The sequence below is a fragment of the Staurois parvus genome, unplaced genomic scaffold, assembly GCF_062004578.1.
Source record: "Staurois parvus isolate SC_StPar_1 unplaced genomic scaffold, SC_StPar_1.0 ptg000176l, whole genome shotgun sequence".
NCBI classification, from domain to species: domain Eukaryota; kingdom Metazoa; phylum Chordata; class Amphibia; order Anura; family Ranidae; genus Staurois; species Staurois parvus.
In genome coordinates, this window is record NW_028317972.1 from 394,204 (window position 1) to 466,292 (window position 72,089).

Below are 72,089 nucleotides of genomic sequence, written 5' to 3' on the forward strand. Positions count from 1 at the left end.
GTATGTGTTTATACTGTATGCATATGAGATAAGGACTTTAGGATTGTAACTCCTTGAGGGCAGGGACTGATAGACTGATATGAATATATTGTGTAATTTATTTGCTGAAAGCCCAACTGAACTTTCAGGTTAAATCAACTAAATAAATTCCAACTGCTTCAAAGCAAAAGTTCCAAGTGCAGTGGCCTCTGCAAAGATCTAACCTATAGCTCTACAGTCAGCTAATCTTATGCTCCCTGCTGATTGGAGAGCTCTTGATCTATCTCAGCAGGAGATATGTCGGACCTGTGTTGACAGACCTCTGCTTCCACATAGTGAGCAGGGATCCTTCCCTTCAATATCATAGCAGACTTTTCTATGCAGGCTATGTCTCCAAGGAAAAAAAACTGTAAGACTTTGCACATCTCTTGATTTGTACCCGGAACATGTTTAGCTGATTTAAAATGAAAGTTCACGTTAACAATGTTTTTGAGAGAGACCATATTGCTCATCATTACATGTTCAGGCTTTGCTTCCAGCTTAGTAATGTTGTACACTGACTTTCTCCTTTTGGCTAGAGCTGCCAATTACATTTCCTGGTTTAGAAATTGTGGCTAGAGAGAATTCTACAAATCACTTTGTTAAATCAGTGATCAATGGACGTAACCACTGTTATGTGTAATTGGGAAAGTCACAACAAAAATCTTATTGAACATACATTAAAGTTTCTCTTTAATGCAGTTGTCATAATTTAGTGTCTCTCTTAATATGGAGCCTTGATCAATGCCAACCCATCTGGCCAAAGTAGGCTTCAATCAACATTCACAAAATAATTATGTTGTTAATAGTTTCGGTCTGTGAAATGATGACACTCCCCCATGGGTCACCTCTGATAACATTACCCAAATATGCAGTGACCAGTCAGCCCAGGATGGTTTAATATCAGCAAGAGGCAGCAGCCCTGCTAATAAATCACATGTGTATGGCTGGTCATAGGAGGACAGTGACAATATACGATTGACGGGACTCAGGGCAGGGTAATGTCAGTTGCGTGTAATGAGAACTGTGCCTATTTAACACTGTCTGCTCCAGCTGTCATCATACGATATACTGACATATGGAGGAGGAGACACTAAGCTCTGCAAGGTCATTAACAAGGGGGGTGCAAAATTGCATCCAAGCACCAGATGTGATATCCTTCCAAGTGCTGAGCCAGGCCAATAACACTGCAGTCCTGACCAAACCCACTAAACGGAGACATATACAAAAAGACTTAGGGTCTGGTTGCTACCTTTGTCCTGAAAAACCTTTTGAGGTACCAATTAAAAATTTTATAAAAATTAAATTTTTCCTGCTTGGAGTCTATGAGTTGCCGAAGTAGGTAATAGAAGGAAAGTGCAAGGAAAAGAAATTCTGCTACTCCTGCTATGTAACTCTCCTCTTTTAAAATACTCTGTGCTGCTGGAGAACTTTGTTCATTCCACTATCTATCTTGCCTCTTCTGAATTATTCTGTGTTTCTGGAGGACTCTATCTGCTATCTAACCTTCTCCTGAAATACTGTTTTTCTGGAGGACTCAGCACTGATGGAGGGCTCTGCTTTTTCCACTATTTAAATGTCATCTCCCAAAGCTCTCTGAACTGCTGGAGGAATGTGTTTTTTACATTCATTTTCTTTTCCAGGAATAGTCTACAACAGCCTTTCTCAATCAGGGTTCTGTGGAACTCTAAGGTTCCTAGAGGTTGCTAGGGATCCTTATTTGAGAGTCAGAAATTGCTCATTAATCAAGTAACCATTGACACAATGATCTTTTTAGCTATCAGTAAGGGAAGGTTCTTTCCAATGACCACAAATGTAAGGAGAATTCCTCTTAGTGACTGTCACACTTATGATCTGTAGATATAATTATTATTATTATTATACAGGATTTATGTAGCGCCAACAGTTTGCTCAGTGTTTTACAATATAAAGGGAGACAATACAGCAACAATACAGTTCAATACAAGAGAGTTAGGAGGGCCCTGCTCCTTGCAATTTACAATCTGAGAGGGAGTACAAAAGGTAATAACTGTGGAGGATGAACTGATAGGAGGAATAGACTTATAGACTTAGACTAGAATAGGATTCATGATAGACTGAACAGGGGATAGCCTGCGATTAGGTAGGCCAATGAGGAGGGAGTTACAATAGTCAAGGCAAGAGATAACAAGGGAGTGAATAAGTTGCTTAGTGGTTTCAGAGGTTAAGACCAGGTGTATCTTGGAGGTGTTGCAGAGGTGAAATCTACAAGATTTGGACAGTGATTGGATTTGGGGATGAAAGCACAGATGTGAGTCTAGGATTACACCAAGTACCCTGGCATGACAGGAAGGATTGATGGTTGTTTTATTGATCTTGATGGAGAAGTCAGTGGAGGGGGCACGGGCTGGAGGGAATAGTATGAGCTCTATTTTGGAAAGATTTAGTTTGAGGAAGTGAAGTGACATCCATGCCGATGTGTCACTTAGTAGTTTAGTAATGTGAGAGGAGACTGAAGGGGCGAGGTGAGGAGTAGAAAAATAGATGTGTGTCATCAGCGTAGAGATGGTACTTAAAGCCATGGGAGTTTATCAAGTGACCAAGGGAGGAGGTGTAGATGGAGAAGAGAAGGGGTCCAAGGACAAAACCTTGAGGGACCCTTACAGAAAGAGGAAGTGGAGAGGAGGAGACAGAGTTATAGGTAATACTGACGGAGCGCTGCGATAGGTAGGAGGAGAAACAGGAGAGAGCAGAGTCTCGGAGGCCAAGAGAGTGGAGTTTTTTGAGGAGGAGGGGATGGTTAACAGTATCAAAAGCCACAGAGAGGTCAAGTAGTAAGAGTACAGAGTAGTGGCCATTGGTTTTAGCAGTTAGTAAATCATTAGTGAGTTTTAGTAGGGCAGTTTCTGTGAGTGTAGTGAGCGAAAGCAAGAATATAAAGGGTCAAGAAGGTTGTTGTCAGTGAGGTAGGAGCTCAGGCAATTGTAGACTAAATATTCTAAGAGTTTAGAGGTAAACGGGAGCATGCAGATGGGTTTTAAGTTGTTCAGTTTGGTGGGGTCCAGCGAGGGCTTTTTAAGTATGGAAGTGATCTGGGCATGCTTTAGAGGGGTGGGGAAGGCACCATTAGAGAGGGAGAGCTTGAAGATGTGAGCGAGGGAGCATAGAACAGAAGAAGAGGGTGACCGTTGTAGTTGAGAGGGGACAGGATCCAGGGGGCACGTGGTGAGACAGGCTTTTGAGAAAACTTCAGTAGTAGCAAGGTCAAAAGAGGAAAGTGATGAGGGAGGTTTAGTATAAGGGTTGCTAAGTGGGATAGATGTCCATATAGTGGAGATGCCCCTACAAATTGCATCAATCTTGTTTTTGAAGTGATTTGCAATCTCGTAAGCAGTGAGTGAGTTACTGAGTGGAGGTAGAGAAAGTAGAGATTTAAAAGTAGAGAAGAGACAACGAGGACTGGATGACAAGGTATTAATAAGAGTGACAAAGTAGGCTTGCTTGGCAGCACGGAGGGAGGAATTCTATGTTAGGAAAGCAGATTTATATAGGGTGAATGCTTGCTGAGATTTGGTTTTTGTGCCACAATCACTCCAGTGCACGACTATGTCTCTTAAGATTTCTGGTGTCGTCAGTCTGCCACAGTTGTAATGGTCAGGGCCTGATACTTTGTGTAGTTAGAGGAGCAAGTGAGTCTAGTGTGGATGAAAGGGGACTGTTGTAGACAGAAGTGGCCAGGTCAGGGCAGGACAGGGGAGAGATTCTGTCATAGAGGCGGTCAGTTACAGAGTGGAAAAGAGAAGGGTTTAAGTTGAGAAGGTTTCTGCAAGTAATTGTTTGCTGCTTGGAGAGATAAGTGTTTGAAGGTGAGGACACTGTGAAGGTGATGAGATTGTGATCAGAGAGAGGAAAGGGGGTGTTTGTGAGGTTGTAAGGAGTGCAAAGATGGGAGAAAACAAGGTCTAATGTATTCCCATCAGAGTGAGTAGAAGACTGTGTCCATTGTATAAGGGCAAAAGATGAGGTTAGGTTGAAGAGTTGGGATGCAGCTGGGTTGTTCACATTAATGGGGATGTTAAAATCTCCAAGAATGATAGTGGGTATTTCAGAGGAGAGAAAGTAGGGTAGCCAAGCAGAGAAGTCATCAAGAAAGTGCAACCCCGGTCCAGGAAGCCGGTAGATCACTGCAATCCTCAGAGAAATGGGAGAAAACAGCTGAATGCAGTGAGTCTCAAAAGAAGAGAAGGATAGAGAGGGAGGGTTAAGGAGGACTTGAAAGGTGCTCAGTGGGGATAGAAGCAAACCAACTCCACCTCCTTTCTGACCACTGGGTCTGGGTGAGTGAGTCCAGAGAAGGCCTCCATGGGAAACTGCTGGGGGAGAAGCAGAATCTGGTGCTTGAAGCCAGGTTTCTGTAATTACTAGTAGGTTATGGGAGTGGGAGACAAAAGGTCATGGACAGAGGTGAGCTTATTACAGACAGAGCGGGCATTCCAGAGTGCACATGAAAAAGTGAGGGTGGTTTTTAGGAGCATGGGGATTGAGATTAAATTGAGTGGATTGCGGCTATTCCTGGATGAAGGAGGGTGCCTGGCGTGGGGGTGAGATACTGGAGGACCAGGGTTTGGGGAGATATCCCCAGAGGTTAGGAGAAGAAGGAAGGGTGAGGAAAGTAAGATGGGAGTGGGATGTATATGAGTGCACATGCCTTCCTGTCCTCATGGTTGGGTCAGCAGGTGAGCAAACAATTAGCAGGAGGTGATAATAATAATAATTATTATCAGGGTTTCCTTGCGATCGGAAAGTTATTTCAGTGGTTTCTTAGTGCTAAAAAGTTTGAGAAAAGCTGGTCTACACTGCTAGAGGAATCTGCTCCTTCCTCTATCTAATTCTTCTAACCAGAAATACTTTACACTGCCGGAGGACTCTGCTGCTGAACACTCCTGTGCAGAAATATTCTACAATTAAAACTATCTAACTCTGATTTCTAGATGACCCTGTGCTGCTGGAAAAAAATCTACTCCTTCCTCTAATTATCCTTTCCAGAAATACTTGATGTTGCTGGAGGACTCTGCTCTTGAACTCTCTTAAGTAGAACACTCTACCACTTCCAATATCTAATTCTCGTTTCCTGAAAGATCCTGCAATGCTGGAGCACTTGGCTCCTTCTGCTATCTTTGTCTTCTCTCTAGAAATACTAAGCATTTTTGAAGGACTCTACTTTAAAACCTTTTTAAGATAGTGGAATAGCAATTTGTTTTAAATTAAAAAAATAAATATGTTTTACTTACCTGCTCTGTGCAAGGGTATTGCACAGAGCAGCCCTTTTCCTTCTGGGATCCCCTGCTGACACTCTCCACTCCTCCTCTTCTGTGTCTACCCCCATAGCATGCTGTTTTCTATGGGAGCAGACATGTGGGCTCACTCCCAAGCTGGGCTTCGTGTGTTCATAGACACACACAGTGTAGCTTGCCCTCCCCCCCCCCCATTCCTCCTCACGGTACTTGACTGACAGGAGCCAATGGTCCCAGGTGCCTCAGCAAAGTCTGTGATAGCTGGGAGAGATGAGATACCAGAAGCAACCGGGCAAGACACTGGATCGATACAGAACTTTAATGCAAGTAAAAAATGTTTTTAAGTTTTAGAACCAGTTTAAGCTGGCCATGCACTTACTGAAATTCAGCTCGTCCAGCAGGGAAGTCAATTATTTAATCAACATCTGTTGAAGTGACATGTCTGAAAATTTTCAGACGATCAGCAGCTGCAGCAACTATTCAGTGTACTCTGATAACAGCAGGGGCCACTGTCAAAATACAATATCTGGATGGGGGGGAATTCTTCCATCCACCTCGGTTGTGTGGATGGAGGAATCTGAAAGTATTTTTTCATTCAGCCTACTGGCTGAATGCAAAAAAAACTAACTGTGTATGTTCAGTCTAACTTTGCTTTGTTTAAATACCACATACAGGTGAAACTTGAAAAATTAGAATATCATGCAAAAGTTCATTTATTTCAGTAATGCAACTTAAAAGGTGAAACTAATATATTAGGTAGACTCGTTACATGCAAAGCAAGATAGTTCAAGCCGTGATTTGTCATAATTGTGATGATTATGGCTTACAGCTCATGAAAACCCCAAATCCACAATCTCAGAAAATTAGAATATTACATGCAATCAATAAAACAAGGATTGTACAAAGAACAATATCGGACCTCTGAAAAGTATAAGCATGCATATGTACTCAGTACTTGGTTTGGGCCCCTTTTGCAGCAATTACCGCCTCAATGCGGATTGGCATGGAAGCTATCAGCCTGTGGCACTGCTGAGGTGTTATGGAAGACCAGGATGCTTCAATAGTGGCCTTCAGCTCTTCTGCATTGTTCGATCTCATGTCTCTCATCTTTCTCTTGGCAATGCCCCATAGTTTCTCTATGGGGTTCAGGTCAGGCGAGTTTGCTGGCCAACCAAGCACAGTAATCCCACGGTCATTGAACCAGGTTTTGGTGCTTTTGGCAGCGTGGGCAGGTGCCAAGTCCTGCTGGAAAATGAAGTCAGCATCCCCGTAAAGCTTGTCTGCGGAAGGAAGCATGAAGTGCTCCAAAATCTCCTGGTAGACGGCAGCGTTGACCCTGGACTTAATAAAGCACAGTGGACCAACACCAGCAGATGACATGGCTCCCCAAATCAACACAAACTGTGGAAACTTCACACTGGACTTCAAGCATCTTGCAGTGTGTGCCTTTCCTTTCTTCCTCCATACTCTGGGTCCTTGGTTTCCAAATGAGATGTTGCTCTCATCAGAAAAGAGGACTTTGGACCACTGAGCAACAGACCAGGTCTGTTTTTCTTTAGCCCAGGTAAGACGCTTCTGACGTTTGTAGTTCAGGAGCGGCTTGACAAGAGGAATACGGCATTTGAAGCCCATGTCCAGGATCTGTCTGTGTGTGGTGGCTCTTGATGCACTGGCTCCAGCCTCAGTCCACTCCTTGTGAAAGTCCCCAACACTTTTGAATGGCCTTTTACTGACAATCCTCTCCAGGCTGCGGTCATCCCTGCTGCTTGTGCACCTTTTTCTTCCACACTTTTCCCTTCCACATAACTTTCTATTAATGTGCTTTGATACAGCACTTTGGGAACATCCAACTTCTTTTGCAATTACCTTTTGAGCCTTTCCCTCCTTATGGAGGGTGTCAATGATGGTTTTCTGCACAACTGTCAGGTCAGCAGTCTTTCTCATGATTGTGATTCCTACTAAACCAGACTGAGAGACCATTTACAGGTTCAGGAACCCTTTGCAGGTGTTATGGCTTAATTAGCTGATTAGAGTGGGACACTTTGAGCCTAGAATATTGCACCTTTTCACAATATTCTAATTTTCTGAGATTGTGGATTTGGGGTTTTCATGAGCTGTAAGCCATAAACATCACAATTATGACAAATCACAGCTTGAACTATCTTGCTTTGCATGTAATGAGTCTATCCCATATATTAGTTTCACCTTTTAAGTTGCATTACTGAAATAAATGAACTTTTGCATGATATTCTAATTTTTCGAGTTTCACCTGTAATGCTGGAGGACTCTACTCCTTCCACTAACTAAAGCTGGCCATAGACTGTTCAAATCTTGGGCAGTTCAGCAGGGATCGGCCGAGATTCAAACCATGTATGGGCAGACTGAACCAGCCTGTTGGGATTTACATATTATAGCTGCTAGCAGTATTCACCGTGTTACATAGTTATATAATTATTCTAGTTGAAAAAAAAGACACAAGCCAATTCAGTTTAACTAACAGAACAAAAAACACACAACACACACAAATAGAAAACCTCCATATACACAATTCAATACCCACAGTTCATCCAGAGGAAGGCCAGGAGCACACATGGGGATGTATTTCCCAACACAGTCAGTATTGATGGGAAGGATTCCCCCATCAATACTAACTGTGTTGATGGGGGAATCAAGTGATTTTCTTTCTTGCAACCCATTGTTGCAGATAAAATCGCACCATTTATGGTCGGCTTAACTCTTCTCTCCTGAATTGCTCTGTACTGCTGGAGGATGGCATCTAATGCTCCTTACCTCCTGATGACATTTACTCAGACAGAGATCCACACATTCTGCCAGCTTGAAAGTCTGTGAATCCCCTTTTTTATTTTCATTGCATTTGTCAAATAAACAAATATTGTAGGCTGACCTGGTTAAAAGGTGTTGTACATGAGTCCATCTTCATTCACTGACCTCCAGCCAAGCAGTGATATTCAATGTGTATAACTCAATGACAAAAACGGGGATTGCTGTACTGTTATGCACAGTTACATCAACAGCATACATAAAGATGAACTGTGAATCTCATTGAATTATCAACTCTATGATTGGCTAAAGATCAAAGACAAGAAGCTACACTTAACAAAAAAAATAAACCTCTGAGGCATTCTGGAAGCACATTTTTTATGTAATGTAATGTTAAAAAATAAAAGGAAAAGAAATATAAATTGGTGTATTCTAGAAAGATTTGCACATCCAGTGAATCTTTCTGAATCGTAGATCAGTTAAACTGATTCTCATCATCATCACTACAGGTAATGCCCACCAGGCCAAATTTGTGTATATTTCTACCAAAACTGAACTGGACTGAATAGGCAGCAAAAGAGCAAATGACACATTTCTGCTGCTCCACGGCCATTTAGTGAGACAAGCAACCATAATTATTAAAAATTACAGTCTTCAACTTAAAACATTAATTTCGGGAGGGGCTGAAAAAGAGCAAAAATAAGGCTCTTAACTCTCATCAAGAGATGAATGGCGCCCACAAACAATGCAACCTTTTATCGTGCCACTCTGACATTGAGTAATCTTGAATTTATTTACATTTTATTTCTAATCTCGCAAGAGATGTTAGCTTTACGTGGTATGATAAATTTCTGGCAATGCATATGGTATCTTTGAGGCTTTGTAACATCAGTCCACACACACACACACATTACGGTTGTGTTTTTTTTTTTTCTGTTGTCCATAAATACAGGGTATAAGACTGAACAGGGGGCTGTGACTTCATAAAGCAAATGTCCATTAGTTCTAAGAGAACGTCACCCCCCCCCCCCAACCCCCACCTCAGTCCTTCAGAAAGGGTGTAGTGTAATGAACCGTTATTTGTTATCATAAACATATTGTGCCATGACGAATCTCTGTATCTGGGCTTTTGCGTTTATTGCACTTTGTTGCCTTAACTCCATCTCTTGTTTTTCCTGACTTGCCTTAAAAATTCTAGGATAAAAGGAAGGAGATAGAATATTAATTGCTGCAATATGTCACCATCCTAGGCCATAAAACAATTCATTATTGGGCCATAAGCATCTTATGTTATGGCTTTGTTCCCCAGTGCATTTTAAAAAATAATACATGTATTTTTCTGCGTATCCTCCAGACGACCTAAGAGCAAATTTTTCATGTGAATGGGATTTGTGGCTCGTGCTACAAAGAGGATGAATTTTGGCACCTTTTTAATGCAATGAAATCCAAGGATTGAAAAATTAAAGGGAACCTGTCTAAATGCTATTATATCTTGTAGACAGCAGTGCATATCCTATAGGATATTTTAAGGTACCTGTCCTGGGATAAAGTGCTGTTGTGCAGCCACCACCTCCAGGAGTTAGTCTATGACATCCTTCAACAAAGACTAAAAGCCACTGCTCTACAAGGTAACAGCAGTTATAAGTCACGACAAGTTTACTTTAATTCCAAGTCTATGCTAGAAAGTTTGTTTAGGAGTTAAAAAGCAATATGGTAATTTTTATTTATTGTATTGTTATTATTATTATTACATCGAGTTTATATAGTGCCAAAGGGTTTGCTCAGCGCTGTACAATATAGGGGGGACAATACATGGCACAGTACAACAATAACAAACAACGTACGAAGGGTAAGAGGGCCCTACTCTTTCGAGCTTACAATCTAGGAGGGAGAGGGTAGTGGTACAGTAGGAAGTGGTTGAGGGGAATGAAGTGGTGGGAGGAATGAGGGAGAATGGCCGTTAGGTGACAGTGGGGTAGGCTTCCCTGAAGAGATGGGTTTTGAGGGAGCGCCTGAATGTGAGGAGGGAAGGGGACAGTCTGATGGATTGGGGCAGTGAATTCCAGAGGATGGGGGAGGACCTGGAGAAGTCTTGCAGTCGTGCATGGGAGGAGGAGACCAGGGAGCAGGATAGAAGGAGGTCCTGTGAGGAGCGAAGGGTACGGGTAGGGAGGTACTTGGGGATCAGGTTGGTGAGGTAGTCAGGGGCAGTGTATTGACAATTACCTTTATAATTTCTTTTTGGGAAAACATAAAAGAATACATATGAATATTAATACATATGAATATTCGACATATACGAATTGCAGCCAACAGGTGGTAAGGTGTTATTATGTAGCGCTACCCTCTTTGGGTTCCCTGTCTGTTCTAAGCCTGCTTTGGAAGTACAACCCCTGCTGACACCACCTTGAATCTTTGAGGAGGAGGACTCCCTGAATTTAAAACATAAAATAAACACACACAGTTTAAAGTGAGCAAATATTCTGGTTATATTGAGGTTATAATATAAAGAGTGAGAGTAAATGTGCATAAAAGAAAAGTTAAACACTCTAAAAGATTCAACAAAGTAATATAACACAGTATCACTTTAAGCAACCTCAGATGTCCTGCAGGATCAAAATGTAAACATCAATTCCAGCTTCTGAGATATTTCTCTCCAAGTCAGCTGGAGTATACTATCAAGATGTCAGGCTAATTCATTTTGGGTTCCCAGTCACCAGTAACTGGGTTTAACTCTGGAGATAAATACTTTTGTTATGAACAATAGTGTTCCCTTTATGTATCTCCATAAGTAAAGGTGTCCAATCTTCTGTGTTCTTGACGGGGCCCTAGTTGGTGATCATTAAGGTTCAAATCCTTCCTGGTGTAAGAGCAAGATTTCCTTAGGATGGTATAGTCACAGAAATATTCCCTTTTGGAGTGATGTTGAAACTGGGTAAAGTCTCTTTAACACAGAGGATGAAGGCAAGAAGTAGCTAAGACTGTAGAAAGGGGTGGAAGCAAACTTCAGCAGAGTTTGAACCCCTAAAGATGGTGAACTACTGTACTCTGGTGAAGCAGATTCCTTTGGAGTTGGAAGAGGCTTGAAATGAGATACTAATGTATTCCTGTCTGCAGGGACATGTGTTGTAGCCAGAGTCTTGTGGCTTCAGGATGCTAGTGAGACACTACGTAGTAGGCCATAATACAGAATGGGCTAGGCAGTCTGGGCCTCAGTGTAATAAGCTGTGGTGTAAGGTGTACTGAATCGAACAACTGAAATTTAACACACTCACTTGAAACTTGTGATGATCTGGGTATGAAACCCTCTTGCCTGGTCTGTAACCCTTGCAGCGTAAGAGGTAGTTTCTTAGTTGGGAAGGGGGGGGGGGGGACCGTGTCTTTTTGGTCCCACTCACTGTTAGAAACCATGGGGCCCCATACAGCCAACCTGACAGGCCCCCTGAAAAAAAAAAAGTTTACTATGCTTCAGTTATGAATTAACACAGTGAGTGATCAGTACCAATCACTCATTGTGTTCATTCAGGAATGAAAGGGGCTGGTAAATGTGACCATTCTCCCACTCTCCATCCTGCAGGATCCTATTGTGTGCTTGCAGCTGTCGGTGGCAAGGAGAGGAGGAAAGCCGGAAGCACTGCGGGAGTGGAGGCAAACGGGGGGGCCTGGGCAGCAGGGTAAAATGTATGGTGCAAAGGGAGGGTGATGGGTGCACCGGGGGGGCACTTACTGGAACAGATCACCTGTATGGCTCTCTCTGCAGCAGCTGAAAGCCACTGGAAGGGAGAGCTGAGGAAGCCAGCTTTCAGCTGCTGCAGAGAGCCATACAGGGGATCGGTTCCAGTAATTGCCCTACACGCCGTGCCGATCACCTTACCTGCTCACATTCGATTCACCCAGCTGCCTGGGCCCCCTTGCTGGTTTGGGCCCTGTACAGGAGGCCCTCATCCATGGCCCTGGTCCCTCTGTTAAGGAGCTTTGCTGATGACAGCACTACGATCCACCTACCTGCAGGATTGACTGTCCTGCTCGTCAGCAATACCAGTGGTGTGCAGTTCTTCGTTCCTCCTCCACTCGATGGCCCGATCCAGCCCAGATCTCTAGAGTACCGCACGGCCTTCTCCACACAAACCCATCCCTTGCCTCTCACCATTTACTTTCCTACCATATGATGATTTTTCAACAAGCCCAGTATTTTAACCTGGCATGACTTTTTTTTTTTTTCTTAAAAGTGAAAATGTCAAACACTTTCCTGCTGTCCTATTTTAGATTTGGTGCACTTTTCTGTCAGTAGACTGGTACAGTCTCTACAAAGGGCAGCTGACCCCTCTTACACATTTGGATCTCCCAGTTATCGAAGAGAAGGTAATGTTATTTTTTGATATTAATTAAATTCATCCAGAGTGCCAGAGTAAGACCTCCCCAGGCACCACTTGAACACCGTTTAATAGCGTAGATTATAAAACTACTCATTACAGACTATCCTCTTGATAATATCTTCCTCCTCTGGGCCTCACAGATGACGAATTGGTGGATTAATTGAGATTTTTCAGCGACTGGAATTGGCACCTGGAAGGAAGGCATGCTCAATCTTATCTTCTCGTATTTAGTGTCCCAGAGGGGCCATTGACACTTTATAATGCTGTCCGGGCATGAAAGTGCTGATGAGACACATGCTTCACTCATGGGCCCTGTGGATTATCCATTATACATAGCCCTTTCTTATATATACTGTATATGTGTGTATATAAACATATAAATATATTTGTATAATAGGCGTGTGTGTGTGCATATATATTTATTTATTTCAGGTACTTATATAGCGCCATCAATTTAGGCAGCGCTTTACATATATATTGTACATTCATCAGTCCCTAACCCTCAAGGGGAGCACAATCTAAAGTCCCTAACTTACATTCATACATACACATACTAGGGTCAATTTAGACAGCATCCAATTAACCTACCAGCATGTCTTTGGAGTGTGGGAGGAAACTGGAGTACCTGGAGGAAACCCATGCAGGCACAGGGAGAACATGCAAACTCCAGGCAGGTGGTACCGTGGCTGGGATTTGAACCAATGACCCTAGTGCTGCCAAGCAGAAATGCTAAACATTTAGCCGCTGTGCTTCCCATATATTTATAATATATATAATTATAGGTACTTATGTAGCACCGTCCATTTTACATATATTGTACTTCACATCAGTCCCTTACCCTCAAGGAGCTTACAATCTAAGGATCCTAACTCACGTTCATACATACACATACTAGGGCCAGTTTACACAGGAGCCAATTAATTTACCTGCATGTCTTTGGAGTGTGAGAAGATTACCACACAGGCACAGGGAGAGCATACAAACTCCACGCAGGTAGTGCTGTGGTTGGGATTCGAACCAATGAGCCTAGTGCTGCACAGAAATGCACCTAGCCCTTACATGTCTTTTGGCCTGTTTTTTGTCCATCCTTCCTGTAATCTCATGGTGGTGCGGTATTAAGATCACCATACACATTACAATCTTATGCTACAATCTTTTATATTTACCAAAACTGTGTAAAATTAGGTCAAACATAACTATCTAGTCAATTTGAATCAAATTATGTAGGCCATTGCACTGCATAGTTGTTGGTAGATTTAGAGCATTCAGATTATAATGTATGTGGTGAGCTTTAGTTGCCTGACAATTGACACCTTGGTTGTTTTAATTGCTTTCACCTAGCTACTTAAATGGCTATGTGAATTGAGACACTTGGCTTGTTCAAGGTCCTAGGGAGGCCATAAACTTTGCACCCTCCCATAATCCGTCCGGCTCATGCCCATCTTGGACACTGCTCAGGGGAACCAGGTACATGGGGGCTCCGGGGTAATCTTTCATTAGACTCTGCCATTATAGGCTAACAAGAGATATGAGCGCAGCGTTTTGAAAAGTGCAACTATGCAGGGCAAGCCAGGTGCTATTTTTTTGTAGTATTCTAGTACAGCCTGGACAGCTAAGTGACTTTAAACACTTAGCTACAGAGGTAGAGCAGGCAGTACTGGGCAAAGCAGTGCACAGGGAAAGCTGCTTCTTGAGTCCCAACCTGCCTCGCCTTCCATGCAGTACTGTGTACACAGGCATCTTATTGGGTAGTACAGGTGCCAAACGTTGGTTAGCCAGGTACAGTAAGCTGTGGTTTTTCGAAAGGCTATGTATGAATGTATGTAACATCCCTTCCACACAAGCGCAGAATCCGCAAGGAGTTCACTTTCTGATGCACCACTTTGGCCAGAAAAATTGTTGCAATTACAAATATTTAGGCATTCTCGTGTTTATTTCTTTTGTTTGTATTGGTATGAGACAAAAAATTGGAGAAACAAAAAGCCAAATCTAACACATTCCACGCAAAACCCCAAAAATGGACTGGACAAAATTATTGGCACCGTCAATTTAATATTTGGTAGCACACCTCTTGAAAAAAATAACTGAAATCAATTGCTTCCTGCAACCATTAATGAGTTTCTTACATCTCTCTGCTGGAATTCTGGACCACTCTTCTTTCTGCTCCAGGTCTCTCAGATTGGAAGGGTTCCTTTTCCCAACTGCTGTTCTGAGATCTCTCCACAGGTGCTCTATGGGATTGAGATCTGGACTCATTGCTGGCCAGTTCCGTACTCTCCAGCGCTTTGTCATAAACCATTTCTGGGTGCTTTTTGATGTGTGCTTTGGGTCATTGTCCTGCTGTAAACCCATGACCTCTGACGGAGACCCAACTTTCTGACACTGGGCCCTACATTGCACCCCAGAATTCTTTGGTAGTCTTCAGATTTTGTAATGCCATGCACACGGTCAAGACATCCAGTGCTGGAAGCAACAAAGCAACCCAAAAACATCAGTGACCCTCCACCATGTTTGATTGTAGGGACTGTATTCTTTTCTTTAAAGGCCTCATTTCTTTTTCTGAAAACAGTAGAATGATGGACTTTACCAAAAAGCTGTAATTTTGTTTCATCTGTCTCCAGTACATTTTCCTAAAAGGATTTTGGCTTCCTCTGATAAGTTTTGGCAGGCTCCAATCTGGCTTTCTTTATGTTTCTGTGTCAGCAGTGGGGTCCTCCTCTGTCTATTACCATAGCGTCCCTTTTCGTTCCGATGGCGATGTATAGTGCAAGCTGACACAGGTGCACCCTGTGCCTGAAGGTCAGCTTGAGTTTGTCTGGAAGCTGATAGAGGTTCTTTAGCCACCATTTGAACAATCCTTCCTTGCAATCTTTGATCAATTCTTCTCTTTCGTCCACATCCAGGGAGATTAGCTACAGTGCCATGGGCTGTAAACTTTTTGACAAGGTTGTCAAAACCTGGAGATGGACTTGTAACCTTGAGATTTTCCATGCTTTTCCACAATTTTTGTTCTCAAATCCTTAAACAATTCTTTGCTGCTCTTTCTCTTCTCCATACTCCATGTGGCACACAGAGACACACAACAGAAAGGTTGAGTCAATTTTAAAGCATTTTACCTGGTTACCATTGTTATTTCTATATTGTCAGCACCTGTTAATTGATACCAGTGAGTTTAATTACAAAGTATAGGAGCATCACAAACTTGGAATGCAATTATTTCTTACAATTTTGAGAAGGTGCCAGTAATGGGTCCAGTCCATTTTTGGGGGTTTGCATGGAATGTGTCAGATTTGGCTTTTTGTTTCTTTTTTGTGTCATACCAATACAAGCAAAAGAAAAACATATGAGAATGCCTAAACATTTGTAATTGCAACAATTTTATGGGTAAAGTGGTGCATTATCTGACAGAAATGCCAATATTTTTTACCATGACTGTATATTTAAAGCATGTCTGTACGCATGTATCTACATATGTATGTTACTGTTAGGCCTTGTTCACACAGGCACACTTAAGCGTACACCCGTTTGAGGGCCATGTTTGCTTGCACAGGCATAGAATGCACAGGTGTTGCATGCATCCCTGTGCCCCATTCATGTCAATTGGGGTGCAGCAGCTGCATGGACAGAGCCACTGCTCCCAATTTGACATCCATGTAGGTGAGGGTCACCAAACACAGACAGTGTGGATTTGAAAACCCATACCCACACAGATGTCAGATTGGGAGCAGCGCCTGTGTCCGTGCAGCCGCTGCTCCCCAATTGACATGAATGGGACTGCCTGCACGGGGATACACGCAACATCTGTGCATCTCATGCCTACTGTTAAGACGGTCCTCATCCACCAACTGAAAAGCATGAAGAAAGACTGAGCTAATTAGGACTACCCTAGCCATAAGAAAAGAAGCACTGAAGTTGGTCTCTCATTGTATAGAATATGGAGAGGAATGTGTCTCTACATAGATAAAGGAAGGAAGACATTTAGTGCACCTATGCTTGTTCAGTGCAGTGGGTCTCTCACCTGCCTCACCACACAATGTACATGGCTCTGGTGTCAGGAGAAACTTAAAACTAAAAGTGAAAATGCCTTTTAAGATATTCTCATTTTAATTCAAGCCCTAATATCAACTTTATGGCCTGTGTCAGGAGCTTTTGTTCACTTCAAGTGGGCTTGGAATCCTCATAAAAGTCTATGGGAATGCAAAGCCCACTTGAAGCACGTAAAATACAGGTCAGAAAGAATTCAACTGCAGGTCAAGTGCATCTGTCAATGCATTCTGAGTGATCTTAGAAAGGTCTCCAACTGATGTCAAATTGATTACATGAAGACAAGCCAAAGCCTGTCAACACAAAATGCCCTTAAAATGGTGCTAAACAATATCCCTATTCTCCAAACATAATCCATACACATCCTCTACTCAATGGCCCTCTAGTTCATATCTCATATATTTATTTTTAAGTGTTTTTCTGCCTCCTTATAACATCCTCTCTGAGCTCCTGAACTTCTCCTTTCTGCCCTCACTTTCATATGCATAGAATGAGCAGATCATATGTGCTGCGGTCATGTGCACCATTATATCCACACTACAAATCCCATAGTCTATCTCATGTGAGAGCAAGAGCGGGTAGCTACGTTCCTAAATATAGTAGGACCATGGAGAATGAAAGTAGCCTTCCTAAAACAGGAAGGCAGATAACAGCAGCAAAAAAAAAACAAAAAGAAAAAACAAAAGGAGTTTGAAGATTTGGAGGTGGTTGGATCAAATGAAGGTACTTTTTTGAGCTAAGAATACATACTTGAGTAGAATTATTTTTCAACCGGAGTTTAGTTTCAATTTAAGGTGGTCAAAGAGAATGTAAGGACATGCAGACTTGATTTAACCATGCTTTTTCATCTGCCAGCAGTGCCATAAGTATGACCAGCTTAGCAGAATATTCATGTTTACTGATGGCCTTATCTCAGAGAAAAATGGGGATGGGCAATAGTGATAGAGACCAGCGTTCTAATTGGTCCAATCCATTGTTCCTCCAACAGCAGTCAGCCAGTGACATGAGGGAGGACCCATAAACATGAGGTCATTGTGAAGATGGTCCGGCTTACACAAAAAACACAAATACTGGGGTTGGCCAAGCATTCACGGACATCTCTGCCACTTCTCTAAGAAAACTGTAGGGATCATGTGAGCTTTTCTAGTGTGTCCAAACTATATTTCCACTAAAAGTCAAAGCTATCTGTGTCTACAGGATCTGTAAAAGGGAGAAATTAAGCTCAGCCAGGTCAGGCGGTCATTATATTAGAAGGATGGTCCTCCTAAGAAGGCCAGCATCCCCCTGAAAGGGAGCATTCAGAGCAGGCGTTTCTGTTTGTGTACAGCTAATGGGCCGTTCAGTGTACAAATGCTAATTCTCTCAGGCATTGTGCAGGACACCAGCCTGGCATTACTGTTGTCCCCCTGGGGGTCCTGCTTGTTGTCGCTTCATTAAGCACTAAATGGTGACATTAATCCTGATGGCTCTGCTGAGATGTAATTGTCACAAATGATTTACTTCCCACCAGCTGACACCACCATTCACAGAAGTGACAGTAAAAGCCGGAATCACAACAGCAATTGCCATGTGTAGCAGGTCACAAAGACACAACATATCTCCACTTTTACTGTATTTTTACAGATTTATGCAACAATGTAGTGCAAATGGCAACAGTGACACTTTGCTCTTATTGAATATGTTAAAGCTCAGTGGAATGATAGTCATAATTCACAGCGATTGGGTCCTGAGTTCAGTTCCAAGTATTTGAGCAGAAATTGGTAGACGTGCAGTTCGTTTCGTTCTGAATCAAGATTCGGACGCATTTTCCGTTATACGGAGATTCGGATGTATCCGAATTCCGAATTACAATGGTAATGAATTTAAACTAATCTGAAATAACAAAATGAAATTCAGCCAAAATTCAAATCGATTTGAATTCGAAAACCAATTCAAATTCAAAAACCAATTTGAATTCGAAAACAATAATAGAATAAAATTTAACTGAAAATAAAGAAATAGAAAAGTAGAATAGAATAGAAAATAAAAGAATAGAACATAATACAGTAGAAAATAACAGAGTAAAACAGAACCAAATAGAATAGAAAGTAAAGGAATAGAAAATAATAGAATCCATTAGAATAGAATAGAAAAGATTAGAATAAAAAAATCAAAGAAAACATTTTGTAGACCCCCCCCCCCCTTCCCTCATGGGACTGCAGCAGTTTCTAGGTTCCCCACGGGTGTTTGAGCTGGAAGATTCGTGATTGGTCACCTGTTCTCTTTTCTAAGAGGTCAGGAGGCCTCTGTTGCTGGGGGGAAAATCCTTATTGCCCTGGGAGAAGGGTTATAACAGTCCTCTGTCTCTGTCCTCTGTCAGACCAGTTGCCTCATTAGGAACGGGCTGTGGTGCTCCCTCCCACCCTCCCTGCCTGTTGTGGCCATTTATTATGCAGTAGTGCAGGGGCGGACTAACAACTCATGGGGCCCCCGGGCAATAGGGGATCATGGGGCCCCTGTGTTCTCACCCACACTCAAATCACACCCAAAAAAAGCCTATGAAAGCCTATGAAAGGTACCAGGGGCATCTCATGGGGCCCCTTACTGACCCTGGGCCCTCAGGCAGTGCCCAAGTTCCCAAATGGTCAGTCCACCCCTGCAGTAGTGTCACCTTCATGTTGAAAGGGGCACAGTGATTTTTGAAAACCTGAGTCATAGTGGCTAGGCTTTTTGAGTCCAGGATAAGAATTTCTGGATATTTATTCACTTCAATACCACGCACTTATACCCCCTTCGTGCCCAGGCCAATTTTCAGCTTTCAGCGCTATCGCACTTTGAATGACAATCGTGCAGTCATGCAACACTGTACCCATATGAAATTTGTATCACTTTTTTCACAGAAATAGAGCTTTCTTTTGTTGGTATTTAATCACCACTGAGTTTTTTATTTTTTGCTAAATAAAACAAAATACACCTGAAACTTTTGAAAAAAAACAAAACACACTTTTGTTTGTTTCTTGTTATACAATTGTGCAAATAAATAACATTTCTTCATACATTTAGGTCAAAACGCTACATTTCTTTGGCAAAAATAATAATATTTGAATTTGTATTTTTTTTTCAAATGTTTCTATTATTTTTTTAAAATGTATTACTCTTTTTCTTTTTTTCCCCCCACCACCACCACTGTGCCGATCAACTTCCCTGCCCACATCCGATTCACCCAGCTGCCTGGGCCCCATACAGGAGGACTGGTAGTACCCCCTTATCCACAGCCCTGGTTGATGATATTCACAGTAAACATTGATACATAGATGTTGGATTGTCACAAGTTAGCTTGCAGCCCTCTTGTGTGTTTATTCTTACCTCCTTGCTGCTCTTGATTCCTTCACATGTGTGTTTGTCTGTGCTCACCTGTGGGCGTTGTCTGCTATTCCCTGGGTTTTATGTCCTTCCCTTTCATCACTACCTGGGCCTCCTCCTAGCTGGCTTGTCTATTTAAGACGTGCTCAGTCTGTCCCACTTTGCCTGAGCAACTTCATGTTGTTGGAGTTCCCATTTGTTTCCGCTGTGAATCCTGTGTTGTCTATCTATATACCCCGGCTTCGTTCCTGACCTTGCTAGTTTTCCACCTGTCCTGACCTCGGCTTGCCCATTGGATTCCCTGTGTCTTCTCCCTTTCACCCTGCTCCCGCTAGCGGTCTCCTCCACCTCAGCTGGGTGTACCTGGGGACCGCGACCTGGTCCCAGCCTGCTGCAAGTCCATCCCCACCATCAGGGGCCCTGGTGAACAAGCAGGCTGGGGCTTAGATTCTGCGCCCTGGGGAACCCCAAGCTGTGGATCTATAGAGCTCACTACCATAGGTATTGACATGGATATAAAACTATACAACTCTAACATGTCTTATAAGCTGGACATTTTATCTGAGCTTTCCAGCATTCACAATTTAAATATTAACTACATAAAAACAAAGAGACTTAGAAGAGTGACAATGGAAAAAGACCGAGTGGTCCACCGAGACAGTCCCTTTTTTGATTTTTTTTAACCTTTTTGTCTGAACATGTTTGTCCCAAGCATGTTTACATTCACTTGTTGTTGACTGACTCACTAACCTCTGGCAGACATCTGTTCAAAGCACCAAAGACTCTTTTAGTAAAATAATATTCTTTAAGGTTAGGTCCAGGGGCGAACTGACCATTCGAGCACTCGGGCACTGCCCGAGGGCCCAGGGTCAGTAGGGGGCCCCATGAAATGCCCCTGGTACCTATAGGCTTTTTTGGGTGTGCTTTGAGTGTGGGCAAGGACACAGGGGCCCCATGGTCCCCTATTGCCTGGGGGCCCCATGAGTTGTCAGTCCGCCCCTGGTTAGGTCTGAACCTTCCTCCTGATGGCTTGAGGTCAAGTCCTGGTGATCTCATTCTTAAATCGGCAAGAGACAATCCCTGCCGGTTCAGCAGGGACCAACCAAGATTCAAACCATGTATGGGCAGGCTGAATGTACCCAAGTTGATCAATTTGTCAGCTTGGGTACAACCAGCATTTTGGATCTTACATGCAATTATTGCTAGTGGCTTTTATAGCTGCTTGCAGTAATTACAGTGTTCTCCCGGCTGGACAGCTATAAGACATGCTTTATCCACTAAAACTTCAGTTATATCACAGATTAAATAGACCAGGACCTAGTACAGAGCAGGGGCGGACTGACCATTTGGAAACTCGGGCACTGCCCGAGGGCCCGGGGTCAGTAGGGGGACCCATGAGATGCCCCTGGTACCTTTTTCATAGGCTTTTTTGAGTTTGGACAAGGACACAGGGGCCCCATGATCCCCTATTGCCCGGGGGCCCCATGAGTTGTCAGTCCGCCCCTGGTACAGAGCCTTGTGATACAACACTTTTATCTGGTAAGCTTGCATGTCCAATTATTGGTATTTATTTACTATATTTGACTTATCTTTAGACTGCAATGTTTGAATATATTTTCTGTGGCCTGACAAAAACTCATTACTTGTCTGTATTTGGAAAATATTTTCCCAGGATTGGCATGTGTGTTCAGGAATAAGTAAGAAATAGAATTGGCGTTAATTGTCACAGACATTAGGTTAGCAGCTTATCTGGGGGTACTATTTACACACGGGGCAAACATAAAATAATTTGATTTTAGAGTCTAAATCCATAGGTTTACTTTACAACATTTTCTTAATGAGAATGGTAACTTGAGTGTTTCACCTGCATGAAGACTATTTTCATAGATTCTCAGAGTTACATTTTCTAGTGAACTCAAAGCTTCCAAATGCAATTTTAGGCAAGTAAAACCATCAACAATCCTCCAAGACTAATACAATTGAGTTTGACTGGAACGTTAAACTCATTTTTCAATCAACTGACTCTTCTGTTTTAAAAGGTGTTTTAATTTTTGAGTGAGATTCTAGTCAGTCAAAATGTTTGGATAAAGACGATGGACAAAGCAGAAATTCATCTGGTGGTCTTGAGAATAGGGATTTGAATACAATGTTGTTGATTTGAATTGGTTATGCAATATGTCCAGACCTCAGAATTCGAGAAGACGTCTTGTGTTTGTTGTCCTATATTTCTCGTCATCTGAATTACCTGGGGTTAGGCACTGATTGTGTCAAGCCAGTGGAGGGATTAAGTCCAATTTGGACACATTTTTTTCCTTCATTTCCTCCTGTTGTGTTGACATTTGTTCACAATGCATCAGGTTACCCATCTGCTGAGCAAGGAAATCCAGCTTCACTTCTTAGCATGTCATCCAGAATAAGTTGATTATATATTATTTGTTTGTGTTCCTGAACATGAGCAGCCAATCTGGAAGGACACCTGAACCTCCTAAACCCAGTTAGATGTCAGATCATTGGCCAGTGTTTTCACCTTACCTCAAAAGGGAACTCCAGACCTCTGTCAGGTTTTTATTTCTGTCTTTGTCCCCGTTGGGGAGGTTTTCACTTTCTATGTGGTCACAGAAAAAAGATGTGTACTAATACACACACAAGAAGTAAGTAAATAATCTCTCTAAAAGACATAATGATCTAATAAGACCCCCTCTTCCCTTCCCAAAAAAAAAATGAATTTGGAAATGTATCCATTTTTCACAGATATAACATTTTCCAATTTTTTCTACAATAGCTGTTTTCCCAGCTCATTCTATAAACCTAAATGCAGTGTCCATAATATTTTTTCCACCCTTTATCCCTCATTTTATTCACCCATTGTCCCTCATTTCTACATCAATTTTGATGTAACAGATTCCCGCTTTACAAATTTTTAAGTGAAACTGTCATAAAATGGGTACTGTTACTTTTTCTACATGCAGAAATTTCCTGGGCTGTTATCATTATTCTCTAGCTTCATTACTTATTGTGTCACTGATCCCAAACAAATTTGGAAGTTCCAACTTAATTGGCTGTGCACTTGTTCTGGGTCATCTCTCTAGAACCCTGGTGGTGTTGAGACATAACAAGGGAGTCCCCCTTTTTCTGTTCAGTACATCTGTAGGACAAATATGGGTGTCTGGGTAAAGACACATTGAATAGATCTCTGCACCTTCTGTAAAACAAAAATTTCTGTCTAAATTTTGAATTGCATGCCATGATGGTGTGCAACACTGAAGATGGTTGGTGGAAATATGACAGTTCCAAGCCTCATTATGTCTGAATTTTTTCTACATTTTCTGCAATAGAGAGTGCAGAAGGAGCAATACCCTTTATTTGAAGAAAAATTCCAGGCATGGTATATTTTTACATAGTTACATTGCTCCAGCTTGGAGCAATGTAACTATGCAGATGTCATACCTGCCCAATGGACCTGGAAGGTAGAAATCACTGAAGTAGATGCTGCTACTTCAGTCATCTCCATTGCTTCTGTGTCCAATGCTGAACGGTTGACCTGATGCATTCTGAACACAGAAGGTTGGCCACTCAGGGTGGGCGCCATTCAGAGAATGCTTTGCATTCTCTGATTTCTCTTGTGAACACAGTAGGTCAGTCACTCAGGGTGTTGCATTCTCTGACTGGATGAGGTGGAGAGGTAGGGTGGTGATGTCATGTTCTCCACCTCATCCAGTCAGAGAATGCTGTGAATTCATTCAGAAAATGCTTTGCATTCCCTGAATGGTGCCTGTGCTGAGCAGCCAACCTCCGGAGTTCACAACTCATCAGGACAGCCTCTCAGCATGGGACCCAGAAGCAAGTGGAGAGGACTAAAGTGGCGTCTACCTTACTGATTTTCAGCTTTCAGGACATCGGCCACGTCTGGCCAATGCCAATGTAACTGTGTAAAAATATTTCATGACTGCACTTCTTCTTTTTAGGGGACAAAATAGCCACACATAGGGGATCTTACTGCTGGAGATGTTAAGAAACAAAAGAAACTAGGGAGATAGAAATGAGCCGTCTGTTTTCCAGCCACAGATGTACTGACTTTTTCCCCTGTGCTGGTAAGGTTTTTACACCGTCTGAGGTCAGAATCCCACTATTTCATTGTGCCCGCAGTACTACACTATACGTACTACAATGCATTGCATTTCCAAAAAAGGTTTAGGTGTCGATTTGACCAAATCAACCAGCTACCTTAACACATTGCATGTTAACAAGTCGAAATTAATGCATTGCCAAAGCGTGAACATGAAGCAGAATAGGCCCTATGCTGTCTCATCTTGGCATGTATTCTCATTACCTGTTATAAAAATGCAACAAGCTGCAGATTTGACCCTTCTGTCTTTCTTCTTTTTTGATTGTAATCAGAAGAAAGCAAAAGTACCATGCAGGGTATGCCTTTAATCCTTTTTTAGTTCTCTGTAATGACCAGTAAGTAGTCAAGTTGAACTAAAAGAATTGTAGATGTAATGAGAGATGCTCCATTTAAATGATTGATTAAAGAAAGTTAATAACCACAGTGAAATAACCTGCATCTCCTTAGAGTCTTTATTTCTTATATTTAGGGCGGAATACAAATGCTGTGCGGACATGATGGTCATGTGTCTTTTTTTTCAGCCTACCTATGTAACTATGTATAATTAAGGACTGTACTCACGCTACTGATATATAGATGTAATGACATGTTTGTTAATTACCTAATGTGTAGCACTTTGTAACAATTGAATTTACATTTGTATTTTAGCCCTGAAAAAGAAAGGATGTGTTTGGCTATTAACTGGTGGATTGAAAACTGTTCGTGTTGCCCTATAACAACCAATTTGAGAACATCTGTAATTTTTCAATAATCAAAATCAAGAAGATCTGAAGATTCAACAGCATCCTACTCCTATTATTTCTACTGTTTCAAAGTAGAACACAGTTGTCAGCCCTTGAATCCCAAATTGAAACATAAGGCAAAGCTTACACTCATCTGCTGGAAGTACAATGGGTAGTAATGGTGGCATCCAGTCAACAGCTTTCACAGCTATGCATTCAGCAGTAGATACAGTTTTGATATATATAACAATGAAAGCCCTTCTTTACTTACAGCGTTCTTTGGAATTATATTTTGTGCACACAACATGGTAGTCACTGTGCTGAGTCTAATTTTGAGTAATCTGGCATACTTCTATTTTATTGAGAGAATATATTTTTATAACAAACAGAAAATTGATGTTGCGCTAATCACAATAATGCCACAGACATTCCAAAAAACAAATAATGAGATGAGAAGACAATAAATAATACACCATAACATAATCAGTAAATGGAAGGAATATGGGAATGAAGGGAAAGGTGAAATAATAAAGGTCCAAAATGAGGACCAAAAGGTGTAACAGACAATAAACCGTGACCGTGAGCAAAACGCACAGAAATGATCAGGGAAAAATAAAATATTAACTAAATCACAGTAATAATGGGACATATAAGTCCGTCATAACATAAATGAAATAACGTGAATACAACTAAAGAGAAAGTCGATCAAAATGTGAAAAATACAAAATGAAGTGCTAAAATATTAAAAGTGGACAAACCACTTATCACAGAAGAATGACAATAACAACGCACAGTGAGGCCAAAAAAAGTGACCATGCGACTAAAGGCTCATAACACAATGTGCATCAAAAGGCCATGTGACATAAAATGACTAATAAGTGACCATATAAATACAATAAATAAATGTGGCAAACATATAGAGTGCAACTAATACAAAACAGAAAATGGTGATACAAATGAATGTATTACTGTGCAATGTAAAATACAATAACACATTAAAGAAATAAATAACATGTGACTAAAAAAAATAGCATAAATGTGACATAAAGTCCATGTGCAAAACATCCAACAAAAACGCATTAAAAAAAAAACGTGGATAAGTAAATGATTAGTGAATCCCACACCGGCTAAAATGCCTCCTCACGTCCGCGCCCGGACCCCAAGGGGCCAAAAGGCTTTCAGGACACTCACTGCAGGGGCCCTTTAAGTGGAATCCCAAACGGTGATGTAGGGATGATATTTCACCTTTCCCTTCACTCCCATATTCCTTCCATTTACTGATTATGTTATGGTGTATTATCTATTGTCTTCTCATCTCATTATTTGTCTTGGAATGTCTGTGGCATTATTGTGATCAGCACAACATCAATTTTTTGTGTGTTGTTTTTTGCTAGTGGTATAGCCAGGTGTGCACTGCTGTCCCATCTTTCCTAGTAGTGACGCAAAAGGTTTTTTACATATTTTTTAATATATTTTTATAAATATCATTGATACAAATTGTATAACTGTGTTATTAGGATGCATTCACACCTGAGCAGAGTGATTTTCAGTTTTTATTTGAGGTTTTTTTTGCACTTTTTTGAGGTGTTTGTAAAACCATTTTACAGGCATTTCCAATGTGTATTCAAGCTTCAGGCTTTTTGTTTTAGCTAATGGAAATCACTAGGAGGGGATCAGTTAATGTAGGCTAAAAATGCCGGAAAAAAATGCCTGGAAAAAAAAGACCAAATCAAGCATTTTCAGGCAATCCCAATAAACTCTATGGTGTCAAAAATGCTCAAATCTGCCTGAAAAGAAACTCATGTACTTATTGGAGTGAAAGGTGTTAATCTACAAGCAATAGAAAGCTCAGATGTAAACAAGAGCTCTTGAATACAATGGGGGAGATTTACTAAAAGAGCACTCAGAACCTGGTGCAGCTGTGCGTGGTAGCCAATCAGCTTCTAACTTCAGCTTGTTCAATTAAGCTTTGATAATAAAACCTGGAAGTTGATTGGTTTCTATGCAGAGCTGCACCAGATTTTTCACTCTCCAGTTTTAGTAAATCCCACCTGTTTTTTTTTCGCTTGTTGAGTGTTTTTGAGCTTTGAGCTACAAGCTACAAAACTTTCAGGTGTGAATGGGCCCAGAGGGTAATTCTAAAATTATTTGCACTCTAGGCACATTTTTAGAGGTTTTTTTTACTAATACTGGAATGTGCAAAATCTGGTGCAAGTTTGCACAGAAACCAGTCAACTTACAAGTTTTTTTGTCGAAGCTTAATTGAACAAGCTGAGGTTAGAAGCTAATTGGCTACCATGCACGACTACACTAGATTCTGAGTGCTCTGGGTTTAATAAATCTACCCCTTTGCCTTTGCTAAGTGCATCATGAGACTGACCTATGATGGCTATCTTCACACAAAAGATTATATTTGGGGTCCCCACACCTACTGTTGGTTGTCACTGTATAGCTACAAGAAAATACAGTTTATTTTTTATTGTTTCTTGATCCTTGAAACAGTATATCACTGTGCCACTCATTAAATCAAGAGGCACAACAAGTGATAAGCAAGTACAGGGGTTAGACAAAAAAAATGGAAACACTACATGATTTGCAGGTGTGAAAGTGACAAGTTTCATGCTGAAAGCAGACATGATGTAACATTCTTTTGCTTCTGCTGTGTGATGAGACACCTAGGTAACAGGTGGGAAGTCTCATTTTCGTCCTTCACTGTGTGTGCTGCTAATAAATCAGAGTCATGTCAGAGCTTACTGAGCCTCAAAGAGGGCAGATTGTCGGTGCTCGCTTATCTGTGACTGAAGTTGCCAATTTATTTGCGGTGTCACAAGGTACAGTGTCAAGTGTTATACTGGCATATACAGTTTCCATGAAAACGTTGTCTAATAAGCATAAGCGTGGTCAACATAGTCAACTGACCGAAAGAGTTAAAAGGACATAGGGAAGGATTGTGACCCAGAATAAGAAAACAACTGCTGGAAAAGTGACTGTGGAGCTCAATCTCAGTCATGTGAAGACTGAGATTGAGTTCTGCAGTCATTTTTGCAGCAATTGTTTTCTTACTCCAGGTCACATTCCTGCGCAATATTCTTTTGTTTATTTTTGTCAGTTGACCATGTTGACCGCATGTATGCTGATTAGATGTCGTTTTCCGTGAAACTGTATCTGCCAGTATAACCTTTGATTTTGTACCTCGTGACACAGCAAATAAATTGGTAACTTCAGTCACAGATAAGCGAGCACCGACAATCTGCCCTCTTTGAAGCTCAGTAAGCTCTGACATGACTCCATATCACTAGCAGCGCATGCAATGAATGACAAGTAAAGCTTCCCACCGGTTAGCTAGGTGTCTCATCACACAGCGGAAGCAAAAGAATGTTATATCACTTCCACATTCTACGCAAAACATGTCTTCACTTTCATACCTGCAAATCATGTAGTGTTTCCAAATTTTGTCTAACGCCTGTATAGCTGCCCCCATGTCCACTAAGGTGTATGTATAGCAAAAATAATTTTTCTTTTGTATAGAATAGAGAATAGTAAAATAAAAAAATATTTTCTATGTCCAAAAAAATAATGTTTTGTATGTGTATATATATATTTTTTTTTTCTTTTCTTTTGTCCAATAATTAAACACTATAAAATTAAAACAAGGTTTTCAAAACATTGTGTGTTGAATATGATTTTTATTAAGCTGCTCGTATGAAATGGTTTGGGATTTTTTTTTAAGTGTACAAATCTTTAAACTGATGTTTTCTATCAATATACAATATTTGACTGCAAATGTTTGATACAAGATTATCCTTGTCTGCACACTTGCTTGTAGTTTGTGCACAACTGACTACAAGCAGACAGAACAATTTATGATAAGAAAAGGCAGAGGTGAGTCCTTCAGCAGACTGTGTAATCTGATCTCTACCAGTTGAACAATTTTCTGAGATAGCTAGTGCTTTGGAGCTTTCCACCTGCAAATATTTATTTGTATTGATATGTATTTACCTGATTGTAAATGATTAAAATGTATATTTTTTTGGCGGTAAATATAGTACATAAAAGTATACAGACAAGAGAAAAACCAGGCTTAAAGAAGAATAGAATTCTTTAAACTGTAATCGAGTAGCAAAAAATAAAAACTTAACTAAGTGTATTTACTGTATCCCAGTAAAGTTTTATAGCAGGCTTTTAAATGATTTCTAGTGAGTAAATTTAGGCAGACAGAATTAATTATTTTGCTGACAAATTTATTCAGTGTTTAGAACCGTTTTGATCATTAAAGAGTAAATAAATAAGAGGACACTTTCACAGACACAGAATCCACAGCATTCAGCTTACCGGGACGATTTACATACTGAATTCTTATACCACCAATAAACCAAACAGATGTTATTTGCCAAATAGCTCAACATTAAACAACATAACTGAACTATTAAAAAATTATAGATATTATAACATGTTTATTATTTTTAAAAAAATCATGATTTGTAGTTAAAAGTTCTGCAGGTATGTTATTTTATTTTTGGCAACAGAATTAAGTGCAATTTTCAAACACATCTGCATCTGGGACATAATCATACTTTACACTGCATGTCTATAGGAATTCAAATATTCCTCAAATGATAACATGTTTTCATCGCCAGGATAACAGGGCAGAGAAGATGGGAGATATAACAATTCTCATACACTCACTTTAAGACGAAAAGTGTTTGTTTTTTTTAAATGGACTTTTTCCATTGAAAAAGAAAAAAGCACCCTCCATTGGCAAGGTCTGCAAGTTAGTCTATTTGCGTTTTTTCTTGTAACACATTTAATTGAGAGAGAGTTTAGATTTTGCTAGCTATGCAGGTAAAGGCTGATTGTTTAGAAATGAACTACGACTGTTTAGCAACAGAATAAATGACTAATCCAGCTCTTTGCACGGTTTTATTCTAGCAGGTAGTCTAAGCTCCATCACAAACCCTACCGTGTTTTTAGACTCAATTGGTGATAGACAAATCTTCCAGAAAGCTGGAGATTAAACCAATTTGCTCAGATTCCTACTGAAGAGTAAGAGGTATTTGTTAATGATAGCTGAAAAGTCAATCTACTTCCAAATTTGGATATGTGGAAAATTCAAATGTGTTTTACCCTTTTAAGGTTTTCTACATTTTTTCTATCAGACATACAGTAGAAGAATGATGCTATGTGCAGAGGGACTGTAAATCCCTCTTCTCCCTATTATTTTAAGTTTTGTAAATGTTGACGATGAAGAAAACACAAAGGTATCTCATTAGAATGCAGAAGATGATGAAGATGTTATCATACAACACAAGGCTAAAGATGCAGAGGAAAGTCACTGAGATCCATGGTACAAAGTCTTTTATCTTTCGATTAGTATACGTTATGATAACGTAAAGCAGACACATCTGCTACAGTCAAGAAGAGCTTAATCACATTAGTCCCTTTTGATAATGTCTAGTGCCATCCAACGTCTGTTAAACATGGTTCACATCTGAGATGTCACATTTCCCATAGAACCATTTTGATTGCATGATGCCATAAGTCCAACTTTTTTTCCAAAACTTCATATCCAGCCTTCATTTGTCATTGGAAGATGATTTGAAGTTTCATGTCAAAATTGGCCATGGTCAACTTCATCTAACCAAGAAGCCGGACTGGCAGGGAAATCCGGGTATCCACCACTGCTGCCAGTGGAAAGATCAGAATTGGGTCCATTTGCCCCTAAAACCCTCATGGATGGAGGCACCCCTTGCCCGCTTTGAGCCATGATACCTAAACCTGTGTCAGGAAATGCTAAGCTTGACATCAGTGGCTGATGGCCTGACATAGCCTGTAGTGAGGCCGGGGACTGTGGGATTCCATAGGGGCTGTTGGATCTCAGGTCATGGTACTGGTCTGATGCTGGAATACCACCATGTTCCAGGGAGAAGGCACCGTTGCTTCCAGCCTGTCTGCCCAAAACTGGAGAAGCCTCATTGAGACTGTTGTAAATCCCATTGGAGTGGTTCATTTCCGATAAAGCAGGCTCATCTGCAATAAGAACATTATACAAATGATTAAATTAATGTTTTACATTTGTTTTAATTTACTGGATAGGTCAAAATATGTTAAAAATACATCTTGACATAGAGAGTTCCCATGACAGCCTACAAGGAAAGCTGAAGATCAGAAATCTCATTTTCTTGCAAGATTTTGGGATCATTTGAAAACCAGTACATGTATTAATAAATACAGATAGTGTACACAAATCTTTTTATTTTAGCATCCAGTAATCCCCTGTATAGTAGGCTTTAGACTCAGTGAGGGAGCTACATTGTGACCTATCAATACTATGATTGCACAGTCTGACAAGGATGTCTAGAGCACAAAACAGGATTACCAGTCTTTGGGCACATAAAATAAATCTCATATTTGTATTTCTATGGTGTAGCCTAGTGTTCAGCTTTTAAGGAGCAATGTTTAGATTTTTATCATCAGCAACATAATATGATTGCAGAAAGAGTAAACAGCTTTTGAAGGGAAGGACATCTCTACATTTTCCTCTTTAAATTTGTTTTCCAACTATACCTGTAAAAGAGACCTCAGCATCACTGTCGGGACCATCCTCCTGGATACTGTCCTTGTCAGATTTGGAGTTACCCCTTGATCGTTTCATATTTCTGAAGTATTGCCCCCATCTTTGTCTTCCGGCGTCCTTTTTTAATCTTTTCTCCTTTGCTCTTCTGTTCTGGAACCACACCTGGAAATACAATAACGCATTAGTTGACTTATATTATTACATTTAAGTGGGACTAGGGGAAGGTGTACATTGAGGACAAATAGCTTCTGATATCTGACCAAAGCCAGCCTATTTTTTAAAATTACTTCTCTCTGCAGTGCCCCCCCAAACTAAGAGCTTTTTAAAACCTTGTAGAACATTTTCATAAGTCACGCAGATGCTGATAAATATTGTAAATCTATTCAATGATGTAATCCTTCAAAAGCTTTAACACCCATACTTCCTTCCTTAATCAGCCTTGTAGGGTGTAGGTATACCTGGTTGATATATACACTAAATGGGATCAAGTAAGTTTATCTCTCATAATTAACTTGTTATATACTGTTCATTGCTCTTAGTATATATAACAGTGGGTACCTGCACCACCCTCATATCCAGCCCCGTCTCTGATGACAGCTGTTCTCTGACATGTCTAGCTGGCTTCGGAGAATTGTTATAGGCATTTTTCAGTGTCTCCAGCTGCTTGGCAGTGATGGTTGTCCTTGGCCTTTTGGCTGTGGATTCGGCTTCTGCATGAGTGAAAGAAATGTGCAATAATCAGCCATCAACATAAAAACATAATATATTTTTACGCTTTGTGTGCATATTTACTTTACAAGGTAAAACAATCTGTTTTTAAATAACAGTGAAATGTTAATCCATAGTATCATTCATCTGTACAAAATTATGATTTGAATTAGTGGTTGTATGTTTGAATATCATAGGATAGCTCGCTAAAACTGGTACTATAGTTTTATTAGATAGGTGGAAGGATCAGTGATATGCCTACACCTAACACTTTATATATTGCAGAAACCTAAGCAATGAGATCTCCTCAACAGAATTTCTAGTTCCCTGACATGGTTGATCTGGGATACACATTGGGAGGGGGGGGGGGATTGTTTATTTATTCATTCATTTGTTTATTTCGTAATAGAGTAATTTTTATGGTGTGGGTATTTTAAGTTACAATTCACTTTTTTTTTTTTGTGAGCAAGTAACAAGGGGCATTAAGTACTCTGTACTTATGCACCTAGGTGAGTAGCCAGATATCTGGAGCCCCCATTATTCTAGATTCTGATTAATCTCCCCGCAGAGTCCAACATTTCTTTTGTGTGACAGGAAGTAGGCATGGGAACCTAAACATTGAAGACAAGGTACCTTGCAAGGGAAGGGGAGGGTTTACAAACAGAAGCCGGTGGGGATCTATCATTTAGCGGCTGTAGTGCTAAAACCGCTAGATGACAGATAGACTGGTTTGTTTACCAACAGGCAACGCTCTGTCATTTAGCAGAAAGATCTCTGGCTGCTGTTTGTAAACAAACAGTATCACTGTAACCACTTGCCCTCCAGAGGATTTACCCCCCTTCCTGACCAGGCCATTTTTGACAATTGCACGGTCATGCAATGCTGCACCCAAATGAAATTCACGTCCTTTTTTTCCCCACGAATTGAGCTTTCTTTCGGTGGTATTTGATCGCCTGTGTGTTTTTATTTTTTGCGCTATGAAAAAAAAGACCGACAATTTTGAGAAAAAAACAATATTTTTGAAGGTTTTAAAAAAAAACAATATTTCTGACTGTTGTGAAAGTTATAGCGTTTACAAATGGTGGCATATATACTTGGATTTTTGCTAGTAATGGCGGCGCTCAGTGACTTTTAGCTGGGCTGTGGGACTGCAGTGGGCATTCTGACACGGGGGGGAACTGACTTGGTGTCACTGACATCCCCAGTGACACCAATACAGTGATCAGTGCTAATAAAAATCACTGATACTGTACTAATGGCACTGGGCAGGAAGGGGTTAACATCTGGGGCGATCAAAGGGTTAAGTGTGTGCTGGTTGTGTTTTACTATGGGGCTGTGTCTGTGTGCTTCACTGTAAGTACACTGCTTTGCATGGCTGTGCTTTGCACAGCCATGCAAAGCAGTGTGCATGAGCTGACAGGGAGGAGAACTGTTTTGTTTACTAACAGTTCTCCCTCACCAAGTAATCACCAGCCGGAACCCGGTGATTGACAGCCGTGAAGAGTTGTGCGGGGATTCCAGAAAGTCCAGTTCACATTATCTTCAAAGCTACTTCTCTGTTTGGACACTTAAGTTTTACTTTTGTATTTTTTTTTATGGTAAATTGGTCAAAGTGATTAGCGTGTTTGTCTGGGCAAAATTAAAATAATCTTATTCCGTACATTTCTGCAATATACGCACATTTCCCCAAAGTTTTATGCCTTCAATTCACACTGACTTGTGCTAAAATGTATAGAAAATGAATGTACATTTCTATCCATTTTAGTTGCGCACTGACATCCATTGAAATACATTTTGGCATCCGTTGACACACATTTTTGATGCCCATTGACATGCAATTTAATGTATGTTAAAACGTGCTGCATTTTTACAGGATATCCTGTGCATTGTGTTCACATCCGTTTACATCTGTCTGCATCCACTTACATCCGATGTGTTGCGCTAAAATGCATACATGTTAGATTTTAGCGCAACGCAGATCAACGCAGCATTATAGTGTGAATAGGACACATTGGAAATTATTGTTTTTCAGATGTTCTTCTGTTGATCTGCGTTTTACAGCTGCTCTAAAACACAGATCAATGCCTTGCTGTGAATTGTCCCTAGTTCTGCAACTACAGAAAAATATTTGTTGATCCTACAAAAATCCAATGAGCTCCTAACTTCCTGCAGTGAGCTGACAACACTAACTCTGCTGCACTAAGATCCCAAGCAGGGTAGCCAGCCCTGCCCAGTTCTCCCTTTGGACTATAGAACACCTCCCAATTATATTATGAAGATGAGGAAAGGAGTAGAGTTGTTAGCTTACAACAGGAGGTTAGGAGCTATACTGAATGCATTTTTTGTAAGTTTTGTCCAAGCATACGCTTTACATTTAAGCCAAATACATTTTTCTAGTTTTGAATAGAGCAGAAAAAGGTTAGTACCCCTGTCAGGTTTATACTGTTATCCAAGGCTCCATTAGAGAGATTTCCCTCACTTCCTGTCCTGCTGACAGTGGTTTCACCAGACAGGAAATGAAGGGAAATCTGTAACAAGGACAAAGACAAAAAGGGAAAGGTTGACAGGGGATTTAGCCTTCCTTTTCTCTACTAAAGACATTCTGTCTGTGTTGCAGTTATGTTCACCTAATTTTCTGTCTGGTAAAAAGTTGTCGACAGGAAGTAAGGTGAAATCTCTCTAATGGATCCCCAGATAGCAGTAAACACCTGATAGGGGTTCTAATTCTTTACAGCTCCTTTGCCAAAACTGCAAAAAAATATCTTTGGCTGATTATAAATTTTAATACTTTTTGGGCAAATTCACACTGTGGCATTTCGACATATAACCTGCTACAACAGATGATAATATTTCATTTCATTCAAACTTAAAAACAAAATGAATTAAAATTTATTTTGAAAAAGTAGTGAATTACAACACACTAGATCTATATATATATATATATATATACAGTATATATATATATATTTCAGCCATTCTCTAATGTTAAGACTGTGCAGTTCCCACTAGTCACCAGAAATGTTAGTATTTCCTACAGAAAACAATAGATACAAAAAGAGCCTTTTACAGGCATAATGATACTATAATTACACCACCATTTAAAAGGCTGATTATCTTACTGCTCTGCCATACAATATTAGGTTTGATAAGTGGAATAAACAAATAGAACTAAGATTTAAATACACCCATGGCCACCCATGTACACCAGGACCACAGCGCTGAACAAACAGAAACATTATGGAAGTTGAGTATATTCATGCCACTTTTGAAAATATCAGAGCACTTGCTGTGCTGCATACACAAATAAAGAATTTGTAAAAAAATATATATATATATCAGAGCACTTGCTGTGCTGCATACACAAATATAGAATTTAAAAAAAAAAAAAATGTCGGAGCAAAATGTGTCCTTTTTTAGTTATGTCCAGGTAGCTGAAAATACTGAGGTATGGGGGAGATCTAAATATATAGATTAAAGGGAAGGTCATGTACCCCTCTGCTTTGCTGTTTCGTAGTCCGCCTTGCACACCAGCCGACTATCCTCCATAAGGTAAAATTCATCTCCTGTTGCCAGCTGCCTTTTGCAGATGATGCAGGAAAAGCAGTGTAGATGGTACACAAACTCCTGAGCTCGTCTCACCACCTGAGTGGGGGGGATTCCTTGTTGGCAGGCCGCACATTTTGTCCCAAACCTCCTACAAGTAAAAAAAAAAAATTTTTTTTGTGAAAACAAACTTTGTTTTTTGGGTTTCCTGTTCCTTCCACAATACCCATAATCTGTGTTAGGACCTGTGCATAGCCAATTCTTCTCATGAGCATGTCATCATGATTGGGAAGGTTTAATCCAGTGCTAAAAGTTGATGCAATAATAGTCTCACGCTATTTGGCAGTGTTCCCATGGTTCTAGTGTGCTTTCTGAAAATGCACCAAAACTATGGGACATAATGGAAGTTTAGGGCAAAGCACAGCTAACCCCCACCTACACCCGCACTGCGGACAAAGTGCAGCAAAGTGGGCCAAAATCAGGTTTTATTGCTGCCTTTGCCCCCCCTGACTATTATCAAAAGTGGAAATAAAAGAAAATCCAAAATTTTGGGTTGTCATCAGAACTGTAAGAGAAAGCAAATCTTCTAATGGGGACAAATCTTCTAATGGGGGGTTCTGGTTACTGCAGTGACACACCAGGATTCCCTCACTTTGGAGGGATTTCCTCTCACTTCCTCTATTGACTATGGGAAAGGAAGTGATGGGAAATCTCCCCTGTGGAACAAAAAAACTGACAGGGGTTCTTTAGTTATATAGGAATGCTTTTCCTGCAAACTGGAGAATAGCAGCCTATGAACAATAGAAAAGGTGTCTTCATTCATTGACCAATATATTGCATCAGAAATATCTCACTGATCACCATCTTATCTCTCATACACAAAGAATTAAACCTGAATTTCTTGCCTTTCAAAGGCTTGTATTGAATGATGGAACAGTCTTAAAGTGGAAGTTCATCCTAAAATTATTCTGTGAACATAAACAGTCATGTAACGCACGTACATTGATAAATGCATAGCACCATGTTTGAATTCTGTGCCTGTTATCCAGCAATCAGCATTGGAAACTGCCAACCTTGTACCATGACACATGCAGTCCTACTTTGCTTATGCCTATGCTATCTATGCCTTGTGATCGCAAACTTAGGTGTCCTTTTATGACACAGAGAATAGCTGCGATTCAACAGATCTCAGCTATTCTCTGGTCATTCACAGTGTATAACACTTAGGAGATCCTGTCAGCCCTTCTCTGGAGATCTGTGTTCTCCGTCCAGATTCTCCAGCCCAGAGCTGGAGAATCAGAGGGACCGAAGACTAAGCAGAGATAATTTACCTCTGCTTAGTAAACTGGTCTTTTACTATAATCTGGAGAGATTATAGTAAAATGAGCCGTTTTTCAGAGTTTGTAGACCGTTATCCAGCGTTTGGAAGCCGTTCTCCCTTCGTTCGGAGAACTGCTTCATAAACTGCATTCACAGGAGAACTTTGTTCTCCGAGAATGCCGGAGAACTGAGCAGCGATCTATTACCTCTGGTTCACAAACGGACACCTTAACTGGCAAACGCTTCTTCTGTGTTCGAGGTGCAAGGAGAGCAGAGTGACACCATGATTTGTATGGTTTCACTTGTAAATGATGGACAGTTTCCAATGCTGATTGCTGGACAACTGGAGCATGGACAAAATTCAAACTTGGTGCTATGCATTTATCAAGGTATGTGTGTTGTATGATCTAACATTGAGTAATTCTAGGGTGTACTTCCAATTTAAGGCAACAAATTAGTACTTTATTGTCTATTTTTCTAATGCTTCATGTGTTTGTTAATAAATACATTTAAAAGAATTACAGCTTGGGCACTTATGCATTTATTGAAAGAGCATTTTGATAAAAACAGTTTGCTATTAACAAGATGGTTAAACACTGAATGGAAAGATACATGATCATTATTCTTCTACAATACTTCTATAATATAATACACTTACTTGAAGAAATCATCTTTGCAGTAGACGCTTTCACCCCGGCTGAAGCATTTTTCAGCGAGCTGGATCTGGCAGTCATTGCATTTCAGGCACTTGCTGTGCCAGTGGCGGTCCAGCACCTTCAGGATGAATCGGTCTACGATGTGCTGGTTGCAGCCAGCGCACAAAGGGATTTCTGAAACACAAAAATACAGCTAATTAGTTTAGTCCATCTTTACATATTCCACGTAAACAGCAGAGAATTAGAGCAGGAACACATGGTCTAGAAAACACAGAGAAGACAATATTGCTTCTGGAGAGAAAAGGCGATAACTATTATAAAACCCTTTTAGGGCCATGCATGATTCTGGCAAATTGCCTTTGTTTTTATAGATTTATAGTTTTACCCAAATTACCACAAATGGAGGGGGAACTATGACAACTGATAGGTGGCCTAAGGCAAGACTGGAGTGCGGCCTTTTTTGGGGCACACTATTAAAGACTTTGTACAAATTGGGATAAGATCTCAAATAAAACTGCCCAACATACAATTATACTGAATCCTGTAAAATTAACATTTCATGGGTCATACCTTTTGAAATCAGAAGTTATTCACATATATCTATTTCCTTCAAAATCTAAAAGGAGGAGGAAGTATTGCTGATTTCAGGAGTTCTGGGTGAAGACATGCAAGTAACGGTCCCTGAGGCAATACAGAACTTCAGGTTTATAGCCCAGATACAACTGAAATACCAAGGAATACATCCAACCAGGGGCGGACTGACCATTTGGAAACTTGGGCACTGCCCGAGGACCCAGGGTCAGTAGGGGGCCCCATGAGATGCCCCTAGTACCTTTTTCATAGGCTTTTTTGAGTTTGGGCAAGGACACAGGGGCCCCATAATCCCCTATTGCCCAGGGGCCCCATGGGTTGTCAGTCCGCCCCTGCATCCAACTCGCCTATATATGATTTGAACTTAATAAAGCTTATGAATACAAGGTATCCCAAACTTGTAACCCAACACTGAACTCTTCCCATCATTTCAGTTGGCAGAAATGTTCAGCCAGTTAATGTGGTTGCTACATATCTATATAAGCCATACACTCTACACAGCCAGTCCCATCGTATAGAAAATGTATCTCCATCCCCATTAATCAGACAAAGGATATTCCAGTCACTTCTACAGAGACCACATTCCATGTCAAGTTGCTCTTCACTTATTAGAAGCTAAGATGCTAAGATTTGGGCTAGACCTCCCTTTTCTTCCAAGCCCAGTCAGGTAGAGAAAATGCTTTTTCATGAGATAGATAGATAGATAGATAGATAGATAGATAGATAGATACATAGATACATAGATAGATGCATAGATACATACATACATAGATACATAGATAGAAGATCGATAAATAGATAGATAGATACTTTATCACTGTACCTGTTGATCTTTTTTGATTGATAGATAGATAGATAGATAGATAGATAGATAGATAGATAGATAGATAGATAGATAGATAGATCTGTGCATATTGCTCTTTATTTCAGATAGATATAGATTTGAATAAAATTAGATATAATTAGGAAATAATGTAGATAGATAGATAATAATAATTTATATATATATATATATATATATATATATATATATATATATATATATATATAGATTATCTCTGTATCTTTTGATCTTATATAAGATAAATAGATAGATAGATAGATAGATAGATAGATAGATAGATAGACAGATAGATTCTATATCTGTATCTATTATTTTTCATAGATAGAAATATGGAATTATTCTCTATCTTTAATAGATAAAAAAATCTGCATCTATTTCTGATACATAGACCATAAATATGTGAAAAGACAGTCCTTTTTCATTGCCACCACAAATAAATGTAGTTTGTCTATCTGGAAAGAAGGCACCTGTATACTATTTATTAGGATTGTATTTCCCTTTTCACATATACTTAATACACTGCCTCTGGATGTGTATCTGTAGGTGTGTACAGGTACACTGAATTGTCTCTCTATTGTCTGTCTGTACACAGCCAGGCATCCAGGCAGGTGAAGGGGGGCAGTTGGGTTTTTGCTGTTTAGTATGCAGAACAGGTGGGTATTTGTGTGTTTAATTATTTATTGGACCGTATGCTGTCACAGAGTCTCATATTGATGGAGTGACTCCTGTCTTTTGTCTGGCTGATGTATGATGAAATTTTAATGCTGTCATTAAAAGAACTGGCATTTCTTTTTCCTCCATTTTAAAAATTATCAAAAAAATTTTAAAAAATATGCGATACTCAACCTTTTCCACCACAAAAAAGTAAATTTTTATGAGTTAAACATTCTTCAACCCCTAAAAAATACATATTTTTTTCAAATATGCTTTTTTTTCTAATTGATTTCTGTCACAAATTTTAACTTTTATATCAATAGAACACATTTAATTTTACATTAATGCTAATATTCATCCACTTCATTTAACATGTAATAATACAATGATTGCAATTTAATTTTAATTATTATTTTTTGTTAATCTTACATTGAACAAATAACAGCCAGATCATTTCTGAATCAAACTGGGTTCCCATTTCTTGATATATTTGATTATTAGAATATTATTTAATTATTTCAGTAAGTAATCATAGTAAGGCTATTGCTCTATCTGTCCTCATCCCAATCACTAAATTGCTATGATCATTTTTCTTTGTTTTATTTATTTATTGAGAATAATCTACAACATTATTTGGTTTATAAAATATGTAACTATTTTATTAAATATAATACTGTAATATTACATTATATAAGGGTTGGTATTGCTATAATCCATATATTATCGCTAACAGTAAGTATGATTAAAAAAACTTTCACAAGTTTAGATCACTAGCTTATCATTCTATTTATTCCTCTGTTCTCATAAAATATTGATATCTATGCTTACAATTATTCCTTTTTACATTAAATAAAAACAAGTAATTTCATTTAATTCTTTGCATTACTTATAGGTATTAATTCTTATAAAATGATTCATTTCTACATAAACTGAAAACAAAATTATGCATGTTTTTAATACATATTAAAAAAAATTATAAAAATGTATTCTTAAAGGAGAACAATAAACTGAAGTTATTTATTTAACTATTTCCCAACAAATTTAACATAAAGAATTGAAACATTGTGAACCTATGGACCTATTAACTACACAAAATTTTGTGAATTTGAATCTAAAATATTAGTTGAACATATTGCTGTTTAGATAATGTTTTATAATGCATTGATATTACAGTGACATTGATTTCAGAAAAAAAAGATCAGATTTATTTTAAAATCTTTAAGTCTTCTCTAGCTTTAGCAAAAAAGATAAATTTACTTGTTTAAGATATGTACAGTATTGACATATCTATAGATCTGAAAATCCTAAAGTTATAAATGAACATAATTGTATGTAATTTGTTATTGCGTGATTATTGTATATGGCATATTATTATTATTATATTTTTTTTAGTGGCAACAGTAATATTTGGACTGATGTATGCATTTGTATCATATCTATTTTTAAATTAGTAAATATATGGTAAATACCTCCAAATTTGTAAATACATGTACTTGAAATTTGAAGCCTATTATCTGCACTAAAAATATGAATGTAATACTTGTACAACGAATTATATATATACATATATATATATATATATATATATATATATATATATATAGGGATGTTCTGAAATTGTATAAGGCAGTAGCACTTCCATTCATCGGATGGCTCTAAATAATTACAATGTAACATTTTCTAGAGATATCGGTGATATGATGTCTGCAATGTGCAATAGGAAAGAAAAGGTGGATGCGGATGAAATGAGGATTATAATAAAACTAGAGACTGAGAGCTGTGAAAGAAATGTTAGCGATGGTTATAATAACGGGTGTTGTGCTCTAGGACAGTGATGATTAGACTGATGCAGTCTATATTATTTAAAAAAAACTATTATTTATTTTTTATTATTATTATTATTATTAATATTATTTATTAGTATAAAATCAAATAGTGTACACGCTTTGGATATAAGAATGAAAATGCTGGTATTCAGCATGAAAGTTTTCTAGAAAATGATTATGCTGACTATTATATATAATACTGTACAATGAAGAAGAGGTGATTTAATGATTCCATGGTTTAGGGGATTCTTAAAGAATAGAATAATACATTAGATTGTGTAGCAAGTTGTAGTGTGCAGTACTGAGCAAACTTTATTTCAATTAATATACTGTATCTGTATTGAAGAAAGTATACAATCCCGGGGGGTTAATATATATATATATATATATATATATATATATATATATATATATATATATATATATGTATATATATGTATATATATATATATATATATATATATATATATATATATTACTGGTACGTGCATGACAATGATCAAAATAGCTTCGTGCTTATACTGGACAGAGCTGTCTATATAATAGTACAAAGAATGAGAGAGGTATGATACATAGATACTATGTAGTGATGGTTATTTGGAAGTACAATATATTATATATAGTTAATTATTAGTTATTATAGTTATTTTGGTTAAATACTGCCAGGGATGATGATAATAACATTGAATAGCAATATATAATATATAATTCATATAATAGTGATCTGTAGGGATGCTTACAATGAAGACCCCAGCATCTGCTCTAAGGAAGAGCACTGTTAGCACTGATACACGACATTGTAATAGTGGAGGTAGGTAGCCGGGAGGAGCACTTACCTTTCCTTAGCTCGTCATTGTGAGCCAGCAGAGCCAGTAACATGTCAGTGCTGGGGGCTGAAGGCTCCTTGCTGCCTGTCAGATCTTTTATAGCCTGATCCATGGCTCATCCCTTCCCCAATACTGCTGTCCCCCCTTCCTCCACGGTACCCCAACCCAGGAGAGACCCCCACAGCGCCCCAGGGTCTCCAAATGCTGCTGCTCCACCTCAAGCTAGAGGGAGAGTGGAGCCCGGCGAGCTCTGCGGGGTGCTGTGCGCTGATCGGACATTAGGGGGAGCTGCGGAGCTGTGTGGGACCAGCTGAACATCTATCTATCTACAGTAGAGATACCTGAGAATAACTGACGGCTGGAGCCCATCCGGGGAATTCACTGACCCAAGAGCTGACACTCACCCCTGGGGTGAATATGGAGCTAACTGGCCAATGCCTTGTTTACAGCAAGGGACAATCTGGGCGACCATAGTGCAATCTAAAAGTCTTCACCAAAGTGTATAATATTATAATAGTATAAATATTACAAATGTATAATACAATAGTGTGCACAAATACAGAGGAATCTATAGGACTGCAATAGATGAATATATATTTGATGCACAGCCACAGCACACCACACTGCTGGAAGTCAACTTAAACATTTATAATACAACCTACAACACAATCTACACAACTACAGAACAATCCATAGGACTGTGATAGATTTTTTTAATAATAATAATAATAATAATAATAATTACTATTATTATTATTATTATTATTATTATTATGAAGAAGAAAAAGAAGTAGACGAAGAAGATGATGATATACAACACACCACACTGCTGGAAGTCAAACCACACATGTCTAAAATACAATTTACAACATAATCTACACACTTCCAGAACAATGTATAAGACTGAGATATAATAATAATAATTAGTATTATTATGTATTATTATTATTATTATTATTATTGTTGTTGTTACTATTATTATTGTTGTAGTTGTTATCATTATATATTTAATGCAAAGCAAACTACACTGCTGGTAGTCAATCTCTAAACACAACCTACACACATATAGGTCAATCCATTGGACTTCAATAGAATTATTATTCTTATGATTATTATTAATAATAATAATAATATTCACAGCACACCAAGTCGTTGTACAGATCTCTAATACACTTTCAATAAGACAATCTACACAAATTCTACAAAAATCTTCCACCAAACAGCAAGATGAATAAAACAAACAGCCGCCATCTAATCCACACAGCAGTACAGAATTCATTGCAGCCGGTTGTGTATATGAAAGAAGTGTGTACAATGAGCTCAGCTTATCATTCTCCGATATTTATCGCTCACACTTATCGCTAACATGGACATGTCAGAGGCGGACAGACACTGCACAGCTCATCGAGATACATTTCATATAAGATGGTCGGGCTACTTACAGAGACCCCATCACCTGAGGAACTGCAAGACTCAGCATGCCAGACAGTCAAGGTTTATATGTCAATTATAACCCTACATCTACAGATCTGATATATACTCTGTATACTGCATGTACAGCTCTGATATATACTCTGTATACGACATGTACAGCTCTGATATATACTGCATATACTACATGTACAGCTCTGATATATACTCTGTATACTACATGTACAGCTCTGATATATACTCTGTATACTGCATGTACAGCTCTGATATATACTCTGTATACTGCATGTACAGCTCTGATATATACTCTGTATACTGCATGTACAGATCTGATATATACTCTGTATACGACATGTACAGCTCTGATATATACTCTGTATACGACATGTACAGCTCTGATATATACTCTGTATACTGCATGTACAGATCTGATATATACTCTGTATACTACATGTACAGCTCTGATATATACTCTGTATACGACATGTACAGCTCTGATATATACTCTGTATACGACATGTACAGCTCTGATATATACTCTGTATACTGCATGTACAGATCTGATATATACTCTGTATACTACATGTACAGCTCTGATATATACTCTGTATACGACATGTACAGCTCTGATATATACTGCATATACTACATGTACAGCTCTGATATATACTCTGTATACTGCATGTACAGCTCTGAAATATTCTCTACATATTACATGTACAGCTCTGATATATACTCTGTATACGACATGTACAGCTCTGATACATACTCTGTATACGACATGTACAGCTCTGATATATACTGCATATACTACATGTACAGCTCTGATATATACTGCATATATACATTTACAGCTCTAATATATTCTACCTCGGCTACATGTACAGCTCTGAAATATTCTCTACATATTACATGTACAGCTCTGATATATACTGCCTACACGTCATGTACAGCTCTGTTATATACTCCATATATTACACATAGAGCTCTAATATATGCTGCATGTACAGGTTTGGTATACGGCATATACTGCATATACATCTCTGATATATACTCCATGTACAGGTCTGATATACACTGCCTACACTACATGTACAGCTCTAGTATAAACTCCATTAACTACATGTACAGCTCTGATATAGGCTCCATATTACTACATGTACAGCTTTGATATATACTGCATAGATTACATGTACAGCTCTAATATATATACTCCATATACTCCATGTATAGCTCCTCTGATACATACACCGTATAATACATACACAGCTCTGATGTATACTATATATGCTACATGTACAGCTCTGAGTTAGACTGCATATACTATATATACAGCTCTGACATATACTCTATATACTACATGTACGTAGATAAAATATATTGCTTATACCACATGTACAGTTGTAAATTATTCTGCATATTCAGCTCTTATATAAACTGTATATACTGTATGTACAGCTCTGCTAAATATTGCATACCATGTTTCATTTGCTCGACTACGAAATAAACTATTGTCTTTTTAACCAAGCTAATGGAAAAAAATAATCAGTTCTATTAATACCTCCTGGACATGCTGGGCATTCTAGTTCCATAAAGCTTCCTAGAATTGGTCTAATAATATACTGTGAAATGCATTGTTGGGCAAAGGAGCAATAATTCATAGATCGATTGTATAGCTGTGTCTTTTTATCTTTTTATGATAGATGTTTTGATTGATAGATTGATTGATTGATTGATTGATTAATAGACAAATAACTGATAGATTCAAGTGTGTGATGTAGATAGATACAATAAATATATAAAAGATCAATAGACAAATGGATAGATAGATAGATAGATAGATAGATAGATAGATAGATAGATAGATAGATAGATAGAATTTTTATTACATGAAATACAGAGAAAATAATAAAATCCAAGATTGGCGGATGGTAATTTATTTCCCAAAAATCTCAGATATATATATATATATTTTTACTAGAGGGTCAACTACATTACCACCATTCATTCTTTAAACAAACAGTATGAGAAAATGAATTCTTCCCCCTCAGTGCTATATAGTATTTGAATTTATCATAACATCACTCATCCCACTCATCTCTGCATGTACAGTAGATGGACCAGATTCACTAAATAGTGGAGGATGTCCACATACAGTAAATAAAGTGATACTTTGTTCAATTTGAATATTTAGGCTTGGGCAAAGGAAATTAAAAATAGCAATAGACTGGACTGAGGTGAACACAGATTTACTTTATTTTCTCAACTAAGCAATTGTTCTTACTAAAGTATCAGCTTTCATTTCCAAGGCAAAAAAATCACTTTGAAAATGTAAATATCACATTGATATAAAGCAGAGGAAATATAACATAAATGTAAAAATCAGATGAGCCAAATGTAAAGAAATTATTTATTGATATGACAAGAAACAGTGGGGTTTATTTACTAAAGATGGAGAGTGCAATATCAGGAAACCAATCAGCTTCCAGGTTTTATTGCCAAAGCTTAATTGAACAAGCTGAGGTTAGAAGCTGATTGGTTTCTATGCAGAAGTGAGCCTAAATTTGTTCTCTCCAGCTTTAGTAAATAAATCCCAGTGTGTGTATAAGGGGGGGGGGGTGATGTATCCCATTGAGATGTATCCTCTGATTCTCCTTCCTTCCTTTTCTTTTTTCTTTTCTTTCCTTTTCTTTCCTTTTGTGAAGTGGATGTATCCCAAGGAGATGTATCCTCTGTTTTCCACATTGCAGATCTTCTCTGAGCAAAAGAAAACTAGTTCTTTTTCTTTTCTCTTTTTCTTTTTTCTTTCTTTCTTTCTTTCTTTCCTTCCTTCCCTTCCCTTCCCTTCCCTTCCCTTCCCTTCCCTTCCTTCCTTTCCTTTCCTTTCCTTTCCTTTCCTTTCCTTTCCTTTCCTTTCCTTTCCTTTCCTTTCCTTTCCTTTCCTTTCCTTTCCTTTCCTTTCCTTTCCTTCCTTCCTTCCTCCCTTTGTCTCTGTCCATTGCTCTCTCTCTCTTTCCGTCAACAACTATTGGTATTATTGCCATTATAATTATCATACTCATCATATTTTTGGCATTTTACAAATACCAAACTGATACTACTTGGAACAATAGTGATGAGATATTTTGGTGTTGCATTTATTTCCCCTCAGGCTGGGATGAGCTCTGCCTGGAATAACAGTTTACCCTGGTAGTTGCAGGTGGCTCGATAAACCGTCAGGAAAGTCAGGCCTCTGATAAATGTTATTGACACGGATCCGAGGAGTAAAGCGGTGTCCTGGGAAATCAAGTCTAGTGCTGGCCTGTATGCTGCAGATGAATTTAAAATCAATGTCCCATTTGCCTATATCCTGCCAGTATATGAAACACATTGCGGTGAAAGGTGTGAGATGTTTCACCGTTATATCCAACTTTTAGCCTTTAATAATAATTTTACGCCTTATTGATCGGCCACTTTGAAGGAGTCGTGCGACACTAATGCCATAAAATGAGGCGGCGGGAGATTAATGAGAGAGGAGGAGGGTGTTCAATTCTTCCTCTCCATGGGCTCAATGAAAGGGTTAATGACAGCTCATAGACAGTCATTTAAATGTGTGTTTATTAAAGGGTTAATCTCCAGTGGGATTTGTAAACAAAATATATAACTATAAATATATGGTATATGTACTATATACACACACACACTTTATCTATTTGATATTCTTTATATGTCTATCTATCTGTCTATTATAAGTACTTTTTGCCTTTCCGTCTCTTCATTTTTCTCAAATACTCCTTTATCTACAGCCATCTTTCCTGGCTCTGTTCCTCCAACCTGAGAGTTTTGGGTGCTCCCACCTCATTAAGGTTTCCCCACTCCTCCTGTTGCATTCTCCATAATGTAAAACTCAGCAAGTGTTTAGAGTAGACAATGAAATGCCAAAATCTCACCACCACAGTCCAGAGATTCAGCATATACCAAACCCTTACTTGTCAGTTTTGGGCAGAGTGATTCCTTAAATAATCACTGACCAACATGGTCAGCAAACATTTTTGCCCCTAAAGTTCTTGTGAGGAGCTCTGTCCTAAAAAAAACACTGGGGTTAAGTGTATCTAAATCAAAAACCAAACATTTAATATATTTCAACTCACCAATTCTTAAATGTGGTGGCTGCATTAGTTTTCTGATTTTTTTTTCCTCTTTATAATCCTGCCAGTAAATCTGTTTTCAATTTCAATTAACAGCCAAGCTGCCCAGGCAAAGTAGCAGTTAGAGGGTTAAGACAAACTGTTTAACACTCTCAGGGGTGCTTACAATGATCAGCTTTTAATAATTTATGTAAAATCTTTATCCCAAAAGGGAAAAACACTGTTTCTGTAACTGCTTAAAAGGTGTTAGCTGGAGTTAGGCTTTGATTTGTAAGTAATTTATGTAAAATCCATTGAATATGTACTAGTCCATCCAACACTACCCTCTCCACAGGTTGGTAAAGCTGCATTCCAAGAGTGGCTCCATTGTTCTTTCATCCAGAGTGGAGATACCCTAAGACAGGAAGTGTGCTAATGGTTAGATCACCAGGTGAAAATAAATAAATAAATAAAACAAATGCAACCAACACACCTAAGGACTGCAACATATTATTTTCTTGTTTTGGGGGTTTAGATGTGCTTTACCTTACTAAATAAATTGAGATCATTCAGTTAGAATTGTCATTCTTTAGGATAGATGAACTGGTATTTTAATTTCATATAATTGAATAACTAAAATAAATATTTACTTTCGGGGTGAAGATTCTTAACTTCTTTAGTAAATCAGCCTCATTCAAACAAGAACTGAAACAGCAGGTGGAGGAGAAAAATTGACAGAACTGAAATAAACATTGCTGACTTGTTTCTGAAAATGTGAGTTCCAGGACCATCATCATTATCTCAGTTATCATATTGCTTTCATCATTACTTGGTGAGTCGCTGACCCGGAAAATGTCCCTATCAGGTATCCTGACACTGCATGTAAGCTCAGTGAGTGATCCCACCCTGGAACTTGAGTCTGAAAATGTGTCAGCAATAGCAGCGTCCACTTTTCTCTTTTGGCAAGATCCCTTTAAATTTGTTTCATGATGTTATCAACTCCCTAAGAACCATCCAGTTAATAATTCTGATTATAAGGCTCACCATACACATCCCAATCTGACTGCACAATCTCTGTACGATCAACCTTAGTTCTACCAAAACAATGAAATATAATGACCCACCAAAGCTATCCTACAATTAAATCTCTAAAGAAAATTGTACAGTCAGATTGTAATGTGTGTGTGTGTGTGCGTGTGCAACAGGTACAATGATTACGACCACTGATAGGTCAGGTGTGATGGAGTAGAGGATGCTGGGAAGGTAAGGGACTGGAAAGTGCACAGCGCAGCAGCACACTGTAGGGGGAGTGGAGACATTTTTTCTTTGGGGCAGGTGAGGTCTGCTCTGTGTATAGTGTAGGGCAGTGTTTCTCAACCTTTTTTCAGTCAAGGCACCCTTTAAAATGATGGATAATCTAAAGCCACCCTTTAAAATGATGGATAATCTCAAGGCACCCTTTGAAATTCTGCACAATCTCAAGGCATCCCATTCTAAAATGTAAAAAACTATTCTACAACCATCCGGTACACCCAACGTTAGAGGTGATTTATTCTTCCAAAGCAAATACACCTTTGCATACTGGTACTGACTAGTATTCCAGTGTGTATCTCCCTAAGTCTGCTAATGTGACCCCAATGCAGACAGAGAGGGGCAAACAAGGATGATGTGCATGCACCCAATGTCCTCCTTATCAACTGATGATGTCATTGGTTGTTAGGATGCTGACAGCTAGAAGGTCATAAAAGTGCACCATGAAAACCTGTAACTTTGTGTACTAAAAGGCAGGATTGATTCACCTGCTGGCTTGTATACAACATTTGGGCATTTTGCCAAGGCACCCTTGAAGAAGCCTGAAGGCACACCAGGGTGCCTGGACACCCTGGTTGAGAAAGGCTGGTGTGGGGACTGTCAGGTCCTAGTTTTACTAAAGCTGGCCATACACCAGTGGATTTTCATTTAAACTTTTATTTGAAATTCTGCAAAAAACTTTTGTCAGAGCACTCGATCTCGCCATCATTGAGTGAACTAAGCTTCCTCAAAAGCCCTTCAAATTTTGTCCAGACCTGCTACTTGAGTGGAATCCCAATCTCTTTCTTTTGTGCCTAGCACATGCGCATTACAATTTGTACACTTTTTCTAGAAATCACATTCACTATTAGAACTGAATTGATTCAGAGAAGAAATGAGAAAAAAAAAGATCCTTGATTTAATCCCGCTATCTAGTGTTCTAAAAAAAACTTTAAAAAATTCAACTGTTCAATGGCCAGCCTTATTTATGGCATGCAGCGTCAGTGGTCTGGCCTCCATGGTGTCCACTTTTAGGAACTAGCAGGAAAAGTACTTGGACCTGCAGCAGTTCACCAATTAGATATGACACGTTTAGTACAAGTCTGTCAGTATCTAAATTAATGGTATCATTTAAATACTAAATATGCCCTGGGTGCTGCCATTCTGAATAATTATCTGCAGAACTCCTGATTTTCAGCAACAAAAGACCACAAAGCCACCAATTTTCTACTGCTGGTTACTTGGCAATGTCTGCATGGATGTGAAAAGGTAAAAGGGATTGATTTCTGAATTATTTAAGTCTACTGTACAGTTCAGTGATTTGCACATGTGACTAATTTGCATTAATTATTTAATGCAGAAGTTATTTGTCTCCTAATGAAGTATGGCATAAAGACATTCTATAAAGTTTATAAATATATCCTCCAAGCTCCTCACTTCATCCATATATTCCATCCTAGATTGTAAGCTCCAAGGAGCAGGGCCCTCCTTTCCCTCTTGTATTGAACTGTATTGTTGCTGTATTGTCTCCCATTATATTGTTGAGCAAACTGTTGGTGCTATATAAATCCTGTATAATAATAATATAAGTGAAGGCCATAACTGGACCATAAGTGCCTAATGTGAATGGTGTGGGCCTCTCAAAGCCATGATCCCAAGTGGAACTAAACCCTCCTATCCTTTACAGCCAATGAAGCTGCCATCTTGGCCTCTTTCTGATCTGTAGCTGCAATTGTCCTGCACATGTAATCAGTTATAACACCAGCCATTTGATGGTTGACAGTTCAGTTGAGAGCTAACATAAGCGTAATAGCACCAGTAACAAAGCATTCCTAGAATGTAGCTGTAGGAAACAGGTAAAGTGATGGGTTTAGTTCCATTTTAGCTGACACCTGTCCCTTTAAACTGGCCATACACTTTAAAATCTCATTTAGATTTACTAACACATATGTAAAAAGAGGGCCTATGTGCACAATTCGTTCCATCTGTCTTCAACCAGGCAGGCTTCAGCACTATACAGACGCTGGTAGATCAAAAGGAGATTCCAAAAATTGTAGCATGTGTGGCCAGCTTTACCCACATGTAACAATAACATAATGTTTCCTAAGGATTCCCTACCTATGGGTAGTCATAGTGCCCTGTGCTGTTCCTACACCGCTAGCACTGAGATCTCACAGCAGCAACATTCCTATTCCATACCAACTAAGGTGTCCTTTTATGACACAGAGAATAGCTGCGATTCAACGGATCTCAGCTATTCTCTGGTCATTCACAGTTTATGACACTCAGGAGATCATGTCAGCCCTTCTCTGGAGATCTGTGTTCTCCCTCCAGATTCTCCAGCCCAGAGCTGGAGAATCAGAGGGACCGAAAACTAAGCAGAGATAATTTACTTCTGCTTAGTAAACTGATCTTTTACTGTAATCTCGCGAGATTATAGTAAAATCAGCCGTTTTCCAGAGTTTGTAGACCGTTTTCCAGCGTTTGGAGACCGTTCTCCCTTCGTTCGGAGAACTGCTTCATAAACTGCATTCACAGGAGAACTGTGTTCTCCGAGAATGCCGGAGAACTGAGCAGCGATCTATTACCGCTGGTTCATAAATGGACACCTTAACTCGATATTATGCACCAAGATGCCACAAATAAAGCAGACACACATCCACGGCATTGTTTCCCCATACTCATGGGCCTGTGCCTAGGATAGAATAGGAACAGGGGCAGAAACAAATACCAAACCACAATATCTACAATTACATGTCATTGTATTTACATGTTTTCTATTGTTTGACCTTCCTAGAGGCGTTAAGTAAATCCACCAGCACCAGAGAGGGAGGGTGTTATATAGGGGGATGCTGAGAGGAATCTCAAGCTTCCCTGCAGCTCAGATAAAATGGAAGCATCTCCTTTTTTTGGTGCAGGCTCCTGATAGGAGGACAGTACTATACTCTGAAAATGCTGTACCTAAAACAGCCAGGATAGCTATTCTCATAGATTTTCGGCATTTGTTTTCTTCTTACTGCTTGCAAAGCATAGTGCCTGACAAAAACATGAGGAAGGGCATCATCCTTTATAAAGGCCTAAGCCACTATTATTATTAGTATTATTATTAATAATAATATTAATATTAATAATTTTCTGCAGCAGTAATAGATGGTGAACATAGCCTCTGGGGTTGATTTACTAAAGGAATACAGACTGTGCACCCAGCAAAGAGAATGTTTACTGAGCTTAGTAAATAAGATGAAACTGCATTCCCTTCAATCAACCAATCATATAATAGCAAAATTGTGCTTTTTTTTTAAAGTCTTTAATCCATAATTGAGCAATCAAACTGAAAACAGGATTGTTTTATTTACTATCCTTTTTTTTTTCCAAAGTGGACATTCATTTTGCGTAGTGAACTTCCTTAGTAAATCAATCCCTCTGTCTTAGTCATCAGTCATAGACAAGAATTATTCTTTGCTAATTCACAACATCCAATCAGATTTAACTTTCATTCTCCATCTCCAACTGTCATTTTCCAGTTCAGCTGTGAATCTGATTGGCGGCTGAAAGCCAGAATGAAACATATAATTACATATATGAGGGGGACAGTGTGGTTGGCAGTAAGTTCCTTAAAGGGACACTGGGGGGGGGGATTTACTAAAACTGAAGAGTGCAAAATCTGGTGCAGCTCTGCATAGAAACCAATCAGCTTTCAGGTTTTATTCTCAAAGCTTAACTGAACAAGATGAAGTTAGAAGCTGATTGGCTACCTTGCATGGCTGCACCAGAGGAAAATAAAAAAAAAATATAAAACTGTGACACATGTAGTGAAGTGATGCTAACATACTATGGTGATTACTTCTAAAATTTACCAACAAGGGTGATCTACATATAACCTGCACTCACTGCACTCCTCCTCTAATCATCACCATACACAGCTCCATTCTGTAGAGGTAACGTGTACCCAAGTAATCTGAACACTCTGTCCCAGCCTGCACACCATCCAATGAATCTCGCCTTAATATGAAATGGAGACACACAGCCAATCTCCAAGTCTTTGTCACTTTTTCTGCAACACATTTTTCCATTAAAAGTCAAAAAATATATGTCTAGCTGACATCTATTTATTCTATTATACCCCTGTAATAAAATGATAAAAAATAGATATATACAGAACTATTATTTAGATATAGAAAAAGCTCAACACTACTCAGCATCTCCATAGATCTACCAACAACTAGCTAGTATAAGGATCTGCCAGACTGGATGCAAATTGATTGGACAGTTTAGACCCATATATTGCTCTTTTTTTTAAATTTCTTTCTTGACCTCGTTCACTTTGAATATTTAAGCTTGGGCAACAGAAATTAAAAAGAGGGTTTTTGTTAGCCACAAATTGGATTGAGGTGAATGCAGATTTGCTTTATTTTCAAAGCTAAGCAATCCATTTCTTCACTGAATCAGTCCCAGGGTTGTCTTTTTCAAGGTGACAATATCACTTTTGAACATGTAAATGTCATATTGAAAGAAAGCAGAGGACATGTGCCTTACAATGTGAAAATCAGCTGGACCAAATGTAAAGAGATGATTATTGATGTGACAAGAAATAGTGTGTTTGTGTGTGTGTGGGGTGGAGTGGATGAATCCCAAGGAGATGTATCCTCTGTTTAATTTCTACACTGCACATTTCCACTGAACAAAAGATTTAAAAAATAAAAACTAGTTATTTAGTCTTTTCTTTCTTTCTTTCTTTCTTTCTTTCTTTCTTTCTTTCTTTCTTTCTCTCTCTTTCTTTCTTTCTTTCTTTCTTCCTTTTTATTTTCTTCTTCTCCTTCTTTGTTTCTTTCTTTCTTTCTTCCATCCTTCCTTCCTTCCTTCTTCTCTTTATTCCTTATTCTCTCTCTCTCTCTCTCTCTCTCTCTCTCTCTCTCTCTCTATCTATCTTTTTCTTTCTCATTCCCTCTTTCTTTTTTTTCTTTCTCTGTATTTTCTCTTTCCTCTTTTCTCTATTTCTCTCTTGCTCTCTCTTATTTCTTTCTTTCTTTCTTCCTTCCTACCTTTCTCTCTCTCTCTATCTTTTTCTTTCTTTCTCATTCCCTCTTTCCTTTGTTTCTTTCTCTGTATTTTCTCTTTCCTCTTTTCTCTCTTTCTCTCTCTCTCTCTTATTTCTTTCTTTCTCCCTTCCTTCCTTTCTCTCTCTCTATCTTTTTCTTTCTTTCTCATTCCCTCTCTTTCCTTTTTTTCTTTCTCTATATTTTCTCTTTCCTCTTTTCTCTCATTCTTTCTTTCTCATTCCCTTTCTTTCCTTCTTTCTTTCTCTTTCCTTCTTCTTCCTCTTTCTCTCTTCTCTCTTTTATTCTCTCTCCCCTCTCTCTTTTTTACTATTCCACCGTTTTTCTTAACCATACCAATCTGGTAAATTCGTTGTAACAAAGCAGAAATGTTCAGGTAGGTGGGCACATGTAATTTGGAGTTGTTACTGCGGATGGTGGCCGTTGGAGCAGTGGGTAAGAGTCCCTGTTGGGGAGATATGTCCTCCTGCAGTTCGTGCGGCAGGAGCTATGTTGGGGTGTATTATGTGACACTGACAGCTATAGCAGGCAGACTCAGGGACTCGCTGTACATCTGTCCACAGCCGACTCACACAATGCAGCCCATTAACAATGCAAGACAAAAACCACTCAATATTAATGTGTGCAGCATGTGTGTAAAATTCGTTAACATTTGTAACAAACCCAAAAACTCAAATTCCCCAGACACCTTCCCATGGAGGCCATACAGAGCATGCACCGCATCGTACATCGCCGTGTGCACTGCACATAGACAAGCCAGACATCGGTCCAGAAATACATGGAGATCCAAGTCATGTTCGTTCAGCATAATATAACTATTACTTTTAATTAGTTTTTCTTTTTTTATACTTTTATATGAGTTGCAAGAAATAAGCATTAAAAAATCTTTCTCAACAAATTACAAAGTCTTCTTTATTTAACAAAATGCAGAGCTTGTCTGAAATCTTCGGTTGTCTTGTATTCTATAAAATCGCACAATAAATCGCAGCCTCACCCACCGATCACTCGATGACATCGGCCGATTGTATGATTACAACATACAAACTCATGGAATGTACAATCGTACACCGGGTGGAAGGAGTATGTTGTCGTAAAAAAACAAAAAACAAAACAAACAAACGAAGTATTGATCTGGTGCTTGTTGTCAAGATAAGAAGACAACGAAATCCGTCCAGAAATGAGGACTAGGTGGGAAGTTCTGTGTATTGGGATCCGAGGACTTTCGGAAGGTACTAATGGAACGAAATAATACTTTGTTGGTGTAGCAATTATTATATTACATTTATGTTTTGTTATTTTCTATTGTATGCGATCTAATTCATAAATGAATTCTTGATGTGATCATTGCATTGGGGTGTAATTGTATTTCATGCCCCCCCCTCCCCTGACAAGGGTCATCCATGGGGTCCTGGACTCATTGGTGACAGTGAAGTGACCAGAGGTGACCTTACCTCCTCCGCCTGGGAAGCGGCACAGCTCCGAGGAACTCTGGGAATTGCTCCGGACCCTCTCCAGCAGCATGCTGACCCTCCTGGCTGTTCCTGGGTGCGATCACAGGTGGGCTCACTACTGACACCCCCCTGCCATGAAGATCACTAGGTGCCCTGATGGGGGATGGGCAGCTGAGTGTCCTGTGAGCAGGGAAGGTAGGTGGCTTCTTGCTGGGAGGATGAGATGAGCCCTGGACGTCCTGGCAAAGCAGAGGAATGCCTGGTCTTGTCACTTGTCAGGTCCCTGCTGGAGATGGGTGGCAGGTAGTCAGTTGTAGGTGGAGCTGTGGTGCCCTGGAGGTAAGTAGGTTCCTGGTGGAGTTAGAGTGAGGTAGGTACTTGTTCAGCTGCTGGATCTGGAAGAGGGACCGGTCAGTTCACTGATACCTGAAGCAAGGTGGCACTGGTGACAGGGGGACCTGAAGGAGCAGTGATGGGACCCTTCCTGGGGAGGGATGAGCAGAATGACTGATCTCCTTGTGGGAGCAGATGAGGAGGAGGAGGATGTGGTCACCCAGCAGGCAGAGCTCAGTGGAGGATGAGGAGAGGGGCTGCTGTCAGGTGACCTGGACTTGCCTCCACTGCCTGCTTAGCATAAGAAAGCTGCTGGAGGTCTCTGCAAAGACGCTGCCCCCCCCCCCTAATGACACTACATACCCATACACGTGTCTGCTATTCTCCTCTCACAATAGGCAGAGGGGACCCGGCGTCACAGCATTGTCTCCATGCTAATGTCACCCTCCCTGACAGGGCTCTGGGGAGCAGAGAACACAGGAGGGCATTGTGTACCCCTCTACCCCCCCTGACTGCGCCATTTCATAGCCTGACATTATGTGAATGAGTGATGCCCCAAATATCTGCCCCACCACTGCATACATTACTGGCAACCTGTTCCTGCTTCACACAACTACCCATGATCTATCCATTACTTACCTATCTATCTATCTATCTATCTATCTATCTCTCTTACTAGTAATTATTTATCCACTTCCAGATGTATCACTATTATACTTTTTAATATAGTTATTATAAATATAATATATACTAAAAATAAGTGATGGCTCCCATTGGAATATATTTGACACTTGACAGTGCTCACTACTTTGTAGTTGGGATGGTTGATCGATGTCTCTGTACTGGTCTTTGCTGTCACTGCTTCTCTGCATTCAGGGCAGAACCTATATACTGTATATGTATTATAGACAGATATGTCTGCTAATTTGCTATGTTATTGGGAAGGATTGCTCCTCCTGTGTTTTCTGGTTATATAGGATATAAAGTCCTCGGGAAGCCTAGGTTTATAATCTTTATCAGGACATTTATTTTTAAATATCATAACATATATATAATAATGCAGCCATCATCTTTCTGCAAGAGCGGTCATTCCTGCACTGTACTTGCGATTTATCATTTTATTGTCACTAGGTCCTGAATGTCTTGTTTGCAAAGGCTGTGGCTCTGTATAACTAATTATAATAAATATACTAAGAAGAATATTTATAATAGTAGTAGTAATAAATGATTGTTCTTATTATTAGTAGTAGTATTGTTATTATTCATAATTTTGTATTGTTATTATTATTACCTTTATTATTATGTTATTATTATTATTACTAACATGATTCTTATTATTATTGTTGTTGGTATTATTTTAATAATATTGCTATGATTCTTTTTCCTCTTATTGTTGTTTTTATTATTATTTTTTATTAGTATTGCTAATATGATTCTTCTTATTATTGTTGTTGGTATTATTATGATTTTTTATTATTATTGCTAATATGATTTTTCTTTTTATTATGGTTGTTATTATTTTTACCTCCTGAATGCAGCCATTGTGAATAATTTCTCACACATCAGGGGATCCAGTTGTGGAGAGTCCAGTGTACTTTTTTATGTGGTGTGTTGTGCGACTTTGGCTGTACTCTACACACTTGCAGTAACAATGTTGCTCCATTCATGTCAGTAGATTTGGGTCATTAGCTGCAGCCTATACAGCTTCCAGCTTCATGTCTCCTGTTTTTCTAATTGCCGATTTCATTAATGTACACCAGAAGTTCTAATTTCCTGCTGCTTATTTCAGGGAAAAATGAAACAGAGAGTTTAAGAAGTGGATCTGACGTCTACAGTCTCTCAGTGCCCATGTGTCTACATACATGAACTGTAAGGCTGGCCATACACTATACAATGTTCTGTCCAATTTCCTTTAGATTTAACTTCAATTATGTAGTGCAAGAGCCTGCCTAATTGGATACAATTGAAAGTGTTAGGTTTGACCTCCTATTATATGGCTTTTGGTAAATCTAAACCACAAATCTCAAGAAACTTGTATAATGTATGGCCAGCCTAAGCCTCGAGTATACACAACAAATGAAATACTTTCACATTATTGCACTGTGTTGTATTAGTTGACTTGATTATAGCATTGCACCATGAGTGTTATTGGTGAGGAACACGGGTGGGCTTATTTTTTTCTATACAACAGTGCAACATATGTCAGAGCAAAATAAATATAAATGTATAATAGTGTGTGACTGTGATGTGAACTTTAAAGTGTAAGCTCCTCTACTCGAGACTGATGTGAATGGCAGTGTTCTCTGAACAGCACCATGGAATAGGTCAGAGGTATAAAAGTATGATATAATAATAATTGTTGTTATTATTATACAGGATTTATATAGTGCCAACAGTTTGCTCAGTGCTTTACAATATAAATAATGATAGTGTGTGACTGTGGCGAGACAGAGTGTAAGCTCCTTTGATGCAGGGACTAATGTAAACGGTTAGGTGTACATTTAATAGGCAGTGCTAATTCTTGCATTATCTGCAGAGAATGTCAGAAATATATACAATTACATTAATAATAACAATAATGTGACTATGGTGGAACATTAGAGTGTAAGCTCCTCTGGCACATAGACTAATGTAAATTGTTCTGTGTTTTCTGGTACAATGCTGAGGAAATATGAGATCTCTATAAACGTAAAATAATGTGACTGTGGTGGGGACATTAGACTGTTAGCTCCTTTGGCACATAAATGAATGTAAACAGTTTGGTGTTCCCTGTGCAGCACTGCAGAATATATTGGTGCTTATTGCAGCATATGAATGTAATGATTGACTTTCTTATTATTGTACAGGAATAATGAATCCAGGCATGTCAGCAGAGTATGTAGACCTGGGTGAAGTGCATTATTCTATTCATTCTTAGACCTGGCCAGTGGCAGCAGGTGGTTTGTGGGTGGCTCAGGTACCATGTGACACAGGAGCAGTGCATACTGACACTCATCATTTATTTGTGAGGTGTCATCCTATAGACAATGGCATCCAGTATACAGTGACAATAGCTGCAGCATCTGGAGCCCTGAGCCATTCTGATCTCCAGGAGGGGAGCTCTAACTGACAATAAATTCACAGCTATTGTTATTGGGAGATGTTGGAGGAAGGCAGCAGGTTAACCCTCTGCCTTCTGGAATGGGCAGCCACCAGCTGCTTAGGGGCACAATAGTCAGTGTTAATCTACCAGTGTAACAACATTCTCTGTTACTTCACAACTCCCTCTTTTTCAGCCTATCATCTTCTTTATTTAAGGAGTGTCACCTTTAAATAGACTCATCAGGTTAGGCTACCCACAACATTGACCATATACTGTGCAATCTGCTTGTACAACCTCCTTGAGGTTTACTGGCAAGTTATACAATGCTAGGGCCTGCCTGAATATATTCTGATTCAATTGACTGTAGAGGTACATTACATGATTTATCTAAAGAAGATTGTATGGAAATTGGACAATATGATTGTAAGATGCATAGCTGGCTTTCAATGCAGAGCAGACTTGTAAACAATCTTAGGAAGGTCTCCCTTTTCCAGGAGTAGGAACGTCATGTCCCATCTTCACTTTAATGTATAGTGTGTGGACATTCACATACATCACAACGGTAAACCGACAAAAAAATATTGTATGACAGAAACATCCAGCTGTACAGATAAACAGATCAGTCTGTTATAGTGGTTGTGAACCCTTATATATACCCAAGGAAGTGGTCTCAGGTGATATACTAAGAGAAAAAAAATCCTCCTACTTACGTTGTACCTGTCTATCTGCAGTCTTTTCTTCTCTACACCTGTTTAAAGTCCAGAATTTATAAAGTGGGTCTGAGAATTCAGAAAAAAAAGGGTCTGAATACAGCATCTCACAGAAGTATACCTCTCACATTTTTGCAAATATTTTATTCTATCTTTTCATGTGACTACACTGAAGAAAGAACACTTTGCTACAATGTAAAATAGTGAGTGTACAGCTTGTATAACAGTGTAAATTTGCTATCCCTCAAAATAACTCAACACGCAGCCATTAATGTCTAAACCGCTGGCAACAAAAGTGAGCACACCCCTAAGTGAAAATGTCCAAATTGGGCCCAAAGTGTTGGAAGCACTCATGCAGCCCCAAACCATGAGGATCCCACCACCATGCTTGACTGTAGGCAAAACACACTTGTCTTTGTACTCCTCACCTGGTTGCTGCCACACATGCTTGACACCATCTGAACCAATTAAGTTTATCTTGGTCTCATCATTATCTTGGTTCCAGTAATCCATGTCCTTAGTCAGCTTGTCAACTGCAGGCTTTCTTGTGCATTATCTTTAGAAGCTGCCTTCTGGGATGACAGCCATGCAGACCAATTTGATGCAATGTGTGGCGTATGATCTGAGCACTGACAGGCTGACCCTCCACCCCTGCTGGCAGCACTCATACATCAATTTCCTTCTCTTATTCCTCTCCTCCATTCCCAAAATCTATTCTCTATATCCCTCTGCTCCTCCCAAAAAACTGTATATTGTGTCCTCACTGCTTCCTTCGCCCCTCTACGGCACCCACCACCTCCTCCTAATACTCCACTTTCCCACTGACCTGAATACCTCCATTGGTAGACTTACACACTCCTGCACATCCTGCTCCCATGCCACCTTTCTTATCCTTCTCCTCCTTACTGCGGGGAACATCTCCCCGAACCCTGACCCTCCATCACCTCACTCACCCACACAGCACCCTCCCACTTCCATGTCCTACCGCAACACCCTCAACCTAGTATCTGTCCCCCTGCTCCCTAAAACCACCCCCCGTTTTCGTGTGCACTCCTAAATGCCCGATCAGTGTGCAACAAGCTCACCGCTATCCACGACCTTTTTGTTTCCCACTCCCTCAACCTCCTAGCGATCTCGGAAACCTGGATCCAGGCCACTGACTCTACCTCCCCTGCTGCACTCTCCTATGGTGATCTCATCTGGACCCACTCACCCAGACCCAATCGTCATAAAGGTAGTGGGGTTGGTCTGCTCCTGTCACCACAGAGCACCTTCCGTGTCCTCCCAAAGCAGCCCTCTCTATCCTTCTCCTCCTTTGAGGTCCACTGCATCCGACTATTCTCCCCTACCCCCTGAAGGTTGCCGTAATCTACCGGCCTCCTGGACCCGTATCCCGCTTCCTTGATGACTTTTCCACCTGGTTACCCTTCTTTCTCTCCTCCGAGGTACCCACCATCATCCTTGGGGATTTCAACATCGACAACCCGGCCTCATCCCAACTCCTCCACTTAACCTCCTCCTTTGCACTCACATAGTGCATACAAGCCACCACCCACTCTGATGGAAATATCCTGGACCTTGTCTTCTCCCCACAACCTCACTAACACCCCCTTCCCTCTCTCGGACCACAACCTCATTACCTTCTCTGTCTCCTTGTCCTCTAACGCCTACCCCTCCAAGTGCCATACTACTACCAGCCGTAACCTCCGCAACCTGAACCCTGCCCCCCTCCACTCTGCAGCTGATCAACTCCATGACAGCATCCTCCCCCTGTCCTGCCCGGACCTGGCTATGACCGCCTATAACAACTCGCTGTCAGCCGCCCTTGATTCATTAGCGCCTCTAACCACACGAAACATCAGACCCCGACCGCTCCAGCCTTGGCAGACTGATCACACCAAAACTCTCAAACGACACAGTCGTGCCCTGGAGCGACTATGGCGCAAAACCAGATCCCAACAAGCCTTCACCCGCTATAAATCCGCCTTCCACACCTACACCACGCTGCCAAACAAGCCTACTTCCTGACCCTCATCAAGACTCTCTCCTCCAATCGTCGCTGACTTTTCTCCACCTTTAACTCTCTACTCTCTCCACCCCCACCTCCACCCAGCACCTCACTCACCGCCCTTGAGATCGCCAATCACTTTAGAAACAAGATTGACACAATTCGCAAGGACATCGCTGCTCCTCAAACTCCCTCCAAAGCCGTCCCCTCTCACACTACTACCCCCTCATCACCCCTCTCCCCCGGTCTCACCACTGCTCTGACCTCCACCCCACCTAACATTCCTCACACTGAAGCCCCCTCCACACTCCACACCTTCGACCTTACTACCATCGAGGAGGTCACCAAGGTCTTTTCTGTAGCCTGCCTCACCACCTGCCCCCTCGACCCTATCCCCTCACAACTCCTACGACCTCCCTCCCCCTCCATCCTACGCTCCCTCACCCACATCTTTAATCTCTCCCTCTCTTCCAGCGCATTCCCCTCCCCTCTGAAGCATGCGCACATCACTCCCATACTCAAAAAGCCCTCCCTGGACACCAACGACCCAAACAATCTCAGACCCATCTCTCTGCTTCCATTCTCATCCAAACTCGTCGAGCGCTTATTCTACAATCACCTAAGCTCTCACCTCAACGACAACAACCTCCTCAATCCCCTACAGTCTGGCTTCCGTCCCCTACACTCCCCCGAAACTGCCTTACTCAAACTCTCCAACGACCTTCTAACCTTCAAAGCTAATGGCCACTATCCAGTGCTCCTACTCCTTGACCTCTCCACTGGCTTTGACACAGTCGACCACCCCCTCCTCAAAACACTACACTCCCTCGGCCTCAGAGATCCTGCTCTCTCCTGGCTCTCGTCCTACCTATCGCAACGCTCCTTCAGCGTTACCTATAACGCTACCACCACACCCTCACTCCACCTCTCTGTTGGGGTCCCTCAAGGCTCCGTCCTCAGGCCCCTTCTCCATCTACACCTCCTCCCTTGGCCAACTCATACACTCTCACGGCCTCAACTACCACCTCTGTGCCGACAACACACAAATCTCTCTACCCCTCGCCTCACCCTCTCTGTCTCCGCCCGAATCACAAACCTACTAAACGACATATCAGACTGGATGTCTCTCCACTTCCTTAAACTGAACCTCTCTAAACCGAGCTCCTGGTCTTCCCCCCAGCCCCGACACCACCCCCCATTGACTTCTCCAAAATGCCACTATCAGGCCCACCCCGCAGGCCAGAGTATTTGGTGTCATTCTGGACTCCAACCTATCCTTCCAGCCCCAAGTCCAATCATTAACAAACTCATGCAGACTCCACCTCTGCAACATCGCCAAAATACGCACGTTCCTAACCCCAGAAACCACTAAACAGCTCATCCACTCCCTCATCATATCATGACTCGATTACTGCAACTCCCTCCTCACTGGCCTGCCTTGCCACAGGCTATCCCCGCTTCAGTCTATCCTGAACACGGCAGCCAGACTCATCCACCTTACCAACCGCTCCGTTTCCGCCACCCCCCTCTGCCATTCCCTCCACTGGCTTCCGATTGCCCAACGGATCAAATTCAAAATCCTAACACTGACATACAAAGCTGTCCATCATACTGCCCCAAACTACATCACCGACCTAATATCCAAGTATCACCCATCACGCACACTCCGCTCCTCTCAAGACCTCCTTCTCTCTAGTTCCCTGGTCTCCTCCTCCCATGCGCGCCTCTAGGATTTCTCCAGGACATCACCTATCCTCTGCAACTCCCTACCCCAAAAAATGGCCTTGTCATGAAGCGGATTAAATCTACCGGAGGGCAAATGGTTAAATCTTACCCATAATATACTGGCCCCGACCTTTGACCCTAACACTAACCCTGACACTGACCTACAGCAAACCTTGATCTAGCTCTTTTTTCCTTACCCTTTTAATTTTTTTTTTTTTTTTTACACACTTGTTTATTCTCTCCTTGCAGGAGAGAAAGATACATTGGGGTTGATTTACTAAAGGAAAATAGGCTATGCCTTGTAAGTGCGCTCCAGGAGCACAAAGTGCAGCTCTAGATCTGAGGGGAACATGCAAGAAAAATTAAAAAAAAAAGAAAAGTGTATTTTGGCTTGCACATGATTGGATGAAATAAATCAGCAGAACCTGCCTCATTACAGTTTCCCCTCGGTTGTAAAGCAACTGCACTTGAAGTGAACTAGCAGTGCACAGCCTATTTACCTTTAGTAAATCAACCCCATTGCATCTTTTTCTCCCTTCAGAAGAGACAGAAAACACAGGGGCAGGCTTCACAGTGACTGATCACTGTGATAGCCAAGCAGAGTCCATCTCAGTGAACAGGTGACTTGGAATTGGGAGTCCGGATGGTTGCTGAGATCCTAGTCTTTGTGCTGGGAGCCTGCTGTGCGGAATGCTCACAGCACAAAGATAGGTGCACAGATATGCAGCCCCAAGGATAAAGACCCACTTCAGTGAGAGTGCATCTCTGTTGGCAGGAAGGGGTTAAACTAGTTATAAATTGGGGTATTTGCCATTTTTGTTTAGCCTGCTGGATATGGGGTGGGGACAGATTAGGTACCTTTGACTACCATTATTCTCTGCTGTGTCCCTGCCTCTTTAACCACTTCAATACTGGGCACTTTTAACCCCTTCCTGCTCAGGCCAATTTTCAGCTTTCAGTGTTGTTGCACTTTGAATGACAATTGCGCAGTCATGCAACACTGTACCCTAAATAATTTTTTATCTTATTTTCACACAAATAGAGCTTTCTTTAGGTATTTAGTCACCACCGAGTATTGTATTTTTTGCTAAATAAACAAAAGAAACCCCAAAACTTAAAAAAAAACCAAAAAACCAAAAACATTTTCTTCATTTCTGTTATAAAATGTAGCAAATAACCTTTCTTCATAAATTTAGGTCAAAATGTATTCTGCTAGATTTCTTTGGTGAAAATACCCCAAATTAGTGTATATTATTTAGTTTGTGGGAAAGTTATAGAGTCCACAAAACATGGTATATATATCTAAAAATTGATCAATCCTAATGTACTGATGGCCAATCTCATTTCTTTATGAAAAAATGGTGAATCTCTAAACAATAAATGAAAAAAAATAAACAATATACATATTATTATCCACAAATGGTGCTCTGATTCAATCTGGATCCAGTCTGTGAATATACAAGTGCAAACTGGTGAAAATAACAGGAAAACCTGTTTGAATACACACTTAAAAAGTGACTCAAAATAAATGTAAAAAATATATATATACCCCACCCTCCTGTCCGAATATTGGGACTATACAAATATGAAAATAAAAGTGTAACAAGTAGATCCCCTTTCTGGGGAAAAATCAATAATAGTGATAAGTGCCAATCATAATTACTGACAAAACCTTCTCTTAAATCAACCTCATATAAATGATCACAAAAGTAAATAACTCATAAATAATGTCCAATGCACAAAAAACATATAGCTGTGATCTTCAAACAATTCATACAAGTGATGAGGTGAAATAAGTGATCTCCACTCTTGTGAAAAAAAAAATCCTCAAATAGCCAAAATGGCCCCTCACCTCCAAACCGTGACCACAAGGGCCAGCTTGCTTTTTAGGATCACCCCACGATCCTTATGGATGTTATCTTGTCACAGGAGAAAGATGCCACATAAGCCCCCTTCAGTAACACCACTTACTCCTCTCAGGTGCCTCCTGGCACAGGTACCGCAATACAGCTCACTCCCCACTCAGGATCATATTAATAAGACAGAAAAAAGATTCTCCATGGTGCAATAACGTTTATTACTCAGTAAATGACACAAAAAACAAATTGCCCACTCACATTTTCTCCAAAGATACAAAGCATCTAAACCTCATGCTAAGGTTGTACTGCATGGGTTTGCTGGGTGTACCAAAGTGGTGCCCACTCCCGGAAGTGCATCACCACATCATCGGAAGTTGGGTACCAATGCGTTGCGTCACGTGACTTCATCAGGGTATCAGTTTAGTGCTTCACCATTTTTTCATATTGATTTGCACATACCAATTGGGTCAGGTTGGGTGAGAGTAGCTCTGATTTAGGGAAATCCATATAAGCGCAAGAGGTTATACCAATCTCATTTCTTGAGGCCCGAAAATGCCAGGATAGTACAAATACCCCTGAAATAACCCATTTTTGGAAAATAAACTGTCCAAGGTATTTAGTAAGAGGCATGGTGAGTTTTTTTCAAGTTGTAATTTTTTGTTACAATTTTTTGGAAAATATAGAAGGGACATGGACTGGTGACAAAGTGTGAAAAAAAAAGTTATTTTTCAATTTTTTCAATTATTTTTTATTAGTTTTTTTTTTATTTAACACACTGTGACCAGAGCAATACAATGTTACCATAGTAACATTGTACTACTCTGGGCAAGTGATCAGGATTTTTTTTTTTCCACACATTATGATTTCTAATGCCATGTATTTCACTGATATTAGCAACCATTGTTACGGATTCATTCAGTCTTTTCTTGTGATTAGCTGTGATTGGGCAAAGCTCATCACATGATACAGATAGGTTGTGATTGGCCCTGTCTGTACCATGTGACTGATTTGACCAATCACAGTTAACAAAACAATTGTATACAATGGATGGCATAAAATGAAGTCATCTATTGTATACAATTGTCATGTGATCTGCTGTGATTGGTCACATGACACTGGCAACAGGCCAGTGTATTAATCTGTCATCAGCTATGTCCTGTGGACACAACCGGTGACCGATCATGCTGTTGCATGGCTCAATGGCCACGTGAGCAGCACCTTCTGACAGAACGTCATATGACTCAGGAGGAGCGTCCCGCCCGGCAGTCAGTCTACTATAGGTCGGGAGGAAAGGTGTTAAGGAAGAATAAGCTCCATCCAGGCAATAAACAGCGCTGTGAAAGTATAGTAATATTTTGCCTCACAAGGAGGTGTACCTTTATTAGAAGTGTATAATGGTAAAAACTTCCAAAGAATATGGTGGCAAGGACAAGGTGGGAGAACCGTCCGCTCCTCACTATGCCAAACTGGAGAGAACTCCATGGGTAGCTGGAATCGGCGGGGATCATGGCATTTCAGAACTGACGTTACCACGATCTCGGAGGAACATTTTCCCCTAGAAAGATCAGTGAATTAGGTTTTTAATTCCTTTGTTGTTTAACAATTGTCATATCTTGTATTCTTATACTGTATGCCATGCAGGGGGAACCGTCCATTCTGATTCTTGTTTTCCTCCTTGTTGTCCCTGCTCGGCCTCCGTGCTTGTTAAACGCTCTATAAAAATGGCTGGTAACCAAACGTTCCATGACTTGATAAGGCGCATGCACGCAAAACACGTTGTCTAAGTTGTCGACCCGTCTTGTACTCCAAGGCCAGGATCTTCCTTCCACTTCCTCCGAGATCGCAGTGATGTCAGTTCCAGAACACCACGATCCCCGGCGATTCCAGCTACCTGCGGAGTTCTCTCCAGTATGGCATACCTGAGGAGCAGACTGTTCTCTCACCTTGTCTTTGCCACCATATTTTTTGGATGTTTTTACCATTATACACTTCTAATAAAAAGGTACACCTCCTTGGGAGGCAAAATATTACTTACTATACTTTCACAGTGCTGTTTTTTCCTGGACTCATGGCTTCACTATTTTAGTGCTTACACAGCAGCAGTGATTAGTATTCTCACAAGATGGTACTCTTTTGTGCTTGATTCTTTGGCTTACTCCATCCAGGCATACCTGTTCTTAATTTATGCTTTAAATAGATGCTTTAAATGCTTTGACATGGATAATGTTAAAGGATAAGTTCACCTGTTTACAAAAAATAATAAATGTACATTTTTTTGCAGGTAAAGAAAATGGAATTTATTATTTTTGTAGTAGGAGCCTGTAAAGGATTCGCCATGCAGGTCTATCAGTTTATCTGCTTGCTTGTAAATCCTGTAGGGATGATACTACTCCTGACACGAAGACTCAATGAACTACCAGAGCCCTCCCAGTGCCATGGTAGTTAATTGAGAACTACAAGCCGACAGCTGCTAAGGATGTTGGGACTTGTAGTCCCTAGACGCAAAGATATCACTTTTCCCCCAGAAATTGGATTAAGATTCACGTGTGGTTGAACACTGAATAAGAAGAATATCTTTCACATGACAGGGACATTTCACTGTACGGACGCTGACAGACTTTTGTTTTGTTTTGTTTGGGACTTATAGTCCATTCATACACTCACAGAACACTGTGAATGAATGACGCGGCCGTGTGGGCGGAGCCCTGCAAGGCTGTGCGGTTTTTTAAAAAAAGTGACAGCTAGTATGGGAAATTTCTCCCTGTATTGTGGTCAGAAGGAAAGTGGGGGAGGGGAAATCAGGCAGCGGCTGCAGGGTTGGGAACATGTTCCACCCTAAAATCCTATAGAACATGTAACGTTCCCAAAGGTGAACTTATCCTTTAAAACTACACTTAACAGAGGGTGGTCTGGAGGAAGCCGTACAGCTTCCACATACAGTATATTTGCAAGTGTTGGGCAACTTAAACTTTGCTGAATTCCAACGTGTTGTGGTGCAGCTCACACTGTCCACATGCTAAATGCTCAATTTTAGCATGTGGGCAGCTGTTGGTGTTTAGCTGCTGTGAGGGGGAACATACCCCATTTTCTTTTTATTCAAACTTTATTTGTGCACAAAGTGACACTTCATTCATGTGTGCGCACAGCACATTGCATTGGTATGCAGTAAAATACAACATCTCTTGGCTGCATTGCTGTGTGAACAAGGCACATAGAAAACAGTGACTGACATTTATGCAGTGCAGAAAACCGCCAGCCACCGCACTGGGTGAACGAATCCTGTGGTCTCTGAATTCTTAATCATCATCTAAGAGCAACTGGCCAGTGGCAAGGACAAGGACAGCCACAAAAAATGACTAACCAATTTCTATCTGCCAGTCAAAGTGGGTATATTATCATTTGATGAAAAAAGTCACTGCTAAAGCAACCTGCAAAAAAAAAAAAAAAAAAAGCACCTTTTTTTCCCCAAACTGAAATCAACCAGATTGGGGTGATGCTGCTGTATGTAAGCCACACTAAAGTAAATCAATTCCCCAGCCAAATATGCGCAGCCATCATAAGCTGTCGCCAAGACTATTAACAGAATCCATATTGCTCTGACACCTTACACAGCATCTCCCAGTATGCTTTTTAAATGATTTACGCCTTTTAATACTACATTGCTTATTCTCCTAAAATATTCCCCCCACCATCCCTATGGACTTCAATGGGATTTGCCTCATGACCAATTTCAAACAAGATTCATCTAACCCATGGTGAACTGACCCTTGGCAGATTCAACCATCACTAGTTTAGAAATACTTACAAATTTTTAAAGGCAAACTGTACAGAAAGTCACACAGCCAGTTAGTGCACACTAAAATGTGTGAGGGCTGGTGTATATTGTATGAGGGCGTTGACTTGCATCATTACAATGCAAGGCACAGTTTACCTTGTATTATTTCTGTTTAACTTGAAGTGTCAAACTTACACTTTAATCAAGTCTATGCACCTTTGTGCATTGCAGCATGCTGTGCTGCGTTTTTAGAGAATGCACTGCAACCCAACTCAATGCAGCATTATGCTGAGAACAGGACACATAGAAAACAATTATTTTCTATGTGCCATTGCATTTAGGCTACAGTGAGCTGCTCAATTGATATGGTGTGAACAAGCTGTAATCTGTATTCTTTGATGGCTGATCTTAAAAATAAGTTTCCTAACTGTCTTTGTCTTCAACGCTCTCATTCACGACTCTAGTATACCCGTGCAGCCTGCAAAGTCATACACTTGTTCCAGGTCAATGACTGTCAATGTGTTAAAACCATTTGCATGACGGCCATAATGAATATTTTCAGAAGTTCAGACATGGCAGCTTTTACAGTCAGGTCCATAAGTATTGGGACATCGACACAATTCTAACATTTTTGGCTCTATTCACCACCACAATGGATTTGAAATAAAACAAACAAGATGTGCTTTAACTGCAGACTGTCAGTTTTAATTTGAGGGTATTTACATCCAAATCAGGTGAACGGTGTAGGAATTACAACAGTTTGCATATGTGCCTCCCACTTGTTAAGAGACCAAAAGTAATGGGACACTTGGCTTCTCAGCTGTTCCATGGCCAGGTGTGTGTTATTCCCTCATTATCCCAATTACAATGAGCAGATAAAAGGTCCAGAGTTCATTTCAAGTGTGCTATTTGCATTTGGAATCTGTTGCTGTCAACTCTCAAGATGAGATCCAAAGAGCTGTCACTATCAGTGAAGCAAGCCATCATTAGGCTGGAAAAACAAAACAAACCCATCAGAGAGATAGAAAAAACATTAGGCGTGGCCAAAACAACTGTTTGGAACATTCTTAAAAAGGAACGCACCGGTGAGCTCAGCAACACCAAAAGACCCGGAAGACCACGGAAAACTGTGGTGGATGACCGAAGAATTCTTTCCCTGGTGAAGAAAACACCCTTCACAACAGTTGGCCAGATCAAGAACACTCTCCAGGAGGTAGGTGTGTGTGTGTCAAAGTCAACAATCAAGAGAAGACTTTTCCAGAGTGAATACAGAGGGTTCACCACAAGATGTAAACCATTGGTGAGCCTCAAAAACAGGAAGGCCAGATTAGAGTTTGCCAAACGACATCTAAAAAAGCCTTCACAGTTCTGGAACAACATCCTATGGACAGATGAGACCAAGATCAACTTGTACCAGAGTGATGGGAAGAGAAGAGTATGGAGAAGGAAAGGAACTGCTCATGATTCTAAGCATACCACCTCATCAGTGAAGCATGGTGGTGGTAGTGTCATGGCGTGGGCATGTATGGCTGCCAATGGAACTGGTTCTCTTGTATTTATTGATGATGTGACTGCTGACAAAAGCAGCAGGATGAATTCTGAAGTGTTTCGGGCAATATTATCTGCTCATATTCAGCCAAATGCTTGAGAACTGATAGGACGCCGCTTCACAGTGCAGATGGACAATGACCCAAAGCATACTGCCAAAGCAACCAAAGAGTTTTTTAAGGGAAAGAAGTGGAATGTTATGCAATGGCCAAGTCAATCACCTGACCTGAATCCGATTGAGCATGCATTTCACTTGCTGAAGACAAAACTGAAGGGAAAATGCCCCAAGAACAAGCAGGAACTGAAGACAGTTGCAGTAGAGGCCTGGCAGAGCATCACCAGGGATGAAACCCAGCGTCTGGTGATGTCTATGCGTTCCAGACTTCACGCTGTCATTGACTGCAAAGTATTTGCAACCAAGTATTAAAAAGTGAAAGTTTGATTTATGATTATTATTCTGTCCCATTACTTTTGGTCCCTTAACAAGTGGGAGGCACATATACAAACTGTTGTAATTCCTACACCGTTCACCTGATTTGGATGTAAATACCCTCAAATTAAAGCTGACAGTCTGCGGTTAAAGCACATCTTGTTCGTTTCATTTCAAATCCATTGTGGTGGTGTATAGAGCCAAAAATGTTAGAATTGTGTCGATGATCCAATATTTATGGACCTGACTGTATATATCGCACTCTGCGACAGGAAGGTGAAGCCTGTAATTTCTCCCCAATCCCCAGATAATTATAGTTGTTATAATTCATGTGTGTAATCTGAATAATCCCTTTACCTCTCGCTCTGAGTGGATTACATATTAATATCAGATTAGAGCTGAAGCTTCACACTGAATTTACTGCAGGACAAACTTACATATTTAATAAAGACATGGGGCGATGATTGCATGATGTGGGCAATGCTGGTTAGATCAGAGGACGATGAATATGTCTAAGGACAATGGAAGCTTGACCAGTTTTTGTAGGCAAGAATGTATTTGGTGAAAACATCAAATACTCTAGGAACATCCTCTCTCAACCTTTTTTTTTTACTTTGGAGGAACCTTTGAAATAGTTTTCAGGTCTCAGGGTACCCCTACAAAAATTACTGGACCTACAGCTCATGGTACTTTACTGTGATCAGTAGGCTGTAAGAGTTGTAAATTAAACTGCATGGGTTTTCCTGAACACAAATGGATTTATTATTATCCTGAGAAGAAAGACCGTAATAATAGTAATGTCTCCTAACATTTGTCATCCATAAAGGCTCTTTTCTCAAGAAACGTCTGGGAACCTGATTGAGAAAGGCTGTTCTAGGTGAATTGCCTTTGTTCTTCCTAGAGAGGGCCAGACTTGGGCTGCCTGCACCTCCAGCTATATTCCATGGTGGTATCTTTTGACCAGAATCTTCCATCAGTCAGTATGTTTAGTTCGAGCAACCTGATTGCTTCAGTTTTATTTGCACAGTGGTAGGCTAAAGCCTAGTACACATGTGCCGA

At 40.0% G+C, this 72,089-nt stretch overlaps 1 protein-coding gene across 2 annotated transcripts; it reads right to left on the reverse strand.

The window, feature by feature from the left end:
- Nucleotides 1-28,906: 28,906 nt before the first annotated feature.
- On the reverse strand, nt 28,907-56,167 carry LHX3 (LIM homeobox 3). 2 transcript variants are annotated; one of them, XM_089677026.1, is made up of 6 exons: nt 55,561-56,167; nt 37,486-37,657; nt 35,456-35,658; nt 31,815-31,966; nt 31,247-31,418; nt 28,907-30,709 (listed from the first exon to the last, which is right to left on the reverse strand). In XM_089677026.1, the coding sequence occupies exons 1-6, from the start codon at nt 55,628-55,630 to the stop codon at nt 30,291-30,293; spliced, it is 1,188 nt and encodes a 395-aa protein (XP_089533152.1). In that variant the 5' UTR covers nt 55,631-56,167; the 3' UTR covers nt 28,907-30,290. The 2 variants fall into 2 exon arrangements, with proteins under 2 accessions (XP_089533152.1, XP_089533151.1); XM_089677025.1 differs by lacking the exon at nt 55,561-56,167 and adding an exon at nt 42,235-42,387.
- Nucleotides 56,168-72,089: the final 15,922 nt, after the last annotated feature.

Bases quoted from the DNA above. Each gene is read 5' to 3' on its own strand.
- LHX3 (XM_089677025.1), bottom strand. From the start codon at position 42,337: ATGGATCAGGCTATAAAAGATCTGACAGGCAGCAAGGAGCCTTCAGCC. The intron at 35,659-37,485 runs GTAAGTGTATTA...TTTTACTTGTAG, and splicing joins TGCAAAGATGATTTCTTCAA to GAGGTTTGGGACAAAATGTG. The intron at 31,419-31,814 runs GTACCCACTGTT...TTGTATTTCCAG, and splicing joins TGGATATGAGGGTGGTGCAG to GTGTGGTTCCAGAACAGAAG.